General features: G+C 44.3%; 1 protein-coding gene across 1 annotated transcript; it reads right to left on the bottom strand.

Moving 5' to 3' along the window:
* Window positions 1-27357: 27357 nt before the first annotated feature.
* Window positions 27358-62756, bottom strand: LOC139051989 (uncharacterized). The gene is made up of 5 exons (XM_070529057.1): window positions 62736-62756; window positions 47399-47477; window positions 30156-31344; window positions 29787-30016; window positions 27358-28066 (listed from the first exon to the last, which is right to left on the bottom strand). The coding sequence occupies exons 3-5, from the start codon at window positions 31329-31331 to the stop codon at window positions 27700-27702; spliced, it is 1773 nt and encodes a 590-aa protein (XP_070385158.1). The 5' UTR covers window positions 31332-31344; window positions 47399-47477; window positions 62736-62756; the 3' UTR covers window positions 27358-27699.
* Window positions 62757-65196: the final 2440 nt, after the last annotated feature.

Here is a 65196-nt window from a genome sequence, read left to right as displayed (position 1 = left end):
CACGAAACGAGACAAACGCAACAGCTAGCGCGCACGACCGTCAGCAGCAGTGCGCCACGCAGCCGAAAAACGAGAGAAAAAAGTTACAGTGACGCTTCACTTCGTGGATGCTGGTGACGCACAGGCTTTTCGGTGCTATAGCACACACTACGCTATTGGCCCTCGGTGTGCTTGGATGCCTACACTCTCCGCACCGCAAATCGTATTCAAGACAGTGCTCGCGCGGCCGCGCCATACGTAGCAGCCGCTGGAGTAGAACGCCCCGTTGTAAACATTCGCTTACTATCTAAATTACCTAGCATGGTGTAAACGCGCACAGGCAAACATGAACACTTCATGTTCGATGACCGCGGACACTCGCTTTCAAAACGCTGACGTGAGGAATCGCGGCAGCAGCAGCGAGCGAAGTGACCTTCGTGCTGTCGATGGCTTCAGCGCCAACTCAGCGGTGAGAAAACAGCGCACGCAAAGCTAGGAGCCGTCGCCCCGCTTAGACTGTGCCCCAAAGGAGACGGCTTTCAAAATAAGGCCCGCGCGACCACGCACGGCTGAAGTACAATGTCCCTCCCGCTCCCTCCACTCCTGCGGTGCCATGCGCGCGACGGGATACGGTGCGCTTCCTCCATTTGCGTACGCGCGATTTAGCCGCCATCGTCGGCTCACCATCGCCGGCTTTCACTCGCACACACACTCTATGGCGCTCGAGGACGATGCTTCCACGAGATGAATCCCGTACGTATGTATCGCAAAGATGAGCTGTAGCAGCTTCCAGAGGAGATCAACCCAGCGCCTACTTTCCTCCTCCGCAACGCTAAACATCGTTTCTCCATCCACACTTCAGTCAACGTTACGTATACGCATTCCTCTAGGTGGCGTTACTTTGCCGCGCGCTCAGCGTGCTCCTTCGTACCTTCCGCGACGCGCGATTCTCTTCACCTCCAGGCATAGAGTTAATACAGTGAAAGCTCGTTAATTCGAACTTCAATAATTCGAATTTATGGATAATTCGAACTGTACGATTTGGTCCGGCCAAGCTCCACAGAAGTCTATGTATAAAAAGTCCGTTAATTCGAACGCGAGAAGGTTCCCTCACGGATAATTCGAACTACGCTCACCTGGCACACGGCCAGAAAAAAGCGCCTACTGCCTACACACAAGGCTGTATTGCCTCCGAAACGGAGAGAACGGCGAGAGAAGGCAAAATCGGAAAAAAATCTAACCGACGCGGGGTGAGCCAGAAGGCAGTGGCGGCTGCCGCGTCTCCGTTCTACGTAACCTCCAAGACTTCTTGCCCGTTGCGAATCTCGGAGGCTTTGCAAATCTTGTACAGCTGCTAATGTTGTGCGGAGATGGCACGGCAAGCGCCAAAACACAGCGAATCAAGTACGTCGCAGCTGCGCTTGCAATGAAGAACCAACGAATCAGGGCCTTCGCCACCTTCAGATGTTCAGCGTCTTTGTCTCGGCAGTCTTCATCGGTTGTGCACCTCTGTTTTCAGCTTAGGAGGTATCGGCCGTCGCGAATCATTGTGATAGTGTTAAGCCTCGGCTACCGTTCGTTTCGGTGGACATCGGTGGTGTGGCACAGTCGGACCCAGAGCTTCGACTTGAAGATGGCGTGTGCCCGCGGCACACACCATCACTTTCTGACACGCCAAATTTCTGACATGCCCTACTACTTCCAAATCGCAGTGTACTGTTGCTCTCCTTCACTTTCGTTAGTTCGAACTTTCGTTAATTCGAACTGAAGCGGCTTCCCCTTGCGGTTCGAATTAACGAGCTCTTACTGTATAACCAACTCTAGAGGAAAAGCTGGCCCGAAAAAGTGGGCACCGCTAGGGTGCCGCGCTGTGGCTATTGGTCAATGTGGCCAGCGCAGATACTAATGAAAGAGCTGAAAATAAGTACAGGTCACCTTATGCTTTGTCATTTAAAAACGCATACCTGATGGCTGTATGAAGGTGGTGCGTTAATATTAAGTTTACAGAACGCGCTTGCTAACTGCGTGACTTATGTAAATCGCGATGTACGCATTCACGTAATAAACGATGTCACGAATTTCGTTTTCGAATCTGTTTTTTTGGATGCGTAGTACTTTCGTACAGTTTAGGCTTGATATGTGATCGCGCGTCAACATCGGACGCTATGGCACATTCGTGCCTTTTGTGCCACCCAAGCCCCGGAGTGCTCTGGCATATACCTTCACATGTAAGTAAACGAATGTATCTTCTTGTTCAGAATATCAGGCGAGTAGGCAGCTCTTGTGATGCATCATAATCGTTCGAGAAGCGTCACCGTAAAGCATTTTTTTTTACATTCGGAGCGGTGTCTTTATTTGCAGGTTTCGCTTCAGTAGGAAATTTCTGGACAGGTGAACCAGCGCACCGGAATTGTGCTAGCGCATCCACAAGCAAGTCATAGAATCTGTTTAATTGTTGCACTTTGAAGAATCATGCTTCTACAAAGGCCACAGCAGAAAAACAGCCTGATGCCGAGTATTTCTGCGCCACGAAGCAATCAAGAGGCGAATGCCTAATACGGACGAAATCGGTTGCATGAACCCGCATACTAATAGTGTAGGCGCTTTACTAACTGTGCAATATTTTCAACACTTCCTTGAATGCCATTTCATGTGGCATATCTTTTCTGGTCCCAAATGTGTGCAGTGAATCTATTTCTATGATCGACTCCGGGTCTGTGGGACCGTTCACTTGCACTTAATTCTGAGTCTTCTACATGTATAGATAAATTGCAGATATGCACATCAGATCGCTACGAGCATTTACAAATTCAATTAGTTTAGACAACACGCACATATGCAATACTGACATAATCTCAAATACCACTAAGGAGCTGGGGCGCATTTTTGTTGAGCAGACTCGCAGGTAAAATAAGTGGATCATATGGGCAGCTACAGCTCATTTTCCTTAAATCACTGTGTACAAGGGGTAAGCAAAATAATTTTTTTGTCGCGCACCGATTATTTAGCTATATAAGCAACAGAACCCACCACGTTAGCGTAACATATATATATATATATATATATATATATATATATATATATATATATATATATATATATATATATATATATATATATATATATATATTGTCACGTGGTAGTGACGGTGAAGAAAGAAGCAGTACGGTGGAATACAAAACTAGCTTTTATTGGGCGAACCTGTGCCCACAAAACAGGCTACACTTATAGCACAACGAAAGCGGCGAACACGCTCGGCGATCGTCGAAAATCTGGTCAGCGGGTCAAGCGCGTCGGCTTTTATAGATCAGTCGTCGAATGTTCCAGATTAACTGATGGGACCCGCGTCTCTTCCACAAAGTTCTACACCATTCGTGTCACGCGATGAAATCTGATAACACAAGGTTCGGCGACAACAGACACGCGGATAGAAGCGTCGATAACTTTCCAGAAACGTCGGATACATGCAGGCGCGTCCCTCGCTCTGCGATTACAGTTGTTAAGCGGCGAAACGTGGTTGCGCGATAAAGATAAGTACACGTGTCAATATACATCACACTAATATGTGCTTTAATTTACCAAGTGAGATGAGTTATCTTTATGGCTCATTCAGTCAAATCTGCATTCGTCAATCTTCTATTGGATTTTGCAATGAAACATGTTTTCATGTTATGCAGACATGCAATGGCAAGCCTTTCTGTGTATTCCAAAGGGAAAATTTCAGCTCTAAATTAAAGAAGACATTTCGAGTCAGAAAAAACAAGCAAAAGTGGTGAATGCATAGTATCAGAAGCCATAGGTATATAAATTATGAGAAGTGTCGAATGACTTTAAGAAAAGAATGGTATTTGAAAGTGCAAGACTCTTTAGTGGAGGTCAAGCAAGTCAATATAAGTAGAATACTTTGCAAAAATGGGCCGTGGAGAGGCCGTGGAGGCACATGCAGGTGAGAGGCAAGAATCAATAGCACCGGCATTGACATTCATCTAATATCTTTCTTTTTCTTGCGTTTAGGCAGCCAGCACACCTCGAACAGCCACCTTGACAGCGGGTGTCAACCTCGTCGCCAAGGAAGCATTTGAGGGAAAGCGACAGGCAATACGAACAGCCACTGCTCCATGTAACTGATACTCTTTCTCTCGGATGACTCCTACGCCTCGCCACGCCAGCTCACCTGTGCAGACTCCACCAACAAAGATGCCGCGGAGGCACGTGAAGGTCAGAGGCAAGAAGCCGTGGCACTGGTGTTGACATTCACCAATTTCTTTCATTTTGTTAAACTGAGGCAGCCAGCACACCTCGAGCAGCCACCTTGACTGCAGGTGTTTCAGCAGATTTCTGTAGTACATTTGCTCATAATAAACTTCCGTAAACTTCAACTTCATTATAAACTTGAAGGCAAATGGAACATTGATGCATTGCTTTTTTGAACATTTAGTGTACACATACAATATATGTTATACTTTGCAGTGCTACAGAGCGTATTTTGAAGCTTCCCTCTATATTTTTCGCCTTTAATTACGTATGTGCTCTGTGACTCTCACTGCAGTTCATGTTCTAGCAGCTGCTTTGTCTGCGTACTGCACGCTGGATTAAGCTTGGGATATCCACATGTGCAAAAGGCCTATACTTCTCTCACATATACAAAATAAGGTTCTGTGTAGTTTTCATTGTTACAATGAAAAAAATAAACGTAAACAATCCCATCGTGAAATTGTGTTTATTACAGCAATTCCTAGGACAGTTATTGACAAGTTGACAACTTGAAGTGGTCAATCCATCATGGGATTAGAAAAAATATAGACAAAAAGGGTATGTTTGTAGGGGGTATAGGATTAGGGCGGCGCGAAAAAACGTACCAACACCATCCTTTAGACCCAATCCCTTAAGGCACCCTAACGAAGCCTATTATGCATAAAGTTCATACAACTATGATATTACTACATACGCCCGGCGACGTGAGCTACATATGCCATGACTCGCATTCGCGACTGCACCGGATGGCCTACATATTATTTTGGTTAATCGTGCTCACTGCACCGAGGCAAAAGAAATATCATGCTCGCAGGTGCCTTTAAAGTATCTCGACCTTACGAGGCACTGCTGCACGTGCCAGGGGAGCTGTCCGTGCGAACACTCCCTGGCACACACTTGCCTCGGCGGCCCTAACTTACGTACCATTCTGCTTCGAGCTTTGATGCCCCCACTGTCCCTGGGGTGCCTTGGAGTTCGTGCGCCGCATAAATTATTATATTCAAAGGTGCTCTCCTGATACCTCCATTTGTCGGTTACATGTGCCTTACAGCTGGATCAGTACTTGTTAAAAAAACCATCTATCGTCGCGATGAGAAAAGCACCCCACAACGAAAAAAGCGCCCAGCGGCTTCTGCAACATGCCGCCTTCTTTGCGAAGAGTATTACGGAACGCTAACGAGTAATCTGACCCCAGCTTCGAGCTCCTAACTCGCAACCTCGTCGAGTGACACTCCTGCAACAGGCGTGACCGCTGAAAACCGCATACCACCAGAAACATCAACAGGATCATCCTTCGGTTGCATAGCTGCCACCTGCACGGCCAATATCGAACACACCCACACCATTCCGCAATATAGAAAAGAACCAACCTTTAAAGGCCAAACACATGGCTGCACCCACACCACATCACCCCACTACAAGCGAGACGCCATGCTGCTATGCTGCTTCGGTTGCCAGATTAAAACTGACTACTGTCACCATGTCTAGCAACCGTCTAAGGAGCTGGCGACCTCAGCGCGTAGCAACATGGCGGTGCTCTTGCGGTTCCCGATTTAAATGCACGGGCCTTATGGGTAGCCTGTCCTCTAGAGTCAGTATAGAAACTCAATGCCTCCAGGTGCCATCCCCGCTAGCTTACTTCGCGGCTTCAGACAGACATCGCCGATTTCACTATCTGACCAGTTACGCTTGCGCGTAAAAAAAAGAAAGAAGGCGGGGCCGGTGACGTATGGGCCAAGTGATCCTTCATCAGGCGTCAGGCAGGGAGATACGATCTCTCCAATGCTATTCACAGCCTGTTTACCGGAGGTATTCAGAGACCTGGATTAGGAAGAATTGGGGATAAGAGTTATTGGAGAATACCTTAGTAACTTGCGAATCCCTGATGATATTGCCTTGCTTAGTAACTCAGTGGACCAATTGCAATGCATGCTCACTGACCTGGAGAGGCAAAGCACAAGGGTGGGTTTAAAAAGTAATCTGCAGGAAACTAAAGTAATGTTTAACAGTCTCGGAAGAGAACAGCCGTTTACGATAGGTAGCGAGGCACTGGAAGTGGTAAGGGAATACATATACTTAGGATAGGTAGTGACCGCAGATCCGGATCATGAGACTGAAATAATCCGAAGAATAAGAATGGGCTGGTGTGCATTTGGCATTCATTCTCAGATCATCAATAGCAGGTTGCCATTATCACTCAAGAGAAAAGTGTATAACAGCTGTGTCTTACCAGTACTCATGTACGGAGCAGAAACCTTGAGGCTTACGAAAAGGATTCTACTTAAATTGAGGACGACGCAACGAGCTATGGAAAGAAGAATTATAGGGGTACCGTTAAGGGATAAGAAAAGAGCAGATTGGGTGAGGGAACAAACGCGAGTTAATGACATGTTAGTTGAAATCAAGAAAAAGGAATGGGCATGGGCAGGACATATAATGAGGAGGGACGATAACCAATGGTCATTAAGTGTTAAGGACTGGATTCCAAGGGAAGGGAAGCGTAGCAGGGGACAGCACAAAGCTAGGTGGGCGGATGAGATGAAGCTTGCAGGGACAACATGGCCACAATTAGTACATGACTGGGGTAGTTGGAGAAGTACGGGAGAGGCCTTTGCCCTGCAGTGGGTGTTAGCAAGCTGCTGCTGATGATGATGATCCTCCATCTCCGGTATTGGTAGCGAGCTCCACCACTAGAAAAGTTGGCGCCGCCATCGGTGTGACGTGGAATGAGAGATCACGTGGACCCAGCGGCCGCTTCGGCTACTTCGGAAGCGCCGATGCAAGTTGAAAACTGAAGTTTAAAAGTCCCAACTGATTAAGTAGGGACGTTTGCCGGCTTCGGGTGTCTGCTTGACAATACGTGAAAGTACTATAATAGATAGCGGCTGCCTTTAAGGATTCCAACATGGTAGGCTACCGCTCGCTGCCGCAGCGCCGGACGTAGGCAACGGAGCCCGGTGTCAGCCTTCGCACGTACTCGCAGGAGAAGAAGCTGCGTGAAGCTTGGCTTGTTAAACTTAGAACTGGCGAGCAGCCATCGGCTACAACTTAGGTGTGCAGCAAGCACTTCCACGAGGAAGCTCATGTTTGGGTTAGCACCAAACAATGAATGTACTGGATCCAGAAAAAAAAGGAGTGGAAAATTGCTCACTGAGAAGACCGATAAATACACATTGCGAGAAATAATAATATTGAAACGTCGAAGAATTCAGAAAAAAGCAAAAAAAAATTTAGAGCCATTCCACTTTGTGAAGGTGAATGACCAGCGGAGCTGTATATAAAAAAAATGAAAAACATTGTAACACAAATATGAACGCTGCTATGTTTATTTGTATTTACGTTTATCTCGTATACCACAGTATTTATTTATGCATTTATTTATTTATTATTATACCCTCAAGACCCAGAGGGCGTTACAGAGGGGGTAGGTGCAATACAAATACAAAACAAAGCAATAAAAGGAATCTACAAGAAAAACAACTATATCAGTTTGCAGCTACACCAGTAAGTGTTCAGTAACTGCAGACCTGAACAACGCTTGGTCCTCAGTGGCAGCGATGGAGGGGGAAAGGTGATTCCACTCTCGACTTGTCTTCGGAAGAAAAGAATGTGGCTTCATGGACGCCATCACACACCCACAGGCTCTGTGACGACACTGCCGATGTTCTTAGCGAATCTTAGGTATATGCACAACCGATGGTGCCTTCTGGAGTCATTAGTATTGGTATTACATTGAAGGCAGCACCTTTTTGAGAGAAACGCCAACAACCACTTTCTGTTGGGACGAGACACATCGACGTTAAAGTCAACCACAATGACGATGGGATTGCGGTCCACCGGTATCATCGACCCAAATGTGTTGATCATAAAGTCTTCAAGGTCCCTCTTTGACGTTGCGGAATGACCGTATATGGCGGCGACAAAGATACCGTCCCCAGTTTGTACGGCGCATGCGTCGGTACATTCCCCGGCAAGGCTCTCGCCCATCGTCAGTAAGGCATAGGGATACCAAGGCCACGCTGTCTTTGTTCGCGTAGATCGCAACGCATCAAACCATCATCCATCCCCGGTTTTCACACTTCTGGTCTCAAACGAAGCTGGGACACATAGGCTGATACGATTTTGCTTTATGCTTAAGCAATTTTAGCTCTATAGACGGAGCCATCGTTTTTGCTTACGCACATCACGAAACGCTGGAAACTAGCCTAAGACAGCTCCGCTGTAAAAAAAAAAAAACATTGAATAATCGCTACGGCACATAACAAGTCACCGTAGGCGTCAAAGTCCCCAGTATAAGGGAATCACTTTTGAACAGCTCTGATAGCATCCACGCAAGAATGGTTGCTTGTCTACTATCAAACGCTCATATGCTGCGGCCTAAGGTTCACGCTAAAGTGCGAAAACGTGCTCGCAGCGAAAGCGAAACATGGTGCGCGAACATGCATGCAGGTAGTCGGTCGCTGCGAACCCGTGCGATCGCTGCATTGAGGCTTCACCATTTGATTATGCAGACAACCCACTATACGAACATATCTTACATAGTGTGCTCTCAGCGACTGCTTACCGTTCACGCAAGCAACTTGTTCGGGGTACTTCATCGCGGCGACCGTGCGCACTGGGCGTTCACTTTACGTATTCGGAAAATAGATAGTGTCTGTAAACCATTCTGCGCTTTCTGTTTGCGCAAGGTTATTATTTCGTCAGTAAAATACGTCTGTCGTTTTGAGAGTACTTACAGAAATGTTCTCGAGGCCTCCCACGTGGTGTTTTTATTGAGTGCCGACAGCCAAACCTGTGAGGAGCACGTCGCGTTATCCCTCATACTACGCAAGTGAGACGCTTCCGACAGACGTTGACTCCGTATGTCCTAGGCCGCCAATGGGAGAACGCAGGGAAGCAATTTCGCTTGTGGAAGCTAGACGGGGCAAGCAGACACAGTGTCTTTGTCCGTGGTGACGCTCGCCTCCTGACTTCATTGGTTTGTGGCACTGAAATATTTCTATATCGGCTATTAATGAACCAATTCAAAAATTATTGCGCTTAAACGCTCCCAAGAGAGGCACGTAACAATTTCCAACTTGTAACCAAAATTTGCTATGTGGCCTGGTGAGGGGCCCTTTACGGAAATATATGCGAAAATGCTAGAAAGACACGTAGAATATACCTGATTAAATCAAACAGGCTAGGTGACTATTTTTCATCCTCTCGTATCAAAGGGTTGCCATTAAATCATCATCATCATCAACATCCGCAACAACGGCGTTACCGGCTGTGCGGGAGGAAGAAAGAGCCAGAAAGCTCGCCTTCGTGAGTAGCGTTCGCCGCAAGCTTTTCCCGTTAATGGTTAGGGTTGCAGAAACTGTAGTTGCCGGCAAGGGGCAACTTTGTGGCCTGCCTGCATATAGCGCCGCGCGTCGTAGCTCTGCCAGTCGGTACGGTGCCAGCGTGCCTAGAAAGGTAAGTCCGGCGCGTGCGCGCATTCTTGTACTTCGTGAAGTGTGCATTTCTGTACGGATAACAAGATGATTAGTAAAGGGACAAAAACTGATTAATGTGCTTTTCAAATGTTCCTTCTTGTCGCAAGGCACATTTAGCGAACAGTTAGATGAAAATTGCCTTAAAACGTGATGTTGCCAAAACCTATCGATTATTTGCTTTCTGCTATGAAGTTTCCTTGCGCTGGGCACTATTTGATGTGAATGGGCGCAAAAATTCAAGCAGGGAAAGTTACTATTTGTGTGCGTAATTTCTCAGCGAGAAATCGTATAACCATTTCTAGAGGTACGTCGATGTGTCGTCTTCACAGCTAACGGCAACGCGAGATGGCACCAGATTGCTGTGTCTGACGCACGGCCAGATTTTAGCTTGTATGCAAGTTGTTTTGTTTATATAGCGCCTTCAGACAGTCAACATTTCTTGTGTTGGGTGTCATGTGTTTTCATGTATTTGTAAAGGTTTTCTATATTACAGAGCAGCCGAGATTTCAACAGAAGTATTTTTTTTAATGGAAAACATTGTTTTTTCACCTGAAAAAGAGGGAGTCTGTTCTTTTTCAATGCATCGTCCTTTCGGGCAGGACTTTGTTGCACCGCATAAATAAATTAGGTTTCGAACGTTTATCATGTGTTAACAAGTTTTCTGCTTGTGCAATTCGCATTTGACTTAGTACAAACGTGCGTTTGTGTGAAGTTTTTCATAGTACATTCATGTTTGCTCCAGTTCCATTTACATGTTAACCGCCTGTGATGTAATAATCGGGTATTTGTGCAACCATGCAGCTTCATGTAGCTGTTTGTACGAGACTTTTCACAATGTCAAAAGTTTACAGTCTCAGCAGGGTTTACAGTAAACTGAACATTTCTTCTTGTTTAGGGATGTCCCGATTTTGTGTGAGCGAGAGGAATCTCTACACCACTTGGGAGCCTGCGGCACTTCTGCAGCCTTAACAGCGCGTCAAAGCATCTGCTCTGCATGCTGCCACAAGGTGCGTGTCACACGGTCACTGCCACTCATATGAGCTGTGGTTTTCTTGGTGTAACACATACCTGGCATTTCTCCTGAATTTTCGTGAAGTTTATAAATTTGCGCTCATTGCACAATTTTATGAATGTCGCGTTAAGTTTTTACTAGAATGAAGTTCTGTTGTTTAACATGTTTTAAAGCCGTTGAAAGATGAGTGATTGATTGCATTGTTTGCTTTGTCACAGTATAGTGCAGCAGGAGGCATAGGGCGAAACCGTTCAAATGGCGGCTTGAGGGATCCTCTGCCCCCTTTTCCAGAAATTACAAAAATGCATGTAACAAAATTATTGTGGTGGGACTTGCGCTGCTTTCTTATTATCAACACAAAATTCCTAACAGGTAAACCAGAAGGCACTCTTGCTTTAAGCAATTTCAGATAAATGCCTGCAGCAGGCTAAATCAGCAGGAGCAAAAGCACTGAAAAAGCTCTGTGATCTATCAACAATGTTGTTACTTCCTACTTTTTGAAGTTTGCTGCTGGTTTGTGTGCTGCATCTCAAGTTAAATAATGGTTAAAAATGTGTGTATGTATTCCACGATTTCGGCGCTGAGAGATAGCTTTAAGAAAATGTGTGCTATCTCCCCAACAAAGTATTTCATGTCTGCAGCATTTTAACAGAATATAAAGTTCGCAGCTTGGTAGGCATGACACAACATACAACATTTTTACTGTAGTGCCACATTCATAATTTTCAGTTTCGGTCTACTTGAATCGTATACTTAGAATCTGGCCTACTTTCAGCTTAATAGATTTACGTAAGTAGCCTCCTCTGAGTTATATATGACTGTCAGCTTGAGTACATATGCATGATATGCCCCGCACTAACTGTATTCCTCGGATGAATGACATGAAAGGACTGCGATTTCACAACGTAAAAGGAGGTGATGGAAACACGAGAGGGGAGCTATTAGGCTGTCAAAACAGACTAGTTTAAAAGATTTCTCGAAAAATGGAATCACAAATTGTACAAATCTATTAAGTGTAATCGAGAGTACCGTCAAGGTGATAAGCTTGTTCTCTAAAAAATAAATACTACATAGCTTTTTAAAAATAATTTCACTTACTTTTGGGTACCCTTTCGTATAATGCTTCCTGAGTGCAGTGTAGCATCAAGCTTCATGCTGATCTCCTTAGATGTCACAAAAATTGCAGGTTCTGATAACGTGGTTCCACAAACGTCTGGTTATGCTTGTCAGTCAGCCTGTTGCAATGCTCGCAAGTGAGTGACCGAAAGCTGGGCATGCTCGGCGCTTCCGCATACGACACAGGATAAAGCTTCGACTGTACTATTGCTTCTCTTATAGCAGAGGCACCCTTCGCTCTCACTGTCACTTATTATTCTGTCAAATTGATAATATGCACCACTTCTGCAGACTTCGTTATGGTGTTGACTGCTGAACTTTGCCGACGTGTGCCTGTATAGATAGTGGCACCCTTGAAGCCACGCTGTACTTTGCATGCATTTCAATATGGTCAATTCAAAATATGCAGTTGTCTGTGACAATCTTAGGTAACCAAGGTTTTGTGTGTTGTATAATGCATAGGCAGCTCTCCTAAAGAGGACCGGAAACAATATTTTCTCACCTAACGAAAGGGGTTAGGCACGCCATCATTTCTTAAAAACATATATCGTGTAATGTCGACAAAGCTACACACTAATAAATGTGGCAAACAAAGGTCATAACGCGTTATAATTTGACGGTTAAAGTGCGTGCGACCACTTCTAGCCTTAGCCCTTTTGGCACTGACACTATTGTGGCGCAAAGGGAGGCCTATGTCATTTCCAAGCTTCTGGAATAAGTACAAACTGAATAGGCACTTGTGCAACACCTCATGCAAAACGCCCTTTTCTTTTTCCATTTAGGCAATGAAGCCACTCTTGTCTTAAAGAGATAGACAGCCATTCAGAACATAACTCGAGGTAGCCTCGCTGAGATTGTATCTCGCACTGATTGAAATGAGCCACGCACCAACTGACTGATGCATCAAGTGTGTATGGTCACGCATCCAGTCGTTTATTTACTGGCCTGTTTGGCCAACTAAACAATCCTATTTGATGGGACCCGTTTGAAAACAAAAGGGATTTTTAGTAAGGTGATACTTAGGGAAACAATCAGCGTTAGCAAGTCTTACCGCACGGTCCAGCATTATATTGACTGTAACACAGCACACTGGATTCCAGGTTATCTCGGTCGACTGACCAATATTCAAGAAATTACCCAAACTGCATGACCCTTGTATTTTGCCAATATGTGGCAAGACATTGTGCTTCATATTGCTTCACGGTTTTACTTCCAAAATTATGTCGCTAAATTATGTCTCTAAAATTAATTTTCATCCTTTTACAGAATATGCAGGCAGCAAGTAAAAGTGCGCAGACCTGAAATTGAAGAGGAGCACAGATTCTGTGGTGCAGAAAATGGGGCCCGAAAGCGGCTCCTTCCAAGGAATCAAGTGGCGAGTGAACATTCCAGCTCACTACTTCATCGTTCGTTGTGCTGTGACAGGCACTGTGACACACAAATTTAGTGGAAACAAGAACACACGGCAAATGAAGCGCAATTTGTCAGCTAAGTTTGATGAACAAGGAGGAAGAATTTATGCCCGTAGCTGCTATCATCTGATGCATCTTGCATGTGGTAAAAGAGCAGAAAAAGATAATCAGAATGAATCAGAGCTGACAAGGTCACGAATTTGTATCGTATCGAGGCGATATGTTAGAAATTGTGTTTGATTGTCAATTGTGACACACACGGCCCCTCACACAGGCTTCAGCACCAGCCGCGATGGTGCATAATGCTCCCATATCTCTCATCATTTTGCACTTCCTTCTGAGCAGGATTTCCGCGCTGTCAAAAGATTGTGAGCAACCCCATCCCTGTGCAGTGCGCATCCAAGTTGTCCGGTGCATTTACTAGGCCGACAGCATATCTGTGATCACTGAGCCTCTGATTCCAGCACTGGCCCGTTTGTCCAACGTAAGCGCAGTTGCATGTGAGCGGTACACTCTTAATCTGGTTCCATGTAAGTTCCACTTAAAAGTGTGATCCACATATTTTTATCTGGATCCGTACTGTTAATAAGTGGAACGAGACATATAAGTGGATCTTATGTGGAACGTTCGTTCTGTTTTCTTTATGTTTATCGTTCTTATCTGGAACTCCGTAAAGGAGAGGAGGCAACGTTGTATGATCCAGTTATCGTTCCACTTAGGTTCCAGTAAAATTTCTAGACAGTGCGTTTATCTATTTTTTGCTTGTGTCTTGTTCCAGATAACTCGTGCGCTGCAGTGAAGGGTGGAGTGTATCGTGCATTAACTTCATCATTGCGCCACATATCAATTTGGCGCTCTTTGGTCAAAGATCCTCTTGACACGTGGACACATGACATACGAAATTACAGAGACTTATGCTGTATCTGTGAAGCTATCTTACAGCAGTTGACATTTATAAACTGCTAAGGAAAATTTTTAGTGTTGTCATTTTACATAAAACAATATCCCTGCTCAACATCGCCGTAAAAAGAATAAACGACGCAAGCAAAGGATATATCTTAAAGCAGAACTTGCAGGAACTTCTTGTCAGGTTGTCTGCGGCGCTCAGACAGCCTTTGTGTACCTGGTCTTGCTGTCACTAATTTCAGACGCGCAGTACACCAAATCGTTGGTGTCGTTGCCCTCTCGTTGGCGTGTCTCAGTTTGCGCTTAAGTTTCAATGACAAATGTTCAACAACTAGCTCGTCTCTCGATTTTACTTCAGCGCGTCTAAAATTAATAACTTGAATTCTAGAAGGTCTGGCGTATTTCGGTGCCCACTCTGCTGTTTGGACAAAGCCCATAACTGCCTGGGCTCAAGAATTTCTGGTGGACAGCACGCTTTTCTGGACACCTTGGTTACGAAACAATTGTTGAAGCTATCGCGTGTTGTGCGTTTGACTAACAAGTAGCACCATAGAAACAACGGCTTTGGTTCAACGTTCAGCCATTTGCTCGCTGTGGTCTAGTAGTTTTCAACGTTTCCGCAATGTGTCAATGACTACAGCTTTCAGTTATAATGAGCCCCTGGGTCACGTTGCGGCATATTCCGCATGCTTATACATATGCAAGTGTGGTTTCATTTTTCTGCTCGTGGTGGCTCTTTCATTTCCACAAGCAAACAAAAATATCACTTTCCAGGGAACAGTCGACTCTATACGATTCAGAAGTGGGGAACGAAATTAAACTTTGAGAACTTCAAATACTTCACAGTATCTACAGTAAACTCTGTGCATTAGTGCTGATATCATATTATTTTTTTAAATTATGCATTTGAACAAAGGAAAAAGTCGTAGTGTAAACATCGATTTCTTCATGGTAACTGTAGCTCACTGAATGACTCGAATTCCGTCTCCTGCTGCTTCCTTGTTTATTATTTTCCTGCAGAGCTGGCGTTTAGGAGGAAAAGAACTGTGTCGAAACGGGCCGCTACATTACTTTCTAATAAATTGTGCCACACTTTCCCCTGGTTATATGCGAGTAATCTTGTCATGTGTATATCAAAGAGTGTCGCATTATATTTTTTCAATAATGACCAGGCTTGCTGTGGTCAAGGAAACGCAGCAAATGAAGCAGCGCACATTTTGTGCTTATTGTAAACAGCTACGCTCACGGAGCGCGAAACAACTTCAGTAAAAATTAACGTTCTAAGCGATTGTATATATATATATATATATATATATTTATATAAAAATTGCAAGAATATGTATTAACCTGTGAATACCTAAACACTGCGCCCCGAGGGCGCGCGGCGCGTTGTCATTTCCGGACAGAAAAGAAAAACCGCCGACGGCCGCGGAGTTTTCACGCCACTCCGTGTTTCACGCGCTGTTCCATGGGCCACATCACCCATTCAATCGGTGTACCTCCACGTGCGCATGCGCGACGTCTGACGAGCTCTTCTCGCCGGCACGGTTTGCGTTGTGACACGCAGTACAGTGGCGCTGCGACTGCTACGTGGACTGCTACAACACCAAAGTGCGATAACGGGAATGCGCAAACGCTTGTAACGATCGCAGCGCCCCCATCTCTCCGCATTTCCTCCGCTAGTTCTAAACGTTCTACTTCACCAACGCCACCAGTGCAGGCGCAGTACAGTGGCGCGTGCCGCGCCTGATTTGAACTACTAGAAAAGGAGGTGGTGTGGTGTCGGCCAGTTTGAGCGGAAACATGCGGAAACCGTTACTTTGTGTGGACGAACGACTGCGATATTCTTCCGATCCTGTGGCTGTATCACTGTATTCGCTGCTGGACGAAGCGGAGTGGTGAAGTTGCCAGGAGGCGCAAAAAAGAAAAGGTCAGTGCTGCATATTTTTGTGCACGTTACGATTGTTGCTCAGTGAAACCAAGAGTACCACTGTGTCGGGTAGGATACCGCTACGCTGCCCTATGTATTCAGTTGAATTCAGGCACACCTGCTGAACTCACTCTACGAAGACATTACTGCTTATATAGTCCGATAGCTTAATTTGAGTACCATCCCAGCGGATTTGTTTCCAGCGCTCGTAATAGAGCAATCTAGGGGCGCTATAACGTAAAACTATTCCAAACTTTTCTATTCCAATTCTGCTATCAGCCCTCCACGATTGGTCAAAAAATTTTTTCGACCGCCCCCACTTCACCTGTCTTTCATGCGACGTCACGAAAACCGTGATACCTCCCCATCTGATATGACGTGTACACACTGATTATGCCTGATTTGACAGAAAAAAGAAAAACAGTTATTTCTGATTCGACCCCTTTCCGCCATTAGCCCTCGGCTATTGGTAAAAAGTTTTCGGGCTTCACCCACTTCCCCTGCTTGTCACGCAACGTCACAAACCCGCAAGAACTCACCGCGTCAAAGTGACGTGTACGCGATAAAGATGCATTAATATGCCGAACAAAACTGAATTTTCATCGGAATAGCCGCATGCTTCCCCGTTCCAAAAGGAATAGAAGATGGTTGCCGCGTATCGCTCAGACGCTGGCTACTCGCACCTGCCGGGGAGCATGGGTGTATTTGCGTATAATAAAACTTCTTGCGTGGCCGTGTAACGTTTTCGAGCACTTTCGGCATGTTTACCCCCTCATTTTGCCAACTCTTCTTTGCTGAGGGTCTCTTTTAGCGTCATTCTTGAGCTTCCGTTGCATGCCGCTGTGATTTTCGACCAGCCACCGCAAGCTAAGTAAGGGAAAGCCGACCAATCGTAGACGCCGGCACCACCCGCTTCATGCGGTTATCGACTTTCAGTGCAGTGGCTCGGCCCCATCGAATCCCTCTCCACTTGAGCGTTCTCCTCGCCCCTTCTCAGCCAATTAGATACGACAAGCCGATCAGCGTAGGCAATGTTATTCGTTTTTCAAGCAAACAAAAGTGACTTCCTATGAACGAGGAGGGCGTTTGATTGGTCTGTTCAGACAACCTTGCGGGTGACCGCCCGGTGCTTGCGTTGGTGGTTACGCAAATTTGACTTCAGGAGATTGGAATAGAAATATATTGGAATTGTTTTACGTTATAGGGCCCTAGATGACGGAATGATGGCAGTTTTTCCGCCTAATTGCGGATCGCCAGTCTAAGGACGATTAGGCACATCGAATTATGCGTACTTCGTCATTTATGCTGTCTAATTCTGCGCGGAAATTGTTATTAGTAGCGTGCAACTCTACTTTGTTTTGGCGAAACGTAATCGGTTAACGACAATCGGCGTCAATTTGCGTGCTCGTGCGTCGGAATCCGCTCGACATTTGACCCAATCCACGTTGCTGGCTCGCGTGTTAGCTTCCCAGTAATCTGTATGCCCCCTTACAGTATGTTGCTTAGTAGGATATTGACGGTCGCTTTAGCTGACAGCGGGTGTGAATCTTCGCACCGTGCGACCGCGTGTTTGCCGCTCGCCATCTCCTCGCGCTCACACGCTTAGCAACTTCCAAGCAAGTTTGTAGGAGCTTGCGACCTTGGACTTTTCGGTATTTTTTAAAACTTGTGGGTTATTCCCGCTGTTGTTTTATTCTGCTAGGTAGCATGGATCTACAGTGCTTGCGAAACCGTGATCTTCGTCCCGGGAATCTTCGTCCTTGCCCCTTGCGCGCACGTAATGCACCAAGGAGAACGCGCGAGTAAAATGTCATTCCGCATAAATGTTAATGATGGTTCAAGGCGTTCGCGGCCGCACTGCCTAGGTTTGGCTGTGTACGTGAGGTAGATGTTTCATGTTTCTTGCAGTGCCGTCGGCCTTTTCAGATGTTATGCTCACGCTATACCCTTAGCTTGCACCCTGACATAGAGAAATGGAAGGGATAGGGGTTGTCTTAGCAGTAATGTGAGCTCACGCTAATGTCGCTTTATAATATAACCATATTGCGGCACCTTATATTAGTTAGCAAAAATATTTCATTCGTGGAGGGAAGAAAGGGAGGAACACATGCCTGACCTGGTATTTAGACATTGTGCCGCCACTTCTATGCTGTGGACGTCAGGTTTGGTAGCACGACAGAACAATTGCCTACAATGCGTACGTGCTGATTCAGTTCTTACATCATGATGAGCCCACAAAAATTATGCCATTTCTGCGCGTCCTCAAATTTAATATACTGCAAACATAGCTACGTTCTCTGTTCGACAATAACCTATGCAGAAACCGAATATGGCTGGGTCCACTTGAATAGTTTCTGACAAATATTCTTGTTTTTGCTTGCAAAATAAAAAATGAAAACGTTATTTCCAGTCTCTACACGAACCCTTTACGTCATGGCTGTGGCATCTACTGTGGCCGAAGACATCTCGGGCGTACCGAGGGGTCGTTGTGACGAGTGCGACTGCGAAAAGTTCCGGCTCACTGTGGAGCTTATAAGCCACAAACGAGTGCCGCTTGGGTGGTGCATATTATGAGGACATTCACCAGTCGCGCATGGATCATTTGCAGGTGAGCCTAAAATATGTTCAAATATTTTTGTCTCTAAGTGTTTAGCAATGAAACCTTACCAGGGCTTCCGCAGTGGCTGTTTTTTTTTTCCCTCAAGAAGGCTCCTCTCCAATTTTTAGCTGGTTTGAACCACCTGTCCTGAATGATGAGCAAGCGTTCTAAGCGATTTTGGTCTGTGGAGTCATAACGGGGTCGGTTGAGTATTGCAAACGAAAAAAAAAGCCTTGAAACCGGCACCGATGGAAAGGAGCAGCATATCTAGAACATGTGGGATATCATTCCTTCGCTTTCAGTCTTGCTCTTCTTTTCTTACTTTTTCTGTGTGCCGAAGTACAATAGAACCAGTACATATTTCTAAAATAAAATAGATTACCTAATTGTAACTACAATCATATTTTTCTTTGTGCACCATCAATTACAGCGTCATATGCGTTGCACCGAGGAACTCAAAGGTATGCTGTTTTTTATTAGCATGACTCTTTTAGGTCGTTTGTAGAAGGCTTCATGATTATTTGTTTAGCACATTCTTCTACAAGATAGGCTCAGTGCGGCCATATCAAAAAATTTATACCATGCATTGAAGCTGATGCTGCAAAAGCGAAAAAGATGGAGTCGCGAACACATCATATTTGATTCTCTGATTTACTACTCTGCTAACGGCATTGCCTCCAAAAATGAAAACCCCTATAAGTGTTTCGAGCGAATGTCTTAGCGACTCGTTGCTGATAATAGAGCGGCTGACGTTGAAGAGCAGGCTACTATAATTACGGGAAAATTCAATGCCTTGTCGAGTGAATATTGTTATTTGGCCTGTTATTGAAATGAAAAACACAGTAAACTTTTGTCAGTGTACTCCTAAGCCATTCCTAGGATAGAAAAGACGCAAAAGGTTGATGTGGGGGAGTTCGTGCATGATTTAACAATGGCGAAAAAAAATGGGAATGAAAAGGGTCCACGTACACCAACATGGTGCCGAACTTCCAACTAGATTTTGGTAGTACGGCATTTGGAAGTTCTAAGTCCCACGTCTTGTCCGTGTTCCCTTTTCATCCCCATTTTCTTGCGCACTTGTCAACCACAAGATGAAAATATAGCACTCTCGCACCCATAAACAAGCACCCCCAGCTCATTCTACTTTAGGTTTTCTAGAGTGTTATAATTGGTTATGCTTCTTATTTAGTGCTTGGTGCACAGTCTTGCCTTCTTGTGACGCATGGTTTAGCGAGGTTTCTAGCTATATCATCTACTGCATTCTCAGCAGCCAAATTACAACTCTTCCAGCCCTCCTACGAAGCAAACTCACAACAGTAATCTGCTTTGAAATTTTTGTAAAAACTGAAAATATAAGTACTTGGGATTAAGTAAAATGGATATGCTGCAAAGCTTTTCAATTAAAAATAAATTTTGTACTTCATTCTATGATCTGGAGATGGCTAACCCATTCAACATGAAGCGCGGGGCCTGTGCAAAACTGACGATTTTCTATATCATGTTTGCAAATTTCCCACCTTCGAAGCGTTCACAAACGAACTCAATTTTCTTTCTTGGAGCAGGTCAGTCAAACGATCCTAAAACCACTGAGTCAAACAGAATTGCTGCAGGACTTTCTTTTAACAGTGAATGAACTTGCAGCTGAAGGTATTGTCTTCACAGTACAAGGAACAGAAACAATACTCTATGTACAGGTTCTTGCGATTCTTATGTTCAGCATCATAACATCACTAGAAAGCACATAATGGAGTAAATAGGACATTTATTTCTAGTGGGAAGGGGCACGAAGTATGAAGTACACATAGATTAATATATTGTTTGGCTGCTAACTAAAATCCCTCAAAGCTGGAAACGCCAATTGATGTTCAGGTCATTCAACTGGAAAAGCGTAACGCTTTTTCCAGAAATGAAGCAGCGATTCCATTCACACTAAGCAACCGTTGATGTTGCATGCTCATAGAATTTTTGTGCACACTAACTAATACCTTTTGCAAGGTTGAAAGAAGAGAAACCAAGAAATCAGTGAAATACCTTATTAGTTTTATAAAAAGGGTATTATCACGAACACCACAATTTAAAGCCATTGCGTAGTTAAAATTTGCTGCTTCTCTTTTCTTTAGAGGCACGAGAGCTTGGCAACAGGTCTCCGCCAGGCCCATGCATATTGAAAGAGAAAATGCAACTTCAAAATTGCCTGCAAGGAAAACATCGTGGCTTTACCACCTGCATCATCACCTGAGAAGCAGTCAGCCTCCTGTTCACTGTATATTTTGTTTTAAGCTCGTCGTACCTATAGGCTTTTTGGACAGTTTTTAGGACTTGTGCAGACAGTTGTTGTGAAGGGTGAGCCATTTGACAGTGGCTTGATGTCGTTTAAGGTAGTCTGTTGAAAACTCGAAGCAGTCAGGCCTAATATTCATGTGCTAAATGTTTGGTAGGCAGAAGCAACATGTCAATTGCAATACTGTGAAGTTGTGCCTTCTTTTACGATTGTTTATCACTAGGGTAAAGCATCGGCTGCATGTTTCAAGGATGGCTTGTTTTTTTCTTTTCTTTCTTTAGGATATTTTACTTGCATTTTACAAGGCTGAGTTGTTTAGTTATTTAAAAATTTCTCACTTGTTTTCCAGAATTTCTTACCATTGTATTTCGCTGTTGCCTTGTTGAATCTTTAAAATGTGTAACATGCTTCCAGCTATTTGGTGCATAAAATTTTATAAACGTCTACACTAGCTGTTATATTAATGTTTGGAATGAGTTACCACAAACTACGTAATGTTGGGACAAGTAATCTGCCTCAAGTGGGAGGCTTTTTCAGGGTGCTTATAAAAAGTGTTTTGGTCACAATTAGCCTTGTATTATACGTACATCCGTGATCTGCCAACTGTATTGTTTCTAGTGTTCAAGTTTTTGTTATGATATTTGGCACGTGCTTCTGCCTAGTTTTTGCTTTCGTTTGCACTGTCTTTTCCCTTTACTAACTCATCCACTAGATTCTTCATTGGTCTTGTGATAATCAAACTGTACAAGCCCATTGTTTTATGCCTTTTTTGTATAATTTTAGAGTGCTGAATTCTCTTGGAACAGGGATGCGTAAACTCGGTAAAGGGCAGACAGATACTTGCGCATTTGAGTTACGTCATTTTGTGTGATCAACCAGAATATTTCATAGTCTCTGTTTAATGTTTATTAGTTCCACAGCCAATGTGCAAGTTTATTTGCATGTGGTGCACTTATGTCTCGGGCCATTTTTATTACCCACTTTTTTAATATAGAGGCATACATGTGAATGCCACTTAGTGCCTAGTCTCCTTTCGTTTTTGGTGTTTGTTCCTTGTTGACTAGTCATTTTCTATAAAATTTGAGACGAACATATCATAAGTGTATGCAACACTGCCACTCTGTAAAGTTTACTCATTTTGAAAAGCAGTGTAATAATTTGTTTCATAGGTGTTTTGATTTAGGTACCTTGTTTCTTTCACATGCAGCTAAAGGCCAGAGCAGGATCCGGCAGGCGAAGCCAAAGTTTCGACTGTGTCATTCCAGGTACCTCAAACCTACTTTTATATAGAACTGTGCTCTAATAGGCAACTGTTGGGAACTGCCAGGGACCACACTGCTGCTAAAATTTCTACTTTCCAATTGCTGGTATCACCGAAGGCCACATCCCAAGGCTGTGCTGTCAAAAAGCTGTCGGTGGTTTCCTTCTGACACAAATGCATCAGCCAGCTTAGCATATGACCTCAATTTGTACCAACAGAGGAAAGCAGAAATACTGCAGAAGTAGGAACCCATAGATAGTTTCTTGTCTCTTAGAACACTGTTTTATATAAAAAGCAGGTCTGAAAATACCTGGAACGGCGCACCTGATATAGCCAGGACTATTTTATCTGGATCAACGTTCCAGTAACTGAACGAACCCTTTTATTTGGAACAGGGTTCCATATACACTTACGTGGAACGATGATTCACATAATTAATAAGTGAAAATAAGTGGTGCACCGTTCCATCTACTTTTTGAAGTATGTGGAACGTGGTTCCAAATATATAGGCGGAACGTTTTTGCAAAAACGTTCCAGCTACTAAGTGGATCTTATGTGGATCCAGATTAAGAGTGTACCTTGTAAATGACTCCCTCTTTTACGTTACATGTGCGCAAATTAGTCGTGTACGAAGAGGCAGTTGTTTACAAGATACTGCTCACCAGCAACTACGCTTGTGTTGGCTGAACGGGCTGGCGCTTGAATCAGAGGCTCTGGAGACACATATACTTAGCCTAGTAAATGCATCAGACAACTTGGCTCCGCACCGTACGAGATGCGGTTGCACGCGCTCTTTTGACGGGACAAAAATCCTGCTCAGAGAAAAGGGCAAAGTGGCGAGAGAGATATGGGAAGCATTTTGTAGGCTTGCGAATGGGGCTGAATTCTACATGAGCGTGCCGTATATGCCACTACTTCATCAAGTGAGTTGCCTTTACGGTTCTGATTCATTCCGAGTTTCCTTTCTCCAATTTTTTTTGTGCATGTAACTTCCAGTTGATGCTAGTGGCTATGGGCATAAATCCTTCTTATTCATTAAATTCAGCTGACAGTTCGCGCTTCACTTGTGTGTTTTAGTTCCCCTAAATCTGGGTGTGACGATGCAACACTGAAGCTACAATAACTAGAGCCTTTTTAAGCTTTGCTTACCTTCCTTACTCACAACTCCATTTCTTGGAAGAGATATATTTGGTCCGAACCAAGCAGCCAGGAAGAAATCAGAGATAAAAAGTGTAAAGAACACTATTGCGTCTGTTATTTCATTGCATGCATGCATGCCAGTTCCCGCTAGGGGGGCTACACAAATTCTCTCTAATGTCTGCTTAAATGCTGCATCCTGCGACCACAGTCTCGACAAACTTTCTGCAGAAATTCTGTATCCGGCAGCTACACAGATTGAGCAGACTTTCTGCAGAAAGGGTGCTCCGATTGGGCGCTGGGAGGTGACTTTCTGTCACCTGTCTTCAGATATTATGCATCCCGGGTGACTCGGGATCAGCAGAGTTTCTGCAGCAAGTCTGCAATAATTTTTGTAAGGGGCAAAATTATGTTTTCTCGTATAATCGAATTACAAAGCCATGATATCATCTATGCAAGTTGTGTTTAAGCCGTACATAACGAATTTTTTGGCGTATATTTCACTTTGAGAACTTCAATTAGTTCAATAACGCACTTACACTATACGGAGGGCCTGCAAGGATCAGCACGTATGCTGCACTTCCGCAAAAGCTCGTGCGCACGTGTGCACACAGTGTATCTATTATTAATGCATGGGCGCTCTACCCGATTCATCTGTCGCAAAGCGTGTGCTACGACCGTAATCGCCATTATGGCAAACACTGTCCAAAATCAGTACCTCCTCCTATAGCGGCCGCGGCCATTGAGACACACCTTAAACGACAACTGGAAAAGGGTTTTGTCTTTAAGTTTCCGCGTAATGGAAACGTTTTCTTGTATATTCGAATTAAAATCCGAAGCTATCATGCCTTAATTCACCTTGTGTGTAATCGTACTTTACGAATTCTCTGACGCAATTTACATTGAAAAAAAAAATGCTCGAGTGAGGAATCGCAGCAGCAGCAGCGAGAGAATTGACTGACCTTCGTGCATCTCTCGCTTAAACGCGAAAAAAGGTCGAAAGCACAGCACATGCCAAGCTACCGGCACAACGCGCACTCTGCAAACATCGGAGATCGCTTTGAACATGAGGCTCAGGCGGGTGCGCACTTCGGCCACGTTGCAGAGCGTTTTCAAGTGCACGGCGCCCGCACGTCCGCGCCGGAAGCAGCAGCCGCCGTTGAACAACGCCCTCCCTCCCTCGCATCACTCTCCTGCCTAGCGCGCCTCCGCTCCGCCTTCTCGCGCGCGCGAGATTGAGCCGCATTCGCTAGCTCACCCTCGCACGATTTCACTCGAAAATACAGAGTATGGCGCGCGGTGACAATTTTATCGCCCTTGGACTTTACACGGAACCTCACGACGATGGCGACGGCCGAAATGCGCTTGGAGTGTCCATATAATTGTTATCGCAATAAACCGAATTAGTTCTATAAGGCACTTGCTCTTGGTGGAAGGCCTAAGGAATGAGCATATATGCTAGGCTTCCGCACTCGTGTGTGCGCCCGTGATGTATGTCACATGTGGTGGTGGTGCTTGTCTAACGTCGGTCGTGCTTGGCTAACGACGGCAACAGCTTCGTTCTACTTCAATTTTCACAGGGTGGAATGGAGGCGGATTTTTAAAATTCTGATCTCGTATTGTCGGCATGTCGTGACATACGGAGCCTGAAATCAATTTTTTTTTTGTAGTCGGAATCACGCAAGAAGATATTCAAACACGGGTAGAGGATTGGTAGTGCAAAGTCTTGCTATTGTTTGTCATGGCTTCGTAAACTGGGATACCTGGATAAAATTTGCTCACTTGCAAAGGTACGCTCGAGAATATTAGTAGCTGAGCCTTGGACATGTCTTCTGAAGAGGTGAAAGTGTCCACGGCGTCCTCTTATCAATGGTTCTCCGTACATTGCGTGGGCTTCCGCATGTAGCAACGCCAGGCCTGTGACCGCTGCGCGTCTTAACTTACCTTCTCTAGTTTAGGTCGGTGACTTGTACTTTTGCTTTCAGTGGTAAATTAAAGTATTAACATGTTCTCTTCTTGTTGTGACTGGCTGTTGCAGCTCGTTCTATAAACTCTGAGTGTCACAGTAAGCACTGCGAATGCATAAGCATGAAAATTTGATTCCCGCCTTCCAATAGCAAAGCCGCAACCTGTGCTAAAATCCCTCTCGCATAAATGGACAAGATAGCTCATAGACAGAAACTGCATATCACACTGGGCGAGTGCACTTCGTTCGTTGGGGTATTGCGTTTATTTCGCACTTTGCACGTCGCATTGAAGCCGGATTCACTGTTATTCGCGTGCCTAGCGTATAAGATGCAATCGGTTGCATGGCCAGTAGCCTTTTATATGCTTAATGATGAAAAAGGCCCATAAAAATATCAAAGCAAGCTGTAAGCCTCCAGTTAATCTTACGGAAAAACTGCGCAATTAAACGCGCAAAAGAAGGAAGGCTCAGATACGGCTATGACGCGTGCCTATTTTCTTTGCAGTCATTTTGTGTGCTTTCCTTGTGTCCACGTTTTATTGCGCACTTTTCACATAAAGCTGACATTCACCAACTGGATCGATATAACGTTTTATTGCATGTTTACAGTGAAGGGTAAAACGGGCGCCAACCGAAAATAAAGAAAAGAAACCAAGATGTTCGGGCTCCCATACGGAGGCCTTCTTCACAATGAACAATGCCTCCGTATGGGAACTGAAACATCTTGGTTTCTTTTAATATTTTTGGTTAGCGTCCATTTTACCCTTGACTATGAGCAATCCCGACCAAACTATTTTTCGTCGAACTCTTGGTTTCGTTATTGCATACTTAAACGCAAGAAGAGCTGATCGCTCCATTCCATTTGCAGTTCTCCGACGGGCCCAGCGAGCTCTCACCTGCTTCACACACGAAGTCTCCGCCACAGGTGGCGCTGTTAGCTGAAGCACTGGTTGCAGGACTTACTTTTGGAAATGCGGTTGTTTATTGTAAATCAGGGGTACAATCTGGACTCGACGGGAACCAAAGGTCAGTGGGTCGCCTCGCATTGGGCGCTCACGGGAATACTACAAATGAAGCTGTGCAGGGTGATATGGGCTGGACTAGTTTTGAAGTGAGGGAAGCTCGCAGCAAAATTGAGTATGAAGAACGGCTGAGGAATATGGTAGAAAGTAAATGGGCTGGGAGAGTGTTCAGGTATCTGTACAGGAAAAACATTGATTCACAGTGGAGGAAAAGAACTAGGAAGCTTACCAGCAAGTATGTGGCCTATAGGGTGGACAACACAGCAACAAAGAAGGTCAAGCCAAGAGTCAGAGAGGCGGAATTAATCTCATGGGTGGCGGCAATGGAAAAGAAACCTGCCATGTGTAACTACTTCAGAGGAAAAAAACGAAATCAGGAAAGAAACAATTTATGATAACTCAAAGGGAAACTCATTACATTTCGAAGCGAGATCTGGATGCCTTAGAACACGCACCTATAAAGCGAGATGTAAGAAAGGACAGTAAGCATGGGTTTGCTACGGTAAAGCTAGGGAAACGACGGAGCATGTTTTATTGGAATATGAAGATGGCGACCCAGCGGTCGATTTAGGCACCACTGGCCTCCTTGAAGCCCTTGGGTTCAGAGGGAGCAGTGGTAAGGCAAACATGTCCGCAATACACATTAGTAAGAGGTGACTGGAGGATTGGTGGAAGAAAAGTAGGGAAACGACAAAAGATGGAGATGTACAGAAGCACAGTTCGCAATAGGGGATCAGAAATTTTGGGCGTGGTAGTTAAGAGTGTTTTTTTTTTCATTGTTTAACCTAGGTTGGATATTAGGCAGTATAGCAGCAAGAGCTTGGTCGCGCAACCCACTCGTTCTAAAGAGGACGCTCATAATATCCATCCATCCATCCATCCTGCTACGCCGTAAGAAGCGGGCGTGTGGCGCCTGTCGTTTTCCTTTTAATGAAGTATACCTGTACAGCTGCCAGTCGTTGCGAAGGTGTCCAGTGCGCCTAATCTAATTTCTCGTCTTGAATTCTCATTGTGATCTGGTTTGGCCAGTGTAACTATATTTGATTTCTTACCTGTTACGCATATAGTACATAGTATTACTGCAGCAATATGTGTTCGAAGTGCTACTGTGCTCCCGCTTCATGCTTATTAATGACCGATAAAGTGATGTACATTGACTGGCACAGCTTAGCTATTCCCTTATGCCGGTATAAGTAATGAAAACGTGTCAAAAGCCAAAGTACGAAATTGGTGTTCAATTTGAGCGCACAGGCATGCGGTCTTGCATTCGTCCCAACACTTATGAGGCAGGCACCATACAGTGTGTATTTGGTGCGCCAGTTTTAACAAAAAACACAAAAAATGTCCTCATTTTCCGCCTCGAGCACATGTCTCTATGCAAGCGTGTACGGTCCGGAAACGGTTGGCTCCTTTGAGGCACACGTGTTGTCCGTCGCGGTTCTTCCTCAGGGAAAAAACGCTGATGCAGTGGAACGGGTCCGACTGCCGGGTCCTGTGCGCGAAGTAAGGACTCAGCCGCTGAGGGACTCCGCAGTCGGTCAACTTCGGGACGTGGCACTCAGACGCGTTCGCCGCAATGCACCTGCTCTTGCAGTCTTGAGCTGTGGTGAACACCTGGTCCTGGTCCGACAAGCAGCGATCGTCTCGAGAGCGCCGCCACCGTCGACATTGCTTCCCGTCGAAATACCAGCGGGGATCATCCTTGTAGTCTTGTCTGCAGGTGATTAAGAGATTCAGTACGATTGTTAGGTTCTCTTTTGAGTATACGCGTTTCTCTCGGTTTCTTTGTCCCTCTGAGTGTGTAACTACAAGAAATGCTTCTATTTGAATAAATAAAGTATGAAGACAATTGTCTTTTGCTGAACAATTTTGATAGCGGGGACTTTTCAAAGCGCAAAATGAAAAGATTTTGATGGCGATTCTTCCCGAGTGAGCTTATCCTGATTGAATTGGTACACTCCTACTGGTTCATAACCAGTGACTCAAGTTGGCAGCAAAGATTTTCATTGAAGGCCAGCACAGACCGAGTGGCACAGGCCCAGCCCTCCAGGTCGGCGTCAAAGAGTTTCATTGAAGATCGATGCATACCAAGTCCCGCATTCATATTGATCTATGTCGGCGTAAAAGAGGCTCGTTGAAGAGCGACACACATGAAGACATTGCCGCATACTCAGTGACTCAAGTTAGCTCGACGGTTGATTTCGAACCCTGTTCCTTTAGCACAGTATCCAATAAGCTATAACCATTCGACCATGCACTACACAATAAAACTAGAATGGCGGGAAAACAGCTATAGATACAAAAAGTACAAACGTAAATACATGGATAGTTAGCCTCCGGAAATTCTGTGAAGTACACTACGAATTGCTTTCTTATAATTCGTATCTGACGAAGAAATCAAGCCTCAGGCCCAAACAATGAAACGTTCCTTTCCTTCGACCGCTTCCTAACCTTACGTGAGGCCTCCTTACAGCAAAGGACCGATGGAGGAAGCAAGCGTACTCTGAAAGCTCCCTTCGCCCGTCCTTACGTAAGGAATGGTTGCCGCATGCCTGGGTTCGAGATGATCTCTTCAGAGCTTTACGCGAACACCATCATTCAATAAAAAGATGTTGTATCGTCGCATAATTGTTAAATTGAAGTGCTGATATTGAGACGCGTGCACGCTTTCTTCTACTTTTGTTTAATACACGTAAAAAAAGTATCACAGTATAGCGCAGAACCTGATAGGCTCCAGCAACGCTGGCACCGCCGGCGTCGTGCAACACCTAGCAACGCTGTAGCAACGCCTACGAACGTTACTCATGCCGAACGTGCGACTGAAACGAACATGCCTGGCAAGACGTAGCGTGCTCGCGCTTCTCCGCAGGCGGGCGACAGTGCGCATGCGCTAGCAAACATCACGTCGCTAAGCAGTGAGGTGAAGCGCTCGTTCAGATCCAGGAGTTGAGTAAGGACGCATGAAGGTAGCTTCGCAGCCATCTTACGCTGAGGAAGCACCAAAGAAGCCTTCGCTGAGGGTGCCTCAGTAAGGAAGCTTTCAAAGTGGCATAAGGTGGCCTCACGCCAATTAAGGCTCCTTACTGAGATAAGGAGGGTTTCATTGTTTGGCCCTAAGAGTACTTAATGTAGCCATAACCAGTACACAGTGCTCCTAAAGCCCCGCCGGCGAGGGCGACAACGCTTAGACAGTGCTATGCTGCTCGTTCGGGAAGACAAGTTGCACGTCCATTCTCTGGGGAAACCGCGGTGATTTTATCTTATGCGTTTAACTTATTTGTCCTGACATTCTTCACTTTGGAGTCACTTAGCGGGCCGATTCTCGAATAAGCTTTCGCGCGTATCACCGCCATTGCGAAACAATTATAAGCACCCAAGCACCGATAACTGTAGTATTTCGTCACGTGGCCGAACGCACGCATTCGTCAACTCACCTGGTGCACTTAACAAAGCTGATCACTTGGGAGCAGAGGTCCTCCGGTCGCTTGCGCTCCACACACTTAAGGTGACAGCTGTGTTTCGAATGAAACCTGTTGGGACCGCCGTTGCAAAGCTGGACCTGGTGCGATGCCGCCTCGCAGTCCCCCGATGAATGATTGTAGTAGAACTCCGGTCTCGCGGCACGGCAGTACGTGAATGACGGAGGGTCGCAAACACGTGGTTCCTGGAAGCACACCGAAATTTTCAGATAGTCCACTGAGCATATTTAGCAGCAGTTTCAAAATGGACAATACTGTTGGAATGAATAACGTTGCCAAATGAAAACAGTACATTAAAAGGTTAGCACATGCTTCTTCTTTTACCTTTGCCTTTCGAGAAGGCCGTGTGGTGTCGCCTTCCAACTGGCGCACCTTGCCGAGAATTTTCTGCGGCCTTTCGCCGGATGTAGACGGAACCACTTGTGTCTCACTCGTTCCGACGAGTGCACTAGAATCCTCCACACTCTCCCTGCGAAGGAAGCTTGCGTCCCCTTCAGTATCAATGCTAGGCCTGACTGTAACAGCCGCCCTTCGCGAAGGCTCCTCGATGTCATTCAACGGCACCTGTGGCACAGGCACATAGTCGGGGCTTTCTTCGGCTCCTATAGTGGGTATATCGGCGACCGAATCAACCTCGCGCTTCGCGACGCGGCTGGCCTCTGCCACTGCCGCTACAACTAAGACGAGCGCGAGGCCTCCGAGCAGCGCCGCCAGCGCGCACTGGGCAAGCGGTGTTCGCCAGGGGTAAGCGTCTTCTAGCCGTGGTGATAAAGACGTGTCGTCTTCGTCGTCGGCCTCCGCGATTTCCCGTGCTGTCCGGCTTTCTCCAGCCACCTGCCGGACCTTGTCGCCTTCTTTCCGGCTGAATTTTAAGAAGTAGCGCATCATGTCTTTCGGGATCCACGAGTGCAGTTTGACACTGTGGTCTCCCAGCATACCGAAAGTCTGCACCGCCGGAGCTGTCGACACAGCCTTCGACGCAGCCGTCGCCGCCGAAGAAGCGCTGTTCTTTGTCAGGTGCACCCAGGGAACGTCCCGGTCGTCAGAGCTCTGCGAAGAGGAGGAGCTGCTCGAAGAACTGTGGCCCTCGCTCATGGTCTCTTCGGTGCCTTCCGACAGAGACGGCAATATGTCCGGGCTGTCGCCAATCATGTCACGGCTTCCTTTGGAGTGGACCGGCTCGGATCTCTGCCTCAAAGCAACTGCCTCACCTGGCACTGCAGTCGTCTGTGACGTGGATGCTGGTGGTGCCGATGTTGCGTGAGCTGCGGGATCTGCGGATGGTGCGGGGGCCGTCGGTGATGCCGGTGCGACCGGATCCGCCGCCTCGTTCATCTTAAACCTCAGCGTCTTCGTGGATGCTTGCTTCAAGGGCTCGGCTGATCGCGGCGGTGACTTGAGAATACCGGGACGCCACGGTTTGGGTGTCAGCTCGGGAGTGGATTTTGGTCGCTCAGCTTTGGCGGGTGGTTGACGTGCTCCTTCTAATGTCGGCTCCATTGGGCAACAGCAGCTACAACAGACAAAAAAAGAACGACTCTGTGTTCACCGTTGGACTACAGTGATTCGTTGCCGCGCTTTAGGCTTGTCTTTGTAGTGAATGATGGTGATAATGCTCAACTCTGGCACGTACCTACTACGGAGGATAAGTGTTATCACGGATAAGGCACTGTTATTATTATCATTATTGTTGATTTTTTTGTTGTATCACATGGCTCATAGCCATTAAATGGGATTTGCCAAGATTCCGTCGAGTATAATATAGATCTTATTTGCGACGTTCAAGCAGTGCCAAAACATAAAGAAAGGGATGAAAGCCAAATTGCATGTCACATGCATGGAGACGCGTTTTAAAAATCCGCGCAGAACCCGTGTCACAAGTAATGTCGGCGTTAATACGATTAACTCACCCGGTGACCCAAGTGTGCGTCTAAGTGCTGAATTAAAGAGCGGCACATACACAGTGGCTCATACCCGATAACCCAAATTGGCATCAAAGGCGTTCTTAATGGTATAATATAGCGGAAGGGCACAACGGCAATGCACAACCCAAAAGAAAAACACAGATACACGTCACAGCGCCTGTGACATGTATATTTCTGCCTTGTTTGTGGTTGAGCCCTTTATTTGCATTATGTCGTTAAGTAAGCACCAGCTACAAGCCCAAGGACATGTCCTTCAAAGAGCTTCATTGAGATGCGATGCCTACCCAGTGGCACATACCAAGTTATCCAAGTTAGCATCAAAGAGGTTCACTGAAGAGCGGCACATAACCAGTAGCATATACCCAGTGATTAACGTTGGCGTAAAATGTTTTTTTTTTATTTGAGCGTACTGTACAGGCCTATAATGTCCCACGTAGGGCCGATTACATGAACTGGTTTTATTTACAACGATAAGACGAAATTTTCCGTAGTTACGATCAAAGATAAAATTTGGCAATAAGTATTGAATACATTACGAGGGTTTTACAGGAGAATCGATGGTATCGCAACACTCAGCAATGTTTCGTAGACTACTCCAATGAAACATTGCCGACGACAAAAAATGAAGTATTGATTTGCTATGATTCAGTCTTGGTGTGAGCTGAAAAGGTTCATATAGATAATTAAACAGTGGTATGTTGAAGTTACCACAGTATAAGAGATAAATAAATTTTAGTCTAGAAGTGATTCTTCGTTGTGGAAGTGGCTCCAAGTTTGCCCTCGTAAGCAAACCTGATGCACTAGACTGCCTTGAGTAGTCTGAACATACAAATTGATAGCAAATTTTTGTATGTGGTCTATTTTACTAATTAGGGGCTTTTGATAGGGACTCTAGATTAAATTTGCGTACTCTACGCATGGCCTAAATACTATCTTGTAAGCATTTAGTTTGACATGTTCGGATGCTTTACGCAATTTCATTTTCAAGAAAGTTTTTCTTGAGCTTCTTACATATGACTGAAATATGGGGTTCCGAACTGAGGTTAGGCGTGAGGTTAAGACCCAGATGGACATTGGCTGCAGTGACGTATTAAGTTCTGTTTGATTGCATGTGTCATGTAAGATTGTATATGAAATAAAGTCATCGGCAAATAGTCGCATCTGGACAGGATGAGAGGGAGGTCCCAATTGTAGTGATCAGAAGCGACGTATATTGTAACCATGGTACAAAATGTTCAATATAAGCCAGTTAGGACGAGGGGTTGTACGCAGTGGTTTGCCATCGAACAGCAGGACACTAGAAATTGTTTGTTCCTTTGTTTCTATGTTTTCTGGCTCATTTGTACCCGTAGTTTTTCTTTCTGTTTGTGTACAGAATGCAAAACTTATTGACGCCTCTCTGACGGCTCAATCACGCGCTTTCTAACCTTTCCTTTTGTTTTCATTTCTTTAGCATATTAAGTGCTCAAGTGCTCAAGTGTATAACACGTCTTGCCTACGTCGCCTGATTCATGGCCAATCCCTCTTAGTAGGTAACCGACACCACAGTTGATATCGTCATCAACTTGACTCACAATTAGACAAAGATCGCTGCAGACAGCGCTCAATCCAACTGCTGAGAAAACGGTTTTGTGCACTTCATATAAACTTGATGTTGGACCCTGTGATAATAATTCAGTGAAAAAGGATCGTCGATAATAAAGCTGCAAAAACTTGCTCAAGAGCACGGAGCGGCGATTGCCGAAAGCTGGACATCGTAAAATTAAATACGTTTCGATACAGTTCACACGAGCCGGGCACGAAGTGTTCAGCTTCCAGCTTTTTGTATATGCGTGCCTTGAGCCAAAAGGCATTTGCGCGGCGGTTCAAACTACGACCACCAAAAAGAGCAGTGTCCCCTGGGGCCCATTCATTCGAATAAAGCCGTTGAAGTAGGGCTTGGAAACACAAAAACAGTCGTGCATCGTAGAATTTGCGCCATCAAGGTTGTGTGCTGAAGTCGCATGAACATCGGCGGTCTCGTTTCTTAAGAGACATCGATATTGGATGGTATCCACAGAAACATTAGCGTTGTTCCCCAAGACGTGATTTTATGAAGCGCCTTGAACTATTCATGTCATAGGGATGAGTCAGCATTGTCACAGGAAACTCACTCAGAGCCGAGCTAGAATCTTTGATAACGGCCTTTCGCAACGTCCTTTGTTTGCAAATCTATTTCAGCACTATAGGGATCTCTCAGGTAGTAGGAGAAAACATAAAATCTGTGCATGCCATAAGGTTATAAGTTAAAAAAAGGGGGAAAAAATTTCGATAGAGCCAGAATAATTCGTAACGGTAAAGTCAAAATCATCATCATCATCAGCCTGGTTACACCCACCGCAGGGCAAAGGCCTCTCCCATACTTCTCCAACTACCCCGGTCATGTACTGTTAAGAACGGCCCGCTGAGGTGCAAGTTTTGCCAGCCAGTTGCGACAGCGGCTTCAACTTTTCCTGGAACGCCACCGCAACCCCCTAGCCACACGGCGTCACTATGTCTACTGTGTCCGCAGGACAATACGCCACGTCCGCCACTCTGCGTCGCGCGATTGCCAAGATGAGTTCGACGAACTAGGCTTTATGACTGAACACGCCGTCGCCGACCTGGTGTGCCACGAGCGGGGTAGTGCCCAAGGGAACGTAGTTGGAGGCCCTTTCTCACGCGCCTTTCAAGACGCAAGACAATGGAGCACCGGCGGCCGCGCTGCGGGGGTCAGCTCGGGGAATAAAATGCGCCTTTCTTGACGTAGGCCCCGAGCTCTGCGAAGACCGTCTGACGTCGGTGGGAGCCGTGAACCTGTGCGGAAGTGTGTGTGTGAGTGTGTGTGTCCCTCCGGCAGAGGCGGCTCATCTAGTGGTCGAACGTTTCCCTCACCTAGGGATCGAAGGAGCACCGAGTGTTTATAAACGGCGGTTGTGCGGCTGCTCAGTGTACTTTCTCTCACAGTCATGCTAGACTGATGAACTGCAACGCCGTTATATATATACTGTAAATAAACCCATATTCCTCGTTCTCGATGCGAAGCAGTCCTTCCTTTTAACAAAGTCCTCAGTGTGGATAAGTTAGACGGCGGCATGGGCTAGCTACCATCTAATTCATGACCGACTTCAATCTTGACAACTGGTTACGAGCGGTGGGATTAGCCTCCCAATCCTTACAACTGGATGTAAGCACAGGGATCGTCCTACAACTCTAACTGTTCTAATTGTACCCATGTTGTCCCTGCAAACTTCTTATTCTCATCCACCCACCTAGCTTTCGCCGCCCCCTGCTACGCTTCCCTTCCCTTGGAATCCAGTCCGCAATCCTTAATGACCATCGGTTATCTTCCCACCTAATCAGATGTCCTGCCCACGCCCATCTCTTTTTCTTGATTTCAACTAAGATGTCATTAACACGCGTTTGTACCCTCAGCCAATCTGCTCTTTTCTTATTCCTGAACGCTACACCCATCATTCTTCTTTCCATAGCTCGTTGCGTCGTCCTCAATTTAAGCAGAACCCTTTCCATAAGCCTCCAGGTTTCTGCCCCCTACGTGAGTGCTGGTAAAAGGCAGCTGTTAAACACTTTTCTTATGAGGGATAATGGTAACCTGCTGTTCCTGGTCTGAGAATACCTGCCGAAGGCACCCTTAGCTTATTCTTATTCTTCTGATTATTTGAGTCTCCTGATCCTGATCCGCAGCCACTACCTTCCCTAAGTAGATGTATTCCATTACTGGTTCCAGTGTCTCGCTAGCTATCGTAAACTACTGTTCTCTTTTGAGACTGTTAAACATTACTTTTGTTCTCTGCAGATTAATTTTTAGAGCCACCCTACTGCGTTGCCTCTCCAGGTCAGTGAGCATGCATTGCAATTGGTCCCCTGAGTTACTAATCAAGGATATCATCAGCGAATCGCAAGTTACTAAGGTATACTCCCTTACCTCTTATCCCCAATTCTTCCCTATCCAGGTCTCTGAATACCTCCTACATGTAAACACGCTGTGAATAGCATTGGAGAGATCGCATCTCCCTGCCTGACGGCTTTCTCTATTGGGTATTTTGTTGTTTTCTTTATGGAGTGCTAAGGTGGCTGTGGAGCCGCTATAGACTTCTTTCAGTATATTTAGATACGGCTCGTGTGCACCCTGATTCCGTAATGCCTCCATAAGTGCTGAGGTTTCGGCTGAATCAAACGCTTTGTCGTAATCAATGAAATATATATATTTAAGGGTTGGTTATATTCCGCACATTTCTCCGTCACCTGATTGATAGTGTGAATATTGTGTATTGTTGAGTAGCCATTACGGAATCCTGCCTGCTCCTTTGGTTGACAGAAGTCTAAGGTGTTCCTGATCACATTTGCGATTACCTTAGTAAATACTTTGTAGGCAACGGACAGTAAGCTGATCGGTCCACAATTTTTCAAGCCTTTGATGTAGCCTTTTTTATGGATTAGGATTTTGTTAGCGTTCTTCCAAGATTCCGGTACGATCGAAGTCATGAGGCAGTGCGTATACAGGGTGGCCAGTTTTTCTATAGTAATCTGCCCACCATCCTTCAACAAATCTGCTGTTACCCGATCCTCGCCAGCTGCCTTCCCCCTTTGCATAGCTCTCAAGGCGTTCTTTACGTCTTCCGGCGTTACTTGTGGGATTTCAAATTCCCCTAGACTATTCTGTCTTCCATTAACGCCGTAGATGCCACTGGTACTGTATAAATCTCTATAGAAATCCTAAGCCAGTTTAACTATCTCATCCATATTAGTAATGATATTGCCGGCTTTGTATCTTAACGCATACATCTGATTCTTGCCTATTCCTAGCCTCTTCTTCCCTGCTTTTACGCTTCTTGCATTCCTGAGAGCATGTTCAATTCTATCCATATTATAATTCCTTATGCCAGCTGTTATACGCTTGTTGATTAACTTCGAAACTTCTGCCAGTTCTATTCTTGCTGTAGGGCTAGAGGCTTTCATGCATTGGCGTTTCTTGATCATATCTTTCGTCTCCTGCGATAGCTTACTGGTATCCTGTCTAATGGAGTTACCACCGACTTCTATTGCACATTCCTTAATGATGCCCATAAGATTGTCGTTTATTGCTTTAACAGTAAGGTCCTCTTCCTTAGTTAAATACGAATACCTGTTCGGTAGCTTTTTCCGGAATTCCTCTGTTTTCCCTCTTTTCGCTAACTCATTGATAGGCTTCTTGTGTACCAGTTTCTTTTGTTCCCTCCTCAAGTCTAGGCTAATTCGAGTCTTACCATCCTATGGTCACTGCAGCACACCTTGCCGAGCACCTGCATATCTTGTAAGATGCCAGGGTTAGCGTCCAGAATATTAGGTCTATTTCATTTCTAGTCTCGCCATCCGGGCTCCTCCACGTATACTTTTGTTGTCAGTTTCTTATTTTTTGTGCCCCATACCTGTACGTAAGTCAGCCCATTATGCAGCCGCAACAGAACCAAAAGGTGTGCAGTTAAGTTCACTGACATAATTTAGAGCCACCCTACTGCGTTGCCTCTCCAAGTCAGTGAGCATGCATTGCAATTGGTCCCCTGAGTTACTAAGCAAGGATATCATCAGCGAATCGCAAGTTACTAAGGTATTCTCCCTTACCTCTTATCCCCAATTCTTCCCAATCCAGGTCTCTGAATATCTCCTACATGTAAACACCATCTATCTGGTCCCCCTACCAAAATTATTTAATTAACATGCTTGACGCAGTTCAGAATAGGGCTGCCCGTTTCATTTCACGCAATTCTGACAACCATAACAGCATAACGTAAATTAAGCTCAATCTTTCACTTGAGCCCCTTAGTGCTCGTCGCCACTTTGCCCTTTTATGCCTTTTTCACAAATACGCATGCAGCAACAGACAATTCCCATTTCACCTTGATGCTCCTTCCATCACATCACGTCGGTTGCATAATCACTTAAGTTTCACGCGATTATATGGGTCAACTCACACCTTCAACGCATCTGCTCTTCCACGCGCCATACGTTTGTGGGATGATCTTCCAGACAACATTGCATCCGAACCAGACCATGATAATTTCCGTCAACTCCTGCACTCTTTCTCTTCGCAATAAAAACTTGCCACTAGTATTTCCAGTTTTATTTTACTTCCGGTGCCATGTTCTGTATACTACCCATGTATTTATTTATTTGTTATTTTCACAGCTTTAAGACCAAAGACATCCGTCATTTTTTTTTGTACCACTGCACGTGTTTTATTTTCTTCAGTATCCCACTTTGTGCCCGACTGCATTCATTATATTGATAAATGTTTTTACTGTGCACGCCATTAGTTCCTGCGTTTTTATCATGCCCTACCATTTTGCGTATGTTAAACCCTGCCAACTGTTCATGCGCCTAGATTCCGCATATTTGTCAGTCTATCTTTGGTTGTAGTTTGTTTTCTTGTTACTGTTGTCATTGTAATCGGTATACTTTATAGTTCTTGTATCCAGTTTTTCCATGTGTATAATGACAGCCAATATTTTTTTTCTCTCTTCGTGTTATCCTTTTTCCCGCCCGACCGTGTAGTTGCCGCCATACCACATTATCATCGATTCCTCTCCTTTATGTTAAACTGCAAATTTGAGCCGTACTTTGTACACCGACAAGTTACTTTGTACTTTCTTTATTACCCCCCTCATTTAATGCCCTGTAAAGTGGCCTGTAAGGTATGTTCAATAAATAAATAAATAAATAAATAATCTACCTTACATGCACTGAACGCAACCACGTTGGAAACCGGAGGCCACAATGACGCGCGAAGGTTGCTTATTATTATAATACCCTTAGTGCGTGGAGCAGACCACTTGCAAGTAGAGTAAGATAACTAATCGATGTAAGTCGTTTGACTCTCGGATGGCAGTGTCGAGGCGCTTTTCAAAATGCTTCACCAACTTTTGCTGTAAGTACACACGACTACGGCTAGTTCACAAGATGACTACTGTGAAAAGACAACATATGATAACAAAGAATCCATAGCAAACTTGCCAAAAAGGACATGGCACGTTAGCAAGAAAAAGTTAATATTTCATCACCCTTTGTTATTGTCTTCTGGAAAATTCAAATGTATCAGTCAGCACAGAATCACCATGAAAGGAAGACAGTTGTAATTACTAATAAACTAAAACCAATAGCCAAACAGTCTTAAATAAACATCCGATATGCAGCCTGCAGCTGCATATGCACGACACTGCAATGCCACTCAGAACCATAATGAGACCCCGAAATATTGTGTAACCCATGTAGAAGTTCAATTTACCATTGCACAAGTCTCTTATAATATGTCAGAAGATTTATAAGTTAAACCTATTTCACTGTTCTCCGAGACGTATTTTTACTTAGAACTTACGATTTAACATCCTACGCAAGTAAGAAACACGTAACAAATAAAAAAGGCTGCACTTATGTACAAAGGAGATCCAGATAATGAGGTGCTATAAAAACAATATTCCAACTGAGACTACATAATCTATGTGTTATACTATGCTTGCTGAAAACAACTGGTTGGCAATTGATAATCCAATGCAACAGTAAAACAGCTGTCTTTCCTTATGGTACGCTTGTTGGCACTTTTCCCACAAAACTTGTTCGTGTTAGCGTCAGTTGAAAATTGATCTGAAAAACACCACATTAAAATGTTGTACATCAATTTTATTCTGTCGTACAACATGCAACTGTGTATGAAAACTTCATAACTGACAATATTACAAAAATAAACACAGCAACATTTATAATAATCGTTTATTTATGCTGACAAACATACTTTTCCATGACGAAGTACAATAGCTGACACAGACAATTTCACAGATTGCAATAACCACTAATACAAAACTTATCATAATGCAGACACGCTGACAAAATATGTAGCATAAATAGGTGTATTTTTTTACGACAAAGATAGCACATGAATGATGAGGACAAGGGAGGAAGCAGAACACATAAACAAACCATACCTAGCTGCATACACGCAGCTGTAACAAGACACATGGTACACCAATATCCAAAAGAGACAAAGGAAGATGTGAGGAAGGTTTCTTTTACTCATCGCAAGTCATCCTGTAAGAGCAGATTATGCACTGGCTGTAATCTATCCTCCGCACATACATGAATAATTTACATTAGGTGTCACATTTACAAATCACTCATGCAATGTTCTTGTGATTGTCTTTATTCTGATTTTTAACTAAGCAAGCATGACTGTGTTCCGTAAAGCCTCCCTATGGCTTGGCACGTATACAGAAAGTATTGTTTCTATAAACACTGGAGGTCATGGAAGGATGACTAACACATACCTCTTTTAATTATTTTGTCTTTGTCTTTATGGTTATCTTTCATAGTAGTCTTTTGTACAGTGAAACCCATACAGATAATACACTGTGGGCCACCAAGTATGAATACCTGTTCTTGATTTCCACCTTTCTTTGGTGATCCGATAAGGTAACATTGCTGCAAAAAATTGTTTTCCCAGTGTATGCGTTCCCGCAAAACAAAACAGGAGCAGATAATAACGCAAATTATTTGAGCGTGAAGTAAAACATTGGTGCTTACCTTTCCACTGCCACTTCGATCTGGCGTGATTTTTCGCTTTGTTGTGCACTCCAGCACAGGTGATATGCAGTTCACTTGGTGCCCCAAGCAACTCTCACACCATAGCAGGATGTCAAATTCTTTTTTTCAAATTCTAAGCGAAACTCTGGTTATGGGGGACAATTGCAAACTTATATTTTTGCTTTGTATCTTTAATACCTTGTTGACCTTTAACTTTATCCACTTCACTACTTTTCTGCAGGTGCAGACAGGCCATTGCACCAATGCTAGGTTACGAAAGCACCAGAGCAGGGTAGAAGGTAAGAACAGATATTAGTAATTAGGGTGCCCACTGTGCATTGCGTGGATATGTTTCAATGAGCGATAAAACTACTTGGTAGATAAACATATGAAAGATAAGAGAATTAGGCTCGAAACCTACCATATTAGTAACTGGGAATTGTATGTGTAAATGAACTTTCGTGATTCCCAGTGACGAATAAATAGGTAGTTTTGACAATATGTGCCTAGGCAACCAAGTCACTCATGCTCACAAAGGAAACAAGATAAACCAGCAAGATTACAAGAACTTCGAACTAGCAACCTAAAGTGAGACACCTCACATGACTGATTTATGTATTTACTGAGCATAAATTACATCTGGCGCATAATCTTCTTGTACAAGATGACGAACAACGAGTTACTGTTGTTTTCTCTCTGGGGAATTTTGCTCTTCTGAACACATGCACATTGTATGGCACAGCTGCGTGGATGTAGCTGGTTGCAGCTGTGAGTCCGCATCAATCTGTTTTTATGGTGCTGCACTATTATCGTTAGAATTTATAATTACCAAATAGCCTAACTATTCGGTTGATCAGCTGTATCTTAAACAAAACATATTGACATAAACATATTCCCTGTTTATTGCTAACAAATAGATGGGTGCATCATTTGAGATTTCAAGAATCAGCTGTGGAACAGAACAAGTACTCAAGCCATAAAATCTACAATGACCAGTACCTTTATTATAAACGCCATGTACTAGCTCTTTCTGCAATGAATACCACTATTACAAAAAGTGTAGCCTGAAAAATAATTGGAAAATATTTACAAAACTGACAGAGATTAGAAAGTCATGATAGTTGCAAATGTCTTCTTAAAAAAGATCGCAATACCTGAAGTTTTATTAATTTCAGCAAAATGCTGACATCGCAATATTGAAGCTAGTCAGGGCATAAGGTATTGTTAGTCTGTAAGAGTCCTCAGACTGGCAGCTCTGAAATATTTGTCACCAGACTTGGTGGAACATGTTTTGCTCTTTCAGATATTACTTTGCTGAAAGCCTTTTGTAAGCCTTGTGGGACAATTCTGTGTGGAAGAGAAATCTATTTGATCATTGCCTTTTGGGTATGTGTAACTCAGAACTGGTGCTAGGCGAAGTTCTCACAAAGTTGACGTTATTGAGTACTGTAATTCTCATGCCTGTCACTGCTATAAATTTCTGTTAGTGAAAATTGTCACACTGTCATGAAGCACTTATGTTCAATAATTAGCGGCAGCCACCGCTGAAACACTCAGTACAAAACACAAAATAAATATATGGAGTCAAAATGTAAATGTCGAACAAAGTTATAGTTGATTCCGCATTTCACGGAACTGTCTTTTTTTCTGTTAGTGTGCCAATACCAATTGCACATTCACAAACATTTTAGTATTGCACTTCTGGAAAATGTACGAAAATTCAGTGTTTAACAGAAGCCCCTGGGAAGACAGCCCAGAGTCGTTTCAACAAGAGGACTTGCCTTAACCTTTGCGTCGTTATGTTGCAGGCCACTATAATAAGGGGTACCCCGCAGGGGCGTCTGCGTCAGCAGGCGTTTGGTGTGTTGCGACACCACGTACCCGAGCACACGAGGGTTGGACCCTCCCGCGTGTAGCCGTGCGCGGCTTAGCCGTGTCTGGGGAAAAGGGGATCCTGGAGGTTGAGCCGATGCTGGGTGTTTGGACCCTTAAAACACCCCGGCAGAGGCAACACACCTCTTCGGCCTCGCCTTCACATAGACGGCACCTCCAGGCTGACGCACCTGAAGGAAATCGGCAGTCACCTTTTCCTGTCCTTCTCTTCAATCTTCGTCTTTCTCTCTCACTTTCAATCTTTCCTGCCTTCTCTTCGCTTCTTATTACTTCCAGACTTCGAGGTGGCGAGGGTTAACCTGGTGTAGTTATCCAACCTTGGTTATCGTATATTAGGTTATAGTGGCGATGCATGGCTGGCGTCTGCAGGCTTCCAATCTTGTAGCGTCCCCTTCTTCGGCTCGGTGGTGGGTGGCCACCATCGCCGACGAAGTTTCCAAATTTTTATGGCTGAAGCTTTTCCCCTATTACCTGATCGCTCCCTGAAGAGGAGGCGCACCGATGAACAATTCAACTTTTTCATGCAACCGAAAGTGTCCTTTCCTAAATACCACGTTGTCCACAGTCAGCGCGAAACAAAAACAGTGCGAATGATATCACCATTTCTAGTTGCCAAATCGATCACTGAAGCAATAGGTCCGGGTTATAAAGTGACGAAGATGGGAAGTGGCGATCTTCTACTCGAAGTTCGCGACAAGCCACAATATGACAAACTATCAAAACTTGTAGCGTTTGGGGACATTCCCGTTTCTGTAGGACAACATGGGTCGATGAACACAGTGCGCGGTGTCATCTCAGAAGATGACCTTATCGAACTTACCGAAAGTGAATTACTAGAAGGATGGCAAGAACAGGATGTCGTCAAGGTACAAAGGATAAAAATAAGGCGAGATGACAAAGAAATGCCAACCAGGCATATAATCATCACTTTTGGAACTAGCAACTTACCAGATTCAATAGAAACAGGATACTGCAAACTGCGCGTGAGCCCATACATTGCTAACCCACGCCGATGCTTCAAGTGTCAGCGGTTCGGGCACGGTTCGCAAAGTTGCCGAGGGCGCACTACTTGTGCAAAATGTGCATCAAAGGAGCACTCGTCCGACACTTGCACTTCCGCCGCACGTTGCGCTAACCTTGAAGGGGATCACCCCGCATACTCTCGTTCCTGCCCATCATGGAAAAAATAAAAACAAATCATCGAAATCAAAGTAAAAATTAACCTTTCCTTCCAAGAGGCGCGCAAACGCTTCGCCATCAATCAATGTAGTCCATCCTACACTGATGTGGCACGCCGGGGGGCAGCGCTACATACTTCGGCGGCCGCCCAAGTCACACGGAGTGTGACGGCGGTCCCGCCATCAGCCCCCCCGGCTGGAACAGCTAGCGCTGTACCGGCCCCCTCAAAGGAGGACCAGCACACCCTCGGGCCTGTTGGACCCACGGCCACTGCCCAAGCAGATCGGCCCAACATTGCCGCGAAAGTGCCCGCCACGCGGGCAGTATCCACCGCCTCAGAGGAGGTGATGGATACGAGCACAAATCCGGCGTCTCAGACGCCCAAGGAACAGCGCAGCTCCCTCGAGCGCGCCGGGAAGAAAGAGAGAGCTCGCATCAAGGGGCCTGGAAAGGCCTCGTGAGCTAAGCTATATTTCTTAGACACACAGCACAAAACACATACATTATGGATACACAGATAATACAATGGAATGTCAGGGGTTTACTCCACAACCTAGACGACATTAAGGAACTCTTAAATAAGTACAATCCAAAGGTGCTGTGTGTCCAAGAAACACATCTAAATCCTTCACGCACGAACTTTCTCCGACAGTATACTGTTTATCGAAAAGACCGCAACGATGCCCTTGCCTCGTCTGGCGGTGTGGCAATTATTGTAGATAAGGGTGTGTCTTGCCGGTAACTACAGCTTAAAACAACTCTAGAAGCAGTTGCAGTCCGTGCGGTACTGTTTAATAAACTGATCACAATTACCTCTCTATACATCCCCCCGAACTACCAACATTCAAAAACAGAATTTCACACCTTTATCTATGAACTGCCCGAACCCTACATTGTCGTTGGAGATTTTAATGCACACAACACCCTTTGGGGAAGCCGTCGTTGTGATGCCAGAGGACGCTTACTTGAAAACTTCCTCCTCACTACACATGCTTGCTTGCTTAATGGGAAAGAACCTACATTTTACAGTGTCGCAAACAAAACATTTTCATCTATCGATTTAAGCATTGCATCGAGTTTACTCTTGCCGCATCTGGAGTGGAACGTAATTAAGGATCCCTACGGGAGCGATCATTTCCCCATTGTCATAGAACTAACAAAAGATGATGAGTGCTCTCCACATGTCTCCCGGTGGAAAGTCGATTGTGCCGACTGGACACAATACAGGGAGATGACACATTTGACTTGGAACGACATCTGTAATCTTTCTATCAAAGATGCAGTGACATATTTCACGGCGTTCATAGTTGATGCGGCGTCAATATGTATCCCCGTAACAAATGGATTGTCCTGTAAGCGCCATGTTCCATGGTGGAACGATGACTGCAAAAAAGCGCGTAGAAATCAAAATAGGGCTTGGAACAACCTTCGAGGCTCTCCAACTACGGAGAATTCAATCATTTTCAAGAAAATAAAGTCTCAGGGTAGAAGAACGCGGCGCCATGCCAAAAGGGAGAGCTGGCAAAGATATATTTCTAGCATCAACTCTTATACTGACGAACAAAAAGCCTGGAACAGAGTGCATAAAATCAAAGGTCGGCAAACTCATCCTCTACCATTAGTAAACACGCAAGGAAATACTCTTCGGGACCAAGCTGACTCTCTTGGGGCACATTTTGAAAACATTTCTAGCCCATTGCATTACTCCGATGCATTCCTTAGATACCAGAAACAAGCTGAGAGACTGCCTCTGGACCTAAAAGGAGAGAACAATCAATCGTACAACCGTCCTTTTAATATGGCTGAATTTCAGGCTGCACTACATAGTTGTAATAAATCAGCTCCTGGAACCGACCGAATAATTTACGAGATGATTCAACACCTGCATCCCGAAGCACACAAAACACTCCTCTCCCTTTTTAACGCCATATTCTCTGCCAGCTACATCCCGTCAGCCTGGAAGCAAGCAGTCATAATCCCCACTTTGAAAGAGGGCAAGGACCCGTCTTTGGCCAGCAGCTATAGGGCTATAGCCCTAACAAGCTGCCTATGTAAGTTTTATGAGAAAATTACCAACCGTCGCTTGGTGCATTTCATTGAAAGTAACAAGATACTAGATCCCTTGCAGTGTGGCTTCAGGGAACATAGATCCACAACAGATCAACTTGTCCGTATCGAGACAAATATCCGGGATGCTTTTGTGCACAAACAGCTTTTCTTATCAGTATTTTTTAGGCATGGAGAAAGCATACGATACTACTTGGCGTTTCGGCATTCTTCGTGATCTAGCTGGAATGGGCATCCGAGGCAACTTGCTAAAGGTGATTCAAAGTTATCTGTGCAACCGCACATTTCATGTTCGTATTGGTAATGTCCTATCTCGTCTATTTACTCAGGAAACAGGTGTGCCACAAGGTGGAGTTCTGAGCTGTACTTTATTCCTTGTAAAAATGAATTCACTCCATACTATCATACCACGTGCAATGTTTTATTCCGTATACGTGGATGATATCCAAATAGGGTACAAGTCATGTAATCTTAGTATCTGCGAGCGACAAGTGCAGCTTGGCCTGAATAAGTTGTCTAAGTGGGCAGACGAGAATGGCTTTAAACTAAACCCTGAAAAAAGTACATGCATTCTTTTCTCCAATAAGAGAGAAGTAATACCGGAGCCTGTTATTGATCTTAATGGAGAACGGCTATCTGTTAGTCATGAACATAAATTTCTAGGCCTCATTTTAGACTCCAAACTAACTTTTATCCCACACTTAAAATATTTGAAAATGAAATGCTTGAGGACAATGAATCTACTGAAGCTCTTGTCCCGCACATCTTGGGGAAGTGACAGAAGATGCCTCTTGAGCTTGTACAAAAGCCTTATATGGTCACGCCTGGACTACGGAGCCATTGTGTATAACTCTGCGACGCCTAGTGCTCTGAAGATGCTCGATTCCGTCCACCACTTGGGTATCCGTCTTGCTACTGGTGCGTTCAGGACTAGCCCCGTAGAAAGCCTATATGCCGAATCTAACGAATGGTCCCTACATCTTCAAAGAACATATTTAAGTCTATCATACGCCCTCAAAGTGAAATCAGGTTTCCATCATCCATGCCATTCAGTTATTTACGACCTGTCTACGGCTAGGCTTTTCCGTAACCGCCCAGACACTAGACCTCCTCTGTCCCTTCGGTTGGAAGCATTGTCCGAAGAAACAGGTGCGCCGATATTAGAGAATGTCATACTGGGAACTGCGCGGCTTCCACCGCCGTGGGAGTGGCAGTCTATCGAATGTGACGTCTCGTTTGCAGAAATATCAAAACGAGCACCTGAGGCACACATACGTTCACACTTTCTTGAGCTTCAGGAGAAATATTCTTGTGCTGAATTTTACACAGATGCCTCTAAGTCTTCTTCTGGTGTTGCTTACTCAGCACTAGGACCAGCATTCTTAATATCCGGTACATTGAACCCGTATACATGTATCTTTACAGCGGAAGCATATGCAATACTCTCTGCAGTGAAGCACATCAGTCAAACGAATCTTAATAGGGCTATAGTGTTCACAGACTCATTGAGTGTAGTGCGAGCCCTTATGAATGTACGCAAACATAAAAAACACTGTCTTTAATGAACTGTACACATTGCTATGGTCAGCTTATAGTGCTAAACAAATGATCATCTTATGCTGGGTACCTGGCGACTGTGGCATAAAGGGAAACGACGCTGCGGACGAGAAAGCTACTTCAGCAGCTTTTAGTGACACGGCCATAAACATACCCATCCCAGCCACAGATCTTAAAGCATACTTGCGTCACAAGCTCAACATCCATTGGCAGCAACAGTGGAATGCTGAGATATCAAATAAACTGCACTTGATAAAGCCCAAATTAGGATATTGGGTATCGGAGAGAATGTCACGATATAACGAAGTGCTCCTTTGCCGATTAAGAATAGGACACACTTACGGCACTCACTCTTACCTTTTGACTGGGGGGTATCTTCCCACGTGTAGTAAGTGCGGCCAAAACCTCACAGTCCTGCGCGTTCTTATTCAATGCCCTGCAATAGAACCACAGAGGAAAAAGTATTTCATTTCTGCATACCGCGAAAATATTCCTCTTCACCCGAAATTTTTTCTCGGCAATGAACCGCTTTTTAATCCGAAACTAGTTTTAGCGTTTCTAGCTGAAACAGACACTCTCGAAATCATTTGGCCAGGACATTTATAGGTCACGTGTAACAGCCTTGTACTCAAAGGCTTTCTTGAATCTAAAGTGTCACTGCTATGTTTTATTGCATCATGGTTTTAATGAGACCCCATTACCATAGCCCACAGCATTACTTAGTCAGAGTCATTATTTTAGCAACTATATATATTTTACGCCATCCACAACGAATGATTTTAGGCCTTTTTACAGCCATGTCACATATACCATGAGAAATTCATTGTCTAATTCATTGCCTGCATCATTCACAATGCACCGTTAACATTACCTTTGTCATGGCGCTCTTTGGCCATACCGGGCCCTTGCGCCATAAAACACTACACATCATCATATAATAAGGGGTACGTTTTTCTGATTGAATATTACTCGAAATATTTTTATTATTGTTACTAGAGGTTGGAAAAGAGAGCCAAGTGTAGTATTCTTCGTGGAGATTTCATATATGCCATTAGTTTCTGTTTAGCTGCTTCTTGAGGTATGTCCTACACAACCGCAAAATACATAGTGATATTTGCAAGCACTTTCTTGTGTAATAAACGTTGACAAAATGCAGTGCGCTGTAGATAACTCAGCTGTTTGTAGACTGCAAAGTGCCGATATCTATTCAAACAGCGTGTAAAGTTACTAGAAATGTGCAAGATTTGTAGGCAGGCAGACAGGCCTTCGTCTTAGTATTCATTTTAGTATTATCGTGGAAAGGGTAATAGTTTTACATTGAGACAGAGTAATCGCCCAAAGGCGAGACATTGCTGGAGGAGACAACACACACAAGCCTCATTTGTCCGTGTCTCAGTGTTGTGCAGTTACTCTATCGTTATCTGCCTACAAGGCCAACTTCCTCATCAGCTACATTTACTAATTATCCGTTATTACAGTTTAATTGACACAACATTGAAAGTACAGAAGTACACAGGAAGGCAGAGACTTGAAATGATGAAGAGCCGTAGAACAAGGAGCATCTCTGGAGCCAATGTTTCGACAAAGAGAACGAGATAAGTATTCTTCTCAATACATCGGCTCCAGTGAAATTTCTTGTTCTATAACTAATTATGGTTGAAAGAAAGCATGATTGCTCTTGCTGAAGTATTATGCATTATTGAATAAAAATTAGCAGGGTGAAATATCAGGAATGTCAAAATTCTTGTGTATTCTAATGCAAGAGCGAAAGCCTGAAAAACAGGATGTAGAGAACCTCATTGTTATTTTTCACTGCCCAGTTTGGCCAGCTTTATTCCGAGCTTGCCCATTGTTGCATAAACGACCATTGGAATTCGTTAAATGAGTTAGCTTGGTGATTTCCTTATGTGAAGAGATTTTGAACTTGTATTAATACAGCTTAAAATAATGCATGTAAAAATATACAATGACATTTTAAAATGGCAGGCTTACAGTTGACTAGCAGATCACTTGATGGTATGAGCTCAGATTTCAACCGAGCTTCCATGCACAAATCAGTTGCAAATTTTTTTTTCCATTGCTTGGATTTTCATAAACACAAGTACCGTTTCTCTTTTGTCGAAGTTCTAGTTGTGTAGTAGGACCTAACTCTTTGCCTTTATTTGGATTGAGAGCCATCTTACACACACAGCTCAATTTTTATTGTAAATCGTGAGATGGTAGAACTAAGAACATTCGTTCAAATCTGTTGCAGGTGCACTCTGGCGGCTCCTACCCTTGCGTCCCACCAGCACCCTGTCCCGACTACGTTCACTAGGGAGTTCGCAGCCATAGTGATGATGCCAAGCAGGCTGACAGCTGACAGAAATATTCAGGTAAATACCTGTAATTAAGCGGCGTCATTTTAGTGAAGTGGCTTGTAGCAACTCAGCAATGAAAGAATTAACTTCGAACCAGTACAGACTCCCTACTATCGGTGCAGGGATGCTGAAGTCCATGCATTTTGTCTTAGCTGCCAAGAGACTATGGATTAGACGAAACGCAATGCAAATTTTGAAACTGCAAGAGACCACTTAAACAATTTTTTTCTTGCATAACACAAAACCTACTTTGATAAAGCTTTACCAATTAAAAACAATACAATGTACTCTCATACATGGTATTTGGCATAAATTTACTGTGACTGCCTCAATTGTAAGTATGCCGATAAACGTACACCGAAACTGACTTCTTTTTCAAGTTCATCCTCACGTCTGTGCACTGCTGCATAATTTATCTTTCTGAAACAACTTTTTGCATACAGAACAAGTCCTAAACACGTGGATTACATAAATTTCACTGTTTTGCTGTAGGCCAGTTCTGTGAAATTAAAGTTAATAAGCCATTTTATCCATTTTTAATGAGCCACAATAAACTGAGCAGTGACTCATAAGCAGATCAGTTTTTGGTGTAAGGCATCTCTTTAGTGTCTTTAAAAATTTGGCCCTCTTAATGAAGGAACCACGTCTACGGCTATGCCTTTTATGATGCATAGTTTGGTTCTTTACACAAACTTTGACATAGTGTTTACGCTAGTAAAATTTTTTTTTGCTTTAAGTTTTGCATCAAATTAACATTTGTACTAAATTAAAGGGCTTCCAGTTTTTCAAAAAGAAATTCCAAGTGGCCGTGTGCCAGGTTGGGACAGCTGGCATGCAATAGCCAACTTACGCAAATAGGGAGGGCCATGTACGTTTGACTTTACGTTAAGATACTATTATTGATCCACATGCAATATTGCTTCCCTCTCCTTCCTCCTTCTCGCGCCCTTAAACTGGCTCTCTTAACTACTACACGCAGAGACAAAGCAACAGCGCGCGCATGCGATCCCATAGATGAGATGAATACATATATATAGAAAAGTATCAGTCATAGCTCTCGTAGTATAGCCTTCTGAGCTGTTTCCTTTTTCTTCTTTTTTTCTTTGAAAGAAGTCCTATTAGGGTTAATATAATTACACGAAGGTATTTCGCCCTCGCCAGCAGCAGTACTTGAGATAGCTATTCTGGCGGCTAGCTTCCCACGCTATGGGTGCCGCCCTCGCGCTTGTTTAAGCTTTTCCTAGACGCTAGAGCTATACTATACCTGCGCTACCTTGAGCGATCGGAAAGCGCGTTTTCCACTCTTGGCCGGTGGAGAGGGGAGGCTTTGTTGCGGCCGCAGAGCTTTCCACGTCTCAGTAAGGTGCCTGGTGGTGGTCTCGTGCGGACGATGCCCTCTCGGTGAGCGCATATTTCCCCCCTCATCTTTTAAGAGGTTCAATACTTACAAGCATTTGTCTCGCAGACCATATTTATTTCAAGGGAATTTTCCATGTCTCAATAATTTCTCTCGTCGTATTCGAGTGCTGATTGCCGTGTTATAGTTTGTTAACGAAGCTTTCCCTCAAGTCTAAATATTGTAAGGCAGTTTGTCGTGTGCGTATCATGGACACGCATGCTTATATCGCCTTCCGTTTCTCTACCACGGTTGCGCTTTAAAACCACGGTGCTGCAAGTTTGCTTCAGAGACTTTCGTTTCCTTCCCTCTTCTCCGCCCTTAAACTGGCTCTCTTAACTACTACACGCAGAGACAAAGCAACAGCGCGCGCATTAGACCCTATAGATGAGATGAATATTTACAATTAATTTTACGGTTATAATTATATTCGAGTGGTGATTGCCGTGTTATAGTTTGTTGACGAAGCTTCCCCTCAAGTCTAAATATTTTAAGGAAGTTTTCTTAGTCTCTAAAGCCGCTCGAGTTCACGCTGCTCCTCTGGCGGCCATTTTTCCAAGAAATTATTGACTGTCGCGGACATCAGTCCCTTTCCACATAAGTATGAGGCTCAGAGCAGGAGCTATGGCGCTTGAAAGTAACCGCTATGCTTAAGCGTAATTCAGTCGAGTTACATCCATGGCTTCAATATACTGGGTAATGAAGTAAAAGTCTTAGCTTATGCAGACGATTTAGCGTTCTTCTGCACGGATAAGTCCAGTGTTGAAAAGGTAGTATCAACAATAGAGGAATTCGGCAGCGTATCAGGAGCACGAATGAACTCCGCAAAAAGCTTAGGCTTATGGTTTGGCTCATGGTGCTATACACCAGAAGAGTTTGCAGGCGTTAATAGGACCGGTGTCCCGCCAAAGTATCTCGGCGTGCCGCTAGACGCATATAAGTTAAGCGGACACTATTGGAAAGAACAGGTTTCGGCCCTGCAAAGTTTCGCCCAGACATTCATTCCACACCGACTTTCTATTTTTGGGAAAGCTGAGGCCTGCAATAAGTTCTTGGCAACAAAAATTTACTATGTATTGCCAGTTATACATTGTGCCAGGCTCTACATCCAACGCTTTCACCGAATCTTTGCAACCTTCGTATGGTCTTCTACTTTTGAGCCCATGAGGCGAGACAATATTTTCAGGCCCGTTAGTGAAGGTGGGCTGGGTTTAGTACATCTTTATGTGCGGCAAATAGTGTCTCGTTTCTTCTTTTTTCGTGATACATCGCATCCTATAATTCGGTCATTCATGCAAGTCACAATTGTTAATGCGTTACCTGGTTTAATCATTTCTTCGAATTTTTCTTCGCGTTTATCCTTGTGGGGGTTCATGCAAGAAGTTTACTTGGCGGTTCGTTTCCTGACAGTTCGGTTTTCAACTGAATACTTGTACTCTGTGTCGCGTAAAACGTTATACAAAGATCTATTGTCCATGCTTTTTCCGCCTCCATTTTACCGATCACTATACATTCAATGGCCAGGTCACGATGTTCTAAAGCGAGTTCGTAAAATGTATATATCCCCCTGCTGCAAGACATTCTTTTATAAACTTCATAGTGAAACCATACCGGTTAAAACATGGCTACAGATAAAGGGTATCTTTGTCTCTTCTGTTAACTGTCGCCTTCGTGACATGCCAGAGACGATTGAACATTGTTTTATTAGCTGCACCGACGCCATACTATTTTGGGATGTCCTCAAACGGACTTTAAAAAAAGACTTTGACATAAACGCTCATACTGTGCGATACCTGCTCCCGACCGCTGATAATAGTGCACCTTTCGATATGTTTTTCTCATCGGAATGCACAGTTTGTGGAAAACGCAAATGATGGACCGAAACGCCGAAACGGTTGTACCTACAAGGGTGAATTTCATCCAAATGACACTACACCTAAAACAGGTTTATGATGGACTTGATACCCAGCCGGACTGATACCCCATTTTGGTGAGGTGCCTATCCTTACCACCCTTCAAGAGTGAAGCCACATTTCTACCCACAGTATGAACGATGCCTTTTCTCTGAGTGACTATGATTGTGCTCTCCATTCTCTGACTATGCACAACTGGTGAATATGGGGTTGCTGCTACTGTAAAAAATACCATGAGAGAAAAAAAAAAGTAACCGGTGGCTTGACGAACCAACCGACTGAGCTACCTTTCCGGGCAACATTGAAGGGTCACGAGTTCAAATCACATGTTATGTTCCTTTTTTCCCCCTTTTTTTCTTTTTTTCTTTCTTTTTAATGTATTTTCCTTCATTTTATCACTGTACGGAAACCCTCCTAAAAAAATTATATATCCTCAATTATGTGTGGCCACACATGTGCAGGTCATAAATACCAGGTTCTCTAGCCGAGTGCCATCAATGCGGTATAACCGAGCTCAGATTGGTCCACCTTGACTGATCAAATAGGGCACCACTGTAGGTTAAATGAGGCGTACAACTCCTGCGGGACCCGTCGTGGTTGCTCAGTGGTTATAGTGTTAGACTGCTGAGCACGAGGTCGCGGGATCGGACCCCGGCCACGGCGGCCGCATTTCGATGGGGGCGAAATGCGAAAACACCCGTGTACTTAGAATTAGGGGCACGTTAAAAAACCCCAGGTGGTCGAAATTTTCGGAGTCCTCCACTACGGCGTGCACAATCAGAAAGTGGTTTTGTCACGTGAAACCCCATAATTTAATTTTTAATTTAACTCCTGCGGGGACGGTAGCGTATCCGTCTCCAGTGCAAGAGGACCGTGATTCAAATCCCGGTGCCGCGCAATTCTCCACCGGAAAATACAAAAAAAACCCTGTGTTGAGAAAATTGCACAAAAAGGCCTGGAGTGCGGCCTGATCCCGGTGACCAGAACCGGTAACGCACTCTCACCAGAGCAGGATTGGCCACCCTGGTGCAGTACTTGGCCACAACCTCCTATATGAATACAACAATCAAACGCCGGCCCTCAGTCCCCAGCAGCCGCGAAGCAACTGACCACGGCGGCGGTCAGATCTGTGACGCTGCAGAGGGTGCTAAGAATACCTGGCTCCGGACAGGCCGCTATTGGAATCTGAACCTGGCAACGTTTAACGTTAGAACGCTATCTAGTGAGGCGAGTCTAGCAGTGTTATTGGAGAAATTAGAGGGTAGTAAATGGGATATAATAGAGCTCAGTGAGGTTAGGAGGACAAAAGAAGCATATACAGTGCTAAAGAGCGGGCATGTACTGTGTTACCGGGGCTTAGCGGAGAGACGAGAACTAGGAGTCGGATTCCTGATTAATAAGGAAATAGCAGGTAACATACAGGAATTCTATAGCATTAACGAGAGGGTGGCAGGTCTTGTTGTGAAACTTAATAAGAGGTACAAATTGAAGGTGGTACAAGTCTATGCCCCTACATGCAGCCATGATGACCAGGAAGTCGAAAGCTTTTATGAAGACGTAGAATCGGCGATAAGTAAAGTCAAAACAAAATACACTATACTGATGCGCGACTTCAATGCCAGGGTAGGCAAGAAGCAGGATGGAGACAAATCAGTGGGGGAATATGGCATAGGCTCTAGGAATAGCAAAGGAGAATTATTAGTAGACTTTGCAGAACAAAATAATATTCGTATAATGAATACCTTTTTGCGCAAGCAGGTTAGTCGAAAGTGGACGTGGAGGAGCCCGAATGGTGAGACTAGAAATGAAATCGACTTCATACTCTGCGCGAACCCTGGCATCATACAAGATGTAGACGTGCTCGGCAAGGTATGCTGCAGTGACCATAGGATGGTAAGAACTCGAATTAGCCTAGACTTGAGGAGGGAATGGAAGAAACTGGTACACAAGAAGCCAATCAATGAGTTAGCGGTAAGAGGGAAACTAGAGGAATTCCGGATCAAGCTACAGAACAGGTATTCGGCTTTAACTCAGGAAGAGGACCTTAGTGTTGAAGCAATGAACGACAGTCTTGTGGGCATCATTAGGAATGTGCAATGAAAGTCGGTGGTAACGCCGTTAGACAGGAAACCAGTAAGCTATCGCAGGAGACGAAAGATCTGATCAAGAAACGCCAATGTATGAAAGCCTCTAACCCTACAGCCAGAATAGAACTGGCAGAACTTCCTAAGTTCATCAACAAGCGTAAGACAGCGGACATCAGGAACTATAATATGGATAGAATTGAACAGGCTCTCAGGAACGGTGGAAGCCTAAAAACAGTGAAGAAGAAACTAGGAATAGGCAAGAATCAGATGTGTGCGTTAAGAGACAAAGCCGGCAATATCGTTACTAATATGGATGAGATAGTTCAAGTGGCTGAGGAGTTCTATAGAGATTTATACAGTACCAGTGGCACCCACGACGATAGTGGAAGAGAGAATAGCCTAGAAGAATTCGAAATCCCACAGGTAACGCCAGAAGAAGTAAAGAAAGCCTTAGGAGCTATGCAAAGGGGGAAGGCAGCTGGGGAGGATCAGGTAACAGCAGATTTGTTGAAGGATGGTGGGCAGATTGTTCTAGAGAAACTGGCCGCCCTGTATACGCAATGCCTCATAACCTCGAGCGTACCGGAATCTTGGAAGAACGCTAACATAATCCTAATCCATAAGAAAGGGGACGCCAAAGACTTGAAAAATTATAGACCGATCAGCTTACTGTCCGTTGCCTACAAAGTATTTACTAAGGTAATCGCAAATGGAATCAGGAACACCTTAGACTTCTGTCAACCAAAGGACCAGGCAGGATTCCGTAAAGGCTACTCAGCAATAGACCATATTCACACTATCAATCAAGTGATAGAAAAATGTGCAGAATATAACCAACCCTTATATATAGCTTTCATTGATTACGAGAAAGCGTTTGATTCAATCGAAAGCTCAGCAATCATGGAGGCATTACGGAATCAGGGTGTAGATGAGCCATATGTAAAAATACTGGAAGATATCTATAGTGGCTCCACAGCCACCGTAGTCCTCCACAAAGAAAGCAACAAAATCCCTATAAAGGAAGGCGTCAGACTGGGAGATACGATATCTCCAATGCTATTCACAGCATGTTTACAAGAGGTATTCAGAGGCCTGGAGTGGGAAGAATTGGGGATAAAAGTTGATGGCGAATACCTTAGCAACTTGCGATTCGCTGATGATATTGCCTTGCTTAGTAACTCAGGACACCAATTGCAATGCATGCTCACTAACCTGGAGAGGCAAAGCAGAAGAGTGGGTCTGAAAATTAATCTGCAGAAAACTAAAGTATTGTTTAACAGTCTCGGAAGAGAACAGCACTTTACGATAGGTAGCGAAGCACTGGAAGTGGTAAGGGAATACATCTACTTAGGGCAGGTAGTGACCAGGGATCCGGATCATGAGACTGAAATAACCATAAGAATAAGAATGGGCTGGGGTGCATTTGGCAGGCATTCTCTGATCATGAACAGCAGGTTGCCCTTATCCCTCAAAAGAAAAGTGTATAACAGCTGTGTCCTACCAGTACTCAGGCATGGGGTAGACACCTGGAGGCTTACGAAAAGGGTTCTGCTTAAATTGAGGATGACGCAACGTGCTATGGAAACAAGAATGATGGGTGTAACGTTAGGGGATAAGAAAAGAGCAGATTGGGTGAGGCAACAAACGCGGGTAAACGACATCTTAGTTGCAATCAAGAAAAAGAAATGGGCATGGGCCGGACATGTAATGAGGAGGGAAGATAACCGATGGTCACTAAGGGTTACGGACTGGATTCCAAGGGAAGGGAAGCGTAGCAGGGGGCGGCAGAAAGTTAGATGGGCGGATGACATTAAGACGTTTGCAGGGACAACATGGCCACAATTAGTACATGACCGGGGTAGTTGGAGAAGTATGGTAGAGGCCTTTGCCCTGCAGTGGGCGTAACTAGGCTGATGATGATGATGATTGATCCACAAAAGACAAAATGAAGCATTCCATACTTTAAGCAGCTCTTCACATTTATTGACACTTTTTGCACATTTATATACCTTGAGTCTGGTAACTTGTGTCTGTTTTCGTTATCTGCTATGTGCAGATGGTAAACTACAGTTTTGCCCTATGGAGCAGAATATTTTGGTGCTTATAGATATGGATCTGTGTTTTTCAGGTTGCCTCGAAATTTTACCCAAGCCATGCAACACACTCAGGCCAGGCCTCTTGCGAACGACGTATAACAGGGCTCAACGCATCAGTGTCGAGTAAGTCCCGAGATCAAGCAACCTGCTGCGCAACCAGCGCGCAACCTTTGGTGACCCCTCTACATGTTCCATCTATTTTACAGCTGTACCTTAGATACCATCTATCCAAACAGCATCACCAGATAGGGTCACTTATCGAACCATGGATGAATGTTGCGGTGGAGTGATTTGAACAGAGATTCTATTTGTCTCTTCAATTTTTTTGCAAATACGTCTGTTATTATAATTCATATGTGTCTTTAGTACCTAGTTTTTATTAGTTCTTTTCTCTTAGAATTTTCACCATCAACTCCTGCTATTACGTGACTATAATGTATTGTCTAATGTATAATGTACCTGTCTTTATGCCCCGTTTCTCGCAGTTCTTTTGTACTTGTGGATGTAATTGATATGTTCTTAATTCTTGTTTTACAGAGGGTTAAAATGCAAACTTACGGAATTTTTTCTTCCTTTGATAATCTACAGCACTGCAATGTGTTCAAGAAATGTAACACAACACGGGCTCTGGTGCAGGATAAACTTAAGCGCAATATAGAGTACTTATTTCAAGCACCCATTATTTTTGAAAAAGTCAAGAATACAGAAGCACAAGAAATAAATATTAACCTAGAGAAACGGGTTCCCCTCATAGGTCTGGTAATAATGTGACTTCTTTTCACTGGAAAGATAACAGTGGTACCCGCATACAAGGTTTGAGACATGAAAGCTATGATGCCCTTGGCATTTCTCAGTGCTTATTTGCCACATTGACGAATGTCAAAGGAATCGTAGGTTTCATGCACACATTGGTTACGTTACACTATTTGAGTATTGCATTTCTCAAACACAAAGATTTACATCATCATCATCCTCATCCTCAGCCTTGATACGCCCATGGCAGGGCACAGGCCTCTCCCATACTTCTCCAATTACCCCGGCCATGTACTATTGTGACCATGTTGTCCCTGCAAACTTCTTAATCTCATCCGCCCACCTAACTTTCTGCCGCCTGCAGTTTGTAACCCTTAATGACCATCGGTTGTCTCCCCTCCTCATTACATGTCCTGCCCTTGACCATTTCTTTTTCTTGATTTCAACTAAGCTGTAATTAACTCGCATTTGTTCCCTCACCCAATCTGCTCTTTTGTTATCCCTTAACGTTACACCTATCTTTCTTCTTTCCATAGCTCGTTGCGTCGTCCTGAATTTAAGTAGAACCCTTTTCGTAAGCCTCCAAGTTTCTGCCCTGTACGTGAGCACTGGTAAGACACAGCTGTCATACACTTTTCTCTTGAGGGATAATGGCAACCTGCTGTTCATGATCTGAGAATGCCTGCCAAACGCACCCCAGCCCATTCTTATTTTTCTGATTATTTCAGTCTCATGATCCGGATCTGCGGTTATTACTTGTCCTTAGTAGATATATTCCCTTACCACTTCCAGTGCGTCGCTACCTATCGTAAACTGCTGTTCTTTTCCAAGACTGCTGAACATTCATTTAGTTTTCTGCAGAATAATTTTTAGACCTATCCTTCTGCTTTGCCTCTCCAGGTCAGTGAGCATCCATTGCAATTGGTCCCCTGAGTTACTAAGCAACGCACTATCATTAGCGAATCGCAAGTTACTAAGGTATTGTCCATTAACTTTTATTCCCCATTATTCCCAATTCAGGTCTCTGAATACCTCTTGTAAACACGTTATGAATAGCATTGGAGAGATCATATCACCCTGCCTGACGCCTTTCTTTATTGGGATTTTGTTGCTTTCTTTATGGAGGACTACGGTGGCTTTGGAACCGCTACAGATATATTTTAGTATATCTACATATGGCTCGTCTACACCCCGGTTCCATAATGGTTCCATGACTGCCGAGTTTTCGACTGAATCAAATGCTTTCTCGTAATCAATAAAGCTATATATATAAGGGTTGGCTATATTCCGCACATTTCTCTATCACCTGATTGATAGTGTGAATATGGTCTATTCTTGAGTATCGTTTACGGAATATTGCCTGGTTCTTTGGTTGATGGAAGTCTAAGGTGTTCCTGATTTTGTTTGCGATTACCTTACTAAATACTTTGTAGGCAACGGACAGTAAGCTGATCGGTCTATAGTTTTTTCAAATCTTTGGCGTCCTCTTTCTTAGGGATTATGATATGTTAGCGTTCTTCCAAGATTCCAGTACGCTCCAAGTCATGAGGCATTGCGTATAGAGGGTGCCCAGTTTTTCCAGAACAATCTGCCCACCATCCTCTAACAAATCTGCTGTTAGCTGATCCTCCCCAGCTGCCTTCCCCCTTTGCATAACTCCCAAGGCTTTCTTTACTTCTTCCGGCATTACTTGTGGGATTTCGAATTCCTCTAGTCTATACTCTCTTCTATTGTCGTCGTGGGCGCCACTGGTACTGTACAAATCTCTATAGAACTCCTCAGTCACTTGAACTATCCCATCCATATTAGTAATGATATTGCCGGCTTTGTCTCTCAACGCATACATCTGATTCTTGCCTATTCCTTGTTTCTTCTTCACTGCTTTTAGGCTTCCTCCGTTCTTGAGAGCATGTTCAATTCGATCCATATTATACTTCCTTATGTCAGCTGTCTTACGCTTGTTGATTAAATTCAAAAGTTGTGCCAGTTTTATTATAGCTGTGCGGTTAGAGGCTTTCATACATTAACGTTTCTTGATCAGATCTTCCATCTCCTGTGATATTTACTGGTATGCTGTTTAATGGAGTTACCACCTACCTCTATTGCACACTTCTTAATGATGCCCATAAGATTTTCGTTCATTACTTTAACACTAGGGTCCTCTTCCTGAGTTAAAACCGACTACCTGTTCTGTAGCTTCATCTGGAATTCCTCTATTTTCCCTCTTACCGCTAACTCATTGATCGGCTTCTTATGTACCAATTTATTCCGTTTCCCCATCAGGTCTAGGCTAATCCGAGTTCTTACTATCCTATGGTCACGGCAGCGTACTTTGCCGAGCACGTCCACATCTTGTATGATGTCAGGGTTAACGCAGAGTATAAAGTCTCTTTCATTTCTAGTCTCGCCGTTCCGGCTCCTCCACGTCCACTTTCGGCTATCCCGCTTGCGAAGGAAGGTATACATTATCAGCATATTATTCTGTTCTGCAAAGTCTACTAATGGCTTTTCCCTGCTATTCGTAGTGCCTATGCCATATTCCCCCACTTACTTGTCTCCAGTCTGCTTCTTGCCTACGTTGGCATTGAAGTCGCCCATCAGTATAGTGCATTTTGTTTTGACTTCACCCATCGCTGATTCCACGTCTTAATAGAAGCTTTCGACTTCCTGGTCATCATCACTGGATGTATGGGCGTAGAAGTGTACGACCATCAATTTGTACATTCCTGTGTGTTACCCGCTATTACCCCCTAGTTCTCGTCTCTCCGCTGAGCCCCGGTACCACAGGACGTGCCCGCTGTTTAGCACTGTATATGCTTCTTTTGTCCTCCTAACTTCACTGACCCCTGTTATATCCCATTTACGGCCCTCTAATTCCTCCAATAGCACTGCTAGACTCGCCTCACTAGATAACGTTCTCGCGTTAAACGTTGCCAGGTTCAGATTGCAATGACCGCCTGTCTGGTTTACAGCAGTGCTTTAAATGGCAAATGTATTTCCTAATTTTCAGAATTCTTTAGTGCAAGAATAATGGTACAGATCATGTATAAATAATTTTAGACTATATGTCCATGGATGCACGCTTCTTCTGATGACATAGCAGTGCCATATGGTCGGGGGATGAATGCCTTAATTTGAGATTTAAATATTAGCTGCCAGGTCTGGGTTAGTCTCCTACATGGTTTTCTAGGTCAGCTCCCATATACTTGATGAAAGTGAATTAAACTAGGAATTATAAACATCAATATATCTTGTTCGGGACACTACTGTACAAATCAGCAAGGTTCTTTGTGCATTCATTTCAAAACTCGTAAGGATATATTTTGACTGGTTTCATTAACACGAGAACAAATATTTGTTTATTCTCACACTAGAGTTGGCTGTCCCCATTGGCATACAACCTCTTTACAAACTAAAAATTCACTGTAATAGGCAGTTTTTGCTTTCGCGCACTCAGTGCTAAGAGATGCAAGCGATGACATACAACAGAAAGCAAAAAATGACTTAAAATGCAAGCAGGGCGTGTGGCTTTTTAGGCAGATGAGTGCATGTGCTACTTATAAAACTTCCTATGGTATGCTTGAAGGCATTTTCTAACCCTTTGGTAGAATACACTGACACCCACTTATTAAAGGGAAATGCGCCTCGAAACAACTTTTTTTATTATTTGTTCCAGAGATTTGAATATACTGCCATTCATAGGGAGCTTTATGTAGATTTGAATTGTAATTGATTCTTGTGTAGGTAGTGTTTTTTAGTGATGTCCTACACAGTGGCAAAATATTTTTGTGGGCACTTTCCTGCGTATAAAATGTCCACAAATAGTTTCATGCTGTATCTTATTTAGCTAGTTGTGTACCGCGAAGTGGCGATACCTATCCAAAAAAGCTTGTACAATTAATGGAACTATGCAAAAAAATATTAGGCCTCTTTTACCAGTTTTTGCAGATTGCAGTTTCAATTATATAATACTATTCTGCAGATCTTGAAGAGCATGAATGCCGAATTTCATTTGTTTGAGACCATTATAAGTGCACAAAGTTATTCTCATGCTATTGTGAGAGAAAATTATTGAAGTATTCTCAATAATGTTTTTTCACAATAGCATGAGAAGTATGCAAGATTAGTAGGCAGGCCTGTCTGCCTGCCTACTAATCTTGCATATTTCTAGTAACTTTACACGCTGTTTGAATAGATATGGGCACTTTGCAGTCTACAAACAGCTGAGTTAGCTACAGCCCACTGCTTTTTGTCAACGTTTAATACACAAGAAAGTGCTTGCAAATATCACTATGTATTTTGCGGTTGTGTAGGACATACCTCAAGAAGCAGCTAAACAGAAACTAATGGCATATATGAAATCTGCACGAAGAACACTACACTTGACTCTCTTTTCAAACCTCTAGTAACAATAATAAAAATATTTCGAGTAATATTCAATCAGCAAAACGTACCCCTTGTTATAGGGGCCTGCAACATAACGACGCAAAGGTTAAGGCAAGTCCTCTTGTTGAAACGACTCTGGGCTGTCTTCCCAGGGGCTTCTATTAAACACTGAACAAACCAGGAACAAACCAATGTCCTCTCCAAGCTTAAACGGCCGTATCAGTTCAGTCATTTTGAACGATACTCGTTCTCCTTGCACCGTGTGCCGGACTTCCATTACGAGCGCGTTCCATCTCTACCTCGAGACGCTTCATTTCCAAAGCGTGCTGACGGTCGCGCTCTTCTTTATCTTTTTGTTCTTTACGTTCGCGCTCTTGTCTTTTTGCCGTCTCCCTCTCCTCAATGGTCTCAAGGCATTCCGACAGCCCGTCATCCTCAGCTTCTAACTCAAGAATAGCCCTTAGCAGTTCTGGTTTTCTGAGTTTGTCTGAGACATCCAGACCCAACTCTCTTGCAAGCCCCAGCAATTTCGGTTTGCGCAATGACTTCCAATCCATGGCTGCTCTGAATGCTGCTTTCTGTACTGCCTACTATTGTCTTGCCGCAAACTAACCCGCCAGCAACGACAACCACATTTACCAGCTCTGTTTCTGACACTAACAAAAGCCTGGCAAAACTCAGAAGAAGAAAGTCCCGCACTCACCAAACCTCGCAGCCAAGTATTCAGCGCAGTCCTTCCGCTGCAGGCAAGCAGTCATCACACAGGGCTCGTTGCACTGCTCCCGGATGGTCGTTGTGCTGCTCAGCATACAGTCGACCGCACATCTTCGCTGCTGGCCTCCGTTGTCGCGATCTCACCGCTGGCAGCCAGTTGTTGCAACTGGGTCGCAAGCCGTAAGGGTAGCGTTAGCCTAGCGGCCTTAGGCACAGCTGGAAGCATCCGACGGTCCTGGCAAAGGATGAGTCGACTGCTAACAGAACAACTTGTTTATTCTAGCATCGCAAAAGAGCGGCCGGTCAGGTCGACCGAAGTGGAGAGACGGGAGAGCACGTTACTCGACGGAAGAATTCGGAGCCTCTCTCGGCGTCCGGGGGCAGCTGCTTTTATACTCTCGGAATCGAGGGCAAGAAGGAACGGCTCGGGATGAGGCGCATGTGACGGCGGTGCACGGACACGTTCAGACGAGAAGTGACGCATCCGCCGGGCCGGCGCCGGTCAGACCTCCTCGCTTCTCAGTTGGGGAGCTCCTCTCCCCGGCTGCCGCGCTTTGACAAGCGTGGGCACCAACATGCACACACACACACACGAAGACACGTGGCGTTGAAACATGCCTGGACGCGCATGGCAGGAGGCGTTGCGGCAGTGCTGAACGGGCCAAAATTTCCGCCGCTTTGAACGAAGCCCCGGCATCCGTTGCATCCGCGCCAGCTATACCGTGCGTCGTAGGCGAAACGTAACAGGGCATTTCGAAGGGTGTAACTTTGCCTAAGAGTGCAGGTGGTGACTCAGATTCTTCAAAGGTGTTTCATTGTATGGGATGGCACATCGCGCTTCACTTATTTGCAGAATATTGGATTCCAATTCTGTCATATGAGATAAATCCATTAGAGAGCTTTAAGTTGCCCTAAATTTATTACAACTGTGTACTGGTAAACTGGCAGAAGCTTCCAGTGCTTGTGGAAAAACAATTGTAACTGCCATATTATATGTAACTGCTAGTGCACAGGCATCGGCAGCAGCAATGGTTAGGGTACGCTTGTTTCTTCTATGCTGGGGTATGCATCCTCCACAGAAAATAGTTTTTTTCGTCTTCCTCTTCTACCAAATTGGAATGGGAAATGGGGTGTAATTTGTAGGGAATACTCTTGCATAAACTTCATGAGCATTTCTTCTTGTCTGTGCCACAGATCATTGTTGCTACGGCTGTAAAAGCAGGGTGCCTGTTTACAGCACCCGTAGGGAACAATCTGTGAATCTTTAACGAACAGTAAGTATAATGAGTAGTCGAATAATTTTTAGTAATCTTCAACAAATTTAGCACTCTGCTTTCCACTGTGGTGTTTTTCAAACTCTAATGTTTGCACAAGGTTTGACTGCAGGATGTCATTTTGTGTGAAAGAGTGCACTTGTGCGCATAACACCTCATCGGCAACATTCTGCTGCGCAGAATGTCATTAGCTTTCGTATGCATTGGTCACTATCTCACAAACCAGCTGCTCCTATGTTAGTTGGAATGTAGCATTAATGTAAAGCACATTTGATGTCATAACAAAAAGAATTCTGCCCTCTTATCCCCTAATTCTCCTCACCTGATGCCTTGCGTTATAATAGCATGGTTGACACCATGACAGTCAGTGTGGTGTATAATTATCTCTATGGTGGGTTGGGGGGTGTACAATAACTTAAGCAACTTTTCCACATGACTTGAATCAGTATTGTGGAACGCTGTTTTTTTTTTCGCTCACTGTTGCCAACTTTCACCTTGGTTGTGGCAACAAGTATAATGGAGATCGCTAGCGCTCCTGCCAACACACATAATGTGCAGGCATCTGTGTTGAAAAAAAGACCAGCTAATGGTTTGCCAGGAGCTAAGGTCCATTTAGATCATTAAATTTTGAGCTTACACCAGTCGAAATAACTGGTGATGAAAGCACACCCAGGAAAACTGCCCATATTTTCTTTCATTGTAGTAATGCTGAAGCTTTCAACCGCATTTGAACTGACTTGTTTAAAAAATGACCCATTTCCTTGTTCAAGTAAGACAGAGGTTCCGCAGGGAGACAGAAACTTGAAGCCGTCAACAGCAGCATGAATATAAACAGCGCTCGGCATTTTGCAATCTTGCACCTGGTTATCATATTGTCCATCCCATTTTTTTTCTGCAGGCTGTTCTTTACTGTTTTATGGTCATGCCCAGTTTAATTTTAATGCTCCTATTTTTAATTATTTTGTTAATATATCTTTCCTTCATTGGCTTTCAACGAAATATATATTCATAATATGCCTTCATTTACCATTTACAGTGATCTTAACCAGATTCATCTTGATACAAAATTTATTTTCCTTAATTCTTCGTTTCCCTTTTCCAAAAGTGCAAGCTGTTTATCTTGATACCTATTTTCTCTTCAGGGAAGATTAGGTCTACTGGATTAATGACTGCTTA

Source organism: Dermacentor albipictus, unplaced genomic scaffold (genome assembly GCF_038994185.2).
Source record: "Dermacentor albipictus isolate Rhodes 1998 colony unplaced genomic scaffold, USDA_Dalb.pri_finalv2 scaffold_17, whole genome shotgun sequence".
Taxonomy (NCBI): domain Eukaryota; kingdom Metazoa; phylum Arthropoda; class Arachnida; order Ixodida; family Ixodidae; genus Dermacentor; species Dermacentor albipictus.
Note: the sequence above shows the minus strand (reverse complement) of the source record. Positions and strands in the feature narration are given on the sequence as shown.

Excerpts from the sequence above, each read along its gene's own strand:
- LOC139051989 (XM_070529057.1), bottom strand. The coding sequence starts at position 31,331 with ATGGAGCCGACATTAGAAGGAGCACGTCAACCACCCGCCAAAGCTGAG. Across the intron at positions 30,017-30,155 it reads GGCCTTCTCGAAAGGCAAAG|GAACCACGTGTTTGCGACCC; the intron begins GTAAAAGAAGAA and ends GTGTGCTTCCAG. Across the intron at positions 28,067-29,786 it reads AGCTTTGTTAAGTGCACCAG|ACAAGACTACAAGGATGATC; the intron begins GTGAGTTGACGA and ends AATCACCTGCAG.